At 49.1% G+C, this 60,388-nt stretch overlaps 4 protein-coding genes across 19 annotated transcripts; 2 read left to right on the forward strand and 2 right to left on the reverse strand.

Annotated features, from left to right (window-relative positions):
* The first annotated feature begins 216 nt into the window (after nucleotides 1–216).
* On the forward strand, nucleotides 217–18,651 carry Ankrd52 (ankyrin repeat domain 52). Its single transcript, XM_021654809.2, has 28 exons — nucleotides 217–358; nucleotides 678–761; nucleotides 1,200–1,278; nucleotides 1,461–1,531; nucleotides 2,459–2,659; nucleotides 3,705–3,792; nucleotides 3,979–4,121; nucleotides 4,376–4,588; nucleotides 4,796–4,874; nucleotides 5,107–5,221; nucleotides 5,420–5,502; nucleotides 5,603–5,720; nucleotides 5,906–5,974; nucleotides 6,131–6,271; nucleotides 6,351–6,431; nucleotides 9,357–9,468; nucleotides 9,653–9,724; nucleotides 10,143–10,344; nucleotides 10,552–10,639; nucleotides 10,755–10,872; nucleotides 11,647–11,866; nucleotides 12,006–12,093; nucleotides 12,197–12,280; nucleotides 12,358–12,503; nucleotides 12,656–12,738; nucleotides 12,937–13,019; nucleotides 13,199–13,290; nucleotides 13,655–18,651. Exons 1-28 carry the CDS (start codon nucleotides 332–334, stop codon nucleotides 13,903–13,905), a joined length of 3,231 nt encoding a protein of 1,076 aa, XP_021510484.1. The 5' UTR covers nucleotides 217–331; the 3' UTR covers nucleotides 13,906–18,651.
* Nucleotides 18,652–19,024: 373 nt separating this feature from the next.
* Nucleotides 19,025–24,518, reverse strand: Slc39a5 (solute carrier family 39 member 5). 6 transcript variants are annotated; one of them, XM_060372173.1, is made up of 13 exons: nucleotides 24,400–24,518; nucleotides 23,924–24,003; nucleotides 23,558–23,658; nucleotides 22,944–23,297; nucleotides 22,340–22,523; nucleotides 21,458–21,620; nucleotides 21,168–21,337; nucleotides 20,845–20,985; nucleotides 20,385–20,478; nucleotides 20,144–20,302; nucleotides 19,956–20,036; nucleotides 19,663–19,853; nucleotides 19,025–19,289 (listed from the first exon to the last, which is right to left on the reverse strand). In XM_060372173.1, the coding sequence occupies exons 4-13, from the start codon at nucleotides 23,225–23,227 to the stop codon at nucleotides 19,146–19,148; spliced, it is 1,611 nt and encodes a 536-aa protein (XP_060228156.1). In that variant the 5' UTR covers nucleotides 23,228–23,297; nucleotides 23,558–23,658; nucleotides 23,924–24,003; nucleotides 24,400–24,518; the 3' UTR covers nucleotides 19,025–19,145. The 6 variants fall into 6 exon arrangements, with proteins under 6 accessions (XP_060228156.1, XP_060228157.1, XP_060228155.1 ...); XM_060372174.1 differs by lacking the exon at nucleotides 24,400–24,518 and adding an exon at nucleotides 24,284–24,380 and having other exon boundaries at nucleotides 23,585–23,658; XM_060372172.1 differs by lacking the exon at nucleotides 24,400–24,518 and adding an exon at nucleotides 24,284–24,380.
* On the reverse strand, nucleotides 24,508–32,629 carry Nabp2 (nucleic acid binding protein 2). Of its 4 annotated transcripts, none has more exons than XM_021654826.2 (7): nucleotides 32,524–32,629; nucleotides 32,027–32,128; nucleotides 31,467–31,605; nucleotides 31,299–31,370; nucleotides 31,065–31,146; nucleotides 30,919–30,982; nucleotides 24,508–24,994 (listed from the first exon to the last, which is right to left on the reverse strand). In XM_021654826.2, exons 2-7 carry the CDS (start codon nucleotides 32,103–32,105, stop codon nucleotides 24,795–24,797), a joined length of 636 nt encoding a protein of 211 aa, XP_021510501.1. In that variant the 5' UTR covers nucleotides 32,106–32,128; nucleotides 32,524–32,629; the 3' UTR covers nucleotides 24,508–24,794. The 4 variants fall into 4 exon arrangements, with proteins under 4 accessions (XP_021510501.1, XP_021510504.1, XP_021510499.1 ...); XM_021654829.2 differs by having other exon boundaries at nucleotides 32,506–32,623; XM_021654824.2 differs by lacking the exon at nucleotides 32,524–32,629 and adding an exon at nucleotides 32,281–32,499.
* A 1,653-nt stretch (nucleotides 32,630–34,282) lies between these two features.
* Nucleotides 34,283–59,350, forward strand: Rnf41 (ring finger protein 41). Of its 8 annotated transcripts, none has more exons than XR_009587509.1 (9): nucleotides 34,283–34,460; nucleotides 37,867–38,048; nucleotides 41,621–41,706; nucleotides 43,403–43,515; nucleotides 48,929–49,200; nucleotides 50,292–50,427; nucleotides 50,783–50,886; nucleotides 51,531–55,945; nucleotides 58,050–59,350. XR_009587509.1 is itself a non-coding variant. In XM_060372176.1 (8 exons), exons 4-8 carry the CDS (start codon nucleotides 43,426–43,428, stop codon nucleotides 51,880–51,882), a joined length of 954 nt encoding a protein of 317 aa, XP_060228159.1. In that variant the 5' UTR covers nucleotides 34,283–34,495; nucleotides 37,867–38,048; nucleotides 41,621–41,706; nucleotides 43,403–43,425; the 3' UTR covers nucleotides 51,883–59,350. The 8 variants fall into 8 exon arrangements, 5 of the variants coding, with proteins under 5 accessions (XP_060228159.1, XP_021510478.1, XP_021510476.1 ...); XR_009587511.1 differs by having other exon boundaries at nucleotides 51,531–55,009; nucleotides 55,755–59,350; XR_009587510.1 differs by having other exon boundaries at nucleotides 51,531–55,009; nucleotides 55,758–59,350.
* The last annotated feature ends 1,038 nt before the right edge of the window (nucleotides 59,351–60,388 follow it).

Here is a 60,388-nt window from a genome sequence, read left to right on the forward strand (position 1 = left end):
GGAACCGTGCTGGCCACCCACCCTAGCCATCCATCCTGGCCACCGCGGTCGCTCTGGACATCCATCCTGGCCACCGTGACCACCCTGGCCGCCCTGGCCACCCTGGCCATCCATCCTGGCGCGGGGCTTGGGGCACCAAGAGAGGCCAGTCCCAGGCTCGCCGCCAGGGAGCGCTGCGGGCTCCCGCTCGCCCGCCCCCTGGTAGGCGGGGCCGCCCTCTCCCCGCAGCAGCCGCCGCCGCAGCCGCCGCCTGGGCCGCCCCGTGTCCCCGGTGGAGCCGCCGCCGCTGCCGCCGCCGTGAGCTCGATGCGGACGGAGCCTGGGCCGGGCCATGGGGATCCTCAGCATCACGGACCAGGTCAGCGCTCCCGCCCTTCGCCACTTGCTCCTCCCAGGGCCGGGCGCCGCCGCCACGCGAGCCCGGGGATGTGCGGCCTAGACTGGGCCCGAGTCCCGGGTTCCCGCGGCGCCTACCGCGCCCCTCGCTGTGCTCCCCGCCGCCAGGCGGGTGTCCTTGGGGGCCCGGCGACCGGCGGAGGCACCGCGGGAGTCCGCTGTAGCCAGGACCCCCGTAGCGGAGCCCTTCCTGCGACGCCCCCCTCCAACCCGTGTGCTCCCCCACCTCCCGGTTCCGCTCTGGCTTGGGCCGGCTCCCTGAAAGCTGGTTCTCCTTGCAGCCGCCCCTGGTCCAGGCCATCTTTAGCCGAGATGTGGAGGAAGTGCGTTCCCTCCTCTCGCAGAAGGAAAACATCAATATACTGGTGAGTTGGGAGCGGGGAGGATGGCGAGCCCGAATCTGGCCTCCGGTGTTCGGGACCCCTCCCCACAAGCGGGGCGGCTCCGTTTCTCTGCTCTGATGAAACTGCAGCTCTCTCTACCCAGAAATGGGAGCCTGCTCCGCATTTAAGGTTGGTCAGGCATGGAGCACGAACCACGGGTCCTGGGGATACCCAGAAAAACGGTGTCCTCTCCTCAGCCATCGGGGTCTGTAGCGCCCCCACCTCCTCCTGGAAGAAGGAGTAGGTTTCTCGGTCGGTGGCCCTGACTCCACCCTCCCAGGATGCTGGCTTTTGAATCCCCGTATTGGGATTTTAGCCCCTGCAGAACCTAGAGGAAAGGCAGGGCTTGGAGTCCTCATACTTGAACCTGCGTCCAGGGTAATTTCTTTTTACGGATACTTCTCTTTTCTGCCTTTCCAGGACCAAGAGAGGCGAACCCCATTGCATGCTGCTGCCTACGTAGGCGATGTCCCCATCCTCCAGTTGCTACTGATGTCAGGTAAAAGTGGGGAGCTGGAACGTTCGGCACCGAGGGAGGGGTGAAGTGTTCTATCCAAGGATTGGTTGCCGATGCTTGGTCCAGCAATGGCTTTCCGTCCATTCTGTTCCCCATTTTGATTACTGGTTTCCTTCCCTCCCCCTCCTCAAATCCTAACAAAACAGGAAATTGTGTCCACACAGGTGCTAATGTCAACGCTAAGGACACATTGTGGCTGACCCCGCTTCATCGTGCCGCTGCCTCCCGAAACGAGGTATGGACCCCAGCTCATTTCACCCTTCCAAAAAGAATGGGTTGAAGGGCTGGAGAAACTCAAGTTCTCTGCCCTACAGACTGCTCTACCTCATGTAGGGAGGAGACCAGAGTTTGGCCTCTCCTTCCTGCCCCTAGAACTGGCTGGTAAGGGGTGGCTGAGTGCTGCCAGCTGATGTGACGTCAGGGACAGCTTAACACTGGGCTGGCAGACTGCGGGGGCCCTGCTGCCAGGCCTGAGTGAGTCATCGTCCCTGGGGGCCACCTTAAGTCTGATGATTCCCCTCTGGGCACTGAGATTTCTCTCCTTGTGACTGGGTGTTGGGGAGTAGTGACTCTTGTGTCCTCATGCCTCAAACGACATTTAAGTTGATTGCTTAAAGGTCCAAACTCATGTGGAGTCCTGTGCTATGGTGCCATCAACCCTGAAGAGGTTGGAAAGACCTCTTCTTGGATACTGCATCAGTTTCTTGGCTCTAGCCAAGCGGAGAAAGTTTGAGGCCAATGGGGATGATGTGGGAGGTGCTTAAGAGGGGCATTTTAGCTGGATTTTGGAGAGGATCCATTATGTTTATTGGGGTGATAGATATGACCTTGGCACCTGTGGAAGGGTCAAGGGGAGGGTATCTGCCATTTAATGTAGTGTAAACATTTGGTTTTCCTGGAAGTAGGCTTAAGAGGTGTGAATTTGCTTGGGGTGCCTGGGTGTGGGTGAAGATTTTCAGGAGCTGGGCTGGAGACTAATAGATACCAGTGGCTTGAGGAAGACATCTTTATTTTCCTCAGCAAAGCAAAGAGGTTTAAGCTCTAATGGCATCAGGTTTGGAGAGACTAGGTGTAAGGGAAAAACAGACTGCTAGGAAGCTGGGCCTTGTGTGCCATGCCAACCCCTTCCTTCTGCTCCCTGTTGTCCCTTGTTCCACCACAGAAGGTGCTGGGGTTGCTGCTGGCACATTCAGCTGATGTGAATGCCCGGGACAAGCTGTGGCAGACACCACTGCATGTGGCTGCTGCCAACCGGGCCACCAAGTGTGCCGAGGCTCTGGCACCCCTGCTGAGTAGCCTCAATGTAGCTGACAGGAGCGGGCGCAGCGCTCTGCACCATGCTGTACACAGTGGGCATCTTGAGGTGAGGAGCATGCTGGTCTAGTACAGCCTTCCCCTCCTTTCCCACTCACCCATTATACGCTTCTGGGGCTGTTAGGGGAGGAGTCCCTCAGACCACCGTTCGCACACTGCTGGAGCACAGATTGAGGGCTTTGCTTGCTTCTTTGTTTTTGAGATGGGTTCTTACTAGGCTGGCCTTGAACTTTTAACTCATTGAGATCCACCTGCCTCTGCCTTCTGAGTGCTTCAGTTAAAATGGGGTACTACCACTCCATCTTACATTGAGTTTTTATTGACCAACTATGTTACGTGTGCTTGGGGGCTGTGTCACTTAGCTATGCTTTCAACCCATCCTTTTGCTTTCTAGTGTTGGCAATGGTGGGCGGGTGCTCAACTGCTCAATTATCTACATCCCTCTCTTTTAATTTTTATTTGTTTATTTTTGTTTTTTGAGCTAGGGTTTCTTTGTGTAGCCTTGGCTCTCCTGGACTCACTTTGTAGACCAGCTTGGCTTTGAACTCCTAGCAATCTGCCTGCCTCTGTTTTTGCCTCCCTGAGTGCTGGGGTTAAAGGTGTGTGCCACCATGCCAGGCTTTACTTTTTATTTTGAGACAGCCTGATTAAGCCTGGAACTTGTAACAGTCTTCCTGCCCAAGTACTAGTATTACAGGCATGTGCCACAGTGCTCACCCTAAAATTCCTGACTTAGATTTCAGGAGTACTCTGAGGCTCCATGGAAATGTTTTTATATATGTGCCTTCTTATGAAGAGAACGTTCATGCTGTCCAACACATTTCCAGAGACTCAGATAAGCTTTTGAGAGCCAGCAGAGCACCTGAAGAAACCCTTGAGTTTCCTTTATCCAGTGTCCCTCCTTGGTACCTGGTCCCACTGTCCCTGCTGGCTCTCCAGTTTTCTGTCCAAGAACAGAGGCACTCATTGCCTCCCCAGCACTCCAAACAGGAAGTGACCACGATGCTTCTCCCCTTTCAGGAGATCAGTGGCCTCGGCCCTTCAGTAGGCTGAGCACATGAACCTGTCCCTGTGTCTTTTATATCCTCATACAGATGGTGAACCTGCTCCTTAACAAGGGAGCAAGCCTGAACGTCTGTGATAAGAAGGAGCGGCAGCCATTGCACTGGGCAGCTTTTCTAGGTGAGAGATGCTATAGGAAAAGGAGGAATTTGACTGTTAGGATCCCCAAGGCAGGGATACGGAGCTTGGGCCTTTGGGGGAGGAGCTTGGAGCCTTTGAGGGGAGGGGTTTGGGGCCTTTGGGTTTACCTTCCACCTGCATTTTTTTTCTTTTTCTTTTCTTTTTTTTTTTTTTTTTCCTATATAGGGCATTTAGAGGTCCTGAAACTGCTGGTGGCACGTGGAGCAGACCTCAGCTGTAAAGACCGAAAGGGCTATGGGCTGCTCCACACAGCAGCAGCCAGTGGCCAGATTGAAGTGGTGAAGTACTTGCTCCGGATGGGGGCTGAGGTCAGAGCAGTAACACTGGGTCTAGGGGCTCAGGAAGGCGTTGGAGGTCCAAGTCTCTAATCAAGCAGGGGGGGAATGCTTTCAGGAGGGTAAAAGGGTCTGAGCGGGGCTTTTGTTACCTAACAGTGCCAGCATTCTTTTGGGTCAGACTCTGAAGGGGCTGACACAGCAGGACTTTCAGGACTCTTAGTTTAATTGGCTTCTTCCAACTTTGTTTAAACTGATAATCCGCACCCTCACTCCTGCAAATCCAGATTGATGAGCCCAACGCTTTTGGGAACACAGCTTTGCACATCGCTTGCTACCTTGGCCAGGATGCTGTGGCTGTTGAACTAGTGAATGCAGGGGCCAATGTCAACCAGCCAAACGACAAGGGTTTCACACCACTGCACGTGGCAGCTGTCTCCACCAATGGCGCGCTCTGCCTGGAGCTGTTGGTCAATAATGGGGCTGATGTCAACTACCAGGTACCTAAGAGAATGTTTATGCTGATAGCTCTGGGCTCCAGTCATATCCAGGTAGCTCTTCTGGGGGACTTACCCATTGGTCTTCTGGGCTGATTAGGTCTTATCAGGGACTTGAGAATGTGGCTAGCATTTCTGTTCTCGTTGATGTGTTCTTAAGAGGAGGGCTGAGATGGTGCTTTACATTTGATCGCCTCCGTGTTCCCACAGAGTAAAGAAGGGAAGAGCCCCCTTCACATGGCTGCCATTCATGGCCGTTTCACGCGCTCCCAGATCCTCATTCAGAATGGTATGACTTGGAAACTCTATGTTCTTCCTCCAAAGAATTCATCCCTAGAAACCCCTTCTTCCTGCTGTCTCATCTTTCCCTCAGAATCGGCATTTAGAACTCTGCCATTCACAGTCCAAGGCTTCCAAGTAAAATAATGCATGGAGAATGCTTAGTTCAGTCTAACATACAATAACACTTGGATGATCGCTGGCTGAGGCGTGCCCTAGTTATCTGTGTATCCTTATCTCAGGTAGCGAGATTGATTGTGCTGACAAATTTGGGAACACGCCACTCCACGTGGCTGCTCGCTACGGACACGAGCTGCTCATCAGCACTCTCATGACCAATGGCGCTGATACTGCCCGGTGAGTCAGGACCCTTGATTCTACTTCTAGACCACATCAGGTCTATACATACTGTTCACATCAGACACAGAGGTCTAAAGATGCCTATTAAAGGGAGACTTGGGGGTCCTGTCACCCTGACTCCGAGAGTGATGGTGCCAGGCCACAGAAGAGTGCTCTTGCTTGGCTGGAGGACTGAGTCCGTCAACTTCTCCCCAGGCGCGGCATCCATGACATGTTTCCCCTGCACTTAGCTGTTCTCTTCGGATTCTCTGACTGTTGCCGGAAGCTTCTCTCCTCAGGTACTTGCTGGGTGGCTGGGTGATGGGAGGTGGCTGGCCGGCTGCGTGCTGGGGGTGGCTCTGGGCTCCTGGATGCAATCTGGCTGATGTGCTCCTCCAGGTCAGCTGTACAGTATCGTGTCTTCACTCAGCAATGAGCATGTGCTTTCTGCTGGGTTTGACATCAACACACCTGACAGCCTTGGCCGCACCTGTCTTCATGCTGCTGCTTCTGGAGGGTGCGTTCTTTTCCTAGGCCTCGAGAGCTGGGCAAGGGTGTGGGTCTTCACTGTCTGCCCAGCTCTTTTCCTTGAACAATGAAGTAATCACAGTGGAGACTGATTGGTTCTTGTCTTCTCAGTCTCTCCCCGGGTTGGTGGCCATGCTTCCAGACTCTTCCACTTATCCCTTGTCTTCCCTTTAGGAATGTTGAATGTCTTAATTTGCTGTTGAGCAGTGGAGCTGATCTGAGAAGGAGAGACAAATTTGGAAGGTAAGTTAACATGCAGGAGTGTACATAGCCAGTGTCGGGTTCGAGAGAAGATGGTGGGGGGAGGAGAACATAAGTGAGGAGTGTGTTGTATGTACCTTTTTACTACATTTGTACCTGCCCCTGAGTTGCTCACCTGTCCCTTAAAATGCTCTCCAGGACCCCACTGCACTATGCAGCTGCCAATGGTAGCTACCAGTGTGCCGTGACTCTGGTGACTGCTGGGGCGGGCGTCAACGAGGCTGATTGTAAAGGCTGTTCTCCCCTTCACTACGCTGCTGCCTCAGACACCTACCGGAGGTGAGGCTTCTGCTGTGGCTCTTCTCAACCCCTTGCACTTCCATGAGCTGCCTTGACCTCTTTCCCTTTCTTAAACCAGAGCGGAATCCCACACTGTTTCCAGCCATGACGCAGAAGAGGATGAGCTACTGAAGGAATCCCGCAGGAAGGAGGCCTTCTTGTGAGTATAAGAGGTTGCTAGGATGTGCCTCCCCTCAGTGCCATTCCTGGCCCTTTGTCCCCCTACCCATTTTGAATCTGCTGCTTCAGCCAGCACTGCCTTGGAGGTGAGCCAGCAGCGTGGGGAGTGGGGAGTGCAGTCTGTGTGGAGGAAGGACAAAGGTGAGGTGCAGCCCTTCTCAGGGAGAGACGAAGGTGAGGTGCAGCCCTTCTCAGGGAACAGGGAGCTTCTAAGGCTGGCAAAGCTCCACACATTGGATGCTTTAACTGAGCAGTTACTGTTAGTGTTGCAGCTGCTAAGGGTAAAAGCCGGGTGTGGCGTGCACATTTTATTCCAGTCCATGGTAGGCTACACAGCGAGTCATAGGTCAGCCAGGGTTATCCAGGCAGATCCTCTCTCTTAAAACAAAACAAAACAAAACAGATAAAGAGTGGGACACAGTGGCATGCCTGTAATCCCAGCACTCAGGGAGGAAGAGGCAGGTGGATCTCTGTGAGTTTGAGGCCAGCCTGGTCTACAAAGCCAAGCCAAGGACAGCCAAGGCTACACAGAGAAACCCTGTCTCAATAAAGCCAAAACAATAACAAAAAAAAAAACAACAGATGAATTACCCCAGGACTTTGGTGGTGGAGAATTTAATGGTAGAGTGCAATGTTAAAACAGTTCCAACATCAAAACATGACAACCTAAACATCTTCAGCAGTATTTGCCTAGAAAGCCACTCACATAAATAAATGGGTGAAATTATGTTTCAGTAAACTTCATTTGAAATATCTGAAACATCAGCTCGGCGTTGATGGGAGTCCAAATGGGAAGTAAGGTTCAAAGGATAAGGAGAGATCAGGATTCAAGAGCACTTTGATCCATAGAAGTGGGCACCAGCTTGTGCTACATGAAGCCCTTTTAAAAAAAATAAGGAAGTAGCTGGTTGTGTTGACTCATGCCAGTAATCTCCAGCACTTGGAATCTGAAGCAGAAGGACTGATGTGTACCCCTCATGCTGTGTACTGAGATTCAGAAAAATAAAAGTAAAAAATTAAAAAAAAAAAAAAATCCCACCACCAGCAGTACTTAGGAAGCTGCCTGGACTACATAGCAAGATATATCTCAGCAATATCAGATGAATTACACTGAATTGTTTTTCTTCTAAAACCAATCATCAGACCTTCCAGATAGCTCAGTGGGGAAGGATGCTCACTCCTGAGCCTGTGACCTGAGCTCCATGTGGTAGAAGGAGAGAGCTGACTGCTGAAAATTCCCCTCTGACTTCTGCGCACATGTGCACACACAAACTCACACACACACTCACAGAACCCCACTCATAAACACACACACATAGTCCTATACCAAACACACCCTCACTCACACACTCACACATGAACAAACAAGTTTAAGTTTCAAAAATAAACAACACTGAATCGTCTGTGGGAAAATGGGTTACAAGAACCTCCATATCCACTAATTCAAGAAGTCGGTAATGGAGAGACTGAGTGAGATATGTGGGAAATATTCTCAACCCTGATTTTTTTTCTTAAAGTACAGAATTTTTTAAAATTTTTTAATAATTTATTTAATCTTATTTTATGTGCATTAATGTGAAGGTGTCAGACCCCTTGGAATGAATTGGTGTTAGAGACAGTTAATGAGCTGCCATATGGGTGCTGGGAATTGAACCCAGCTCCTTCATAAGGGCAGACTGTGCTCTTAACCACTGAGCCATCTCTCCAGCCCCCAGAAATTTGTCTTAAAAAGAGCTGGTCAATCCCAGCACTCAGAGAGGCAGAGGCAGGTGGATCTTTGGGAGTTCAAAGCCAGCCTGACCTACAGTGCAAGTCCAGGACAGCCAAGGCCACACAGAGAAACCCTGTCTTCAAAACAAAACAATAATTATGGGGGCTGAAGAGACAGCTCCACAGTTAAGAGCACTGGCTGCTCTTCCAGGGGACCTGGGTTCAATTCCCAGCACCCACATGGCAGCTCACAATTGTCTGTAACTTCAGTTCCAGGGGATCTAACACCCTCACACAGACATATGTGTAGGCAAAACCCAAAAACACATAAAATAAGATAAAAAGAGCTGGTCATCATAGCACACACCTTTGACCCTAGTGTTTGAGCGGCAGCTGGTCTCTGTTCAAGGCCTGATCTACATAGAGAGCCAAGACAGCATGACTCTATAATGAGATCCTGTCTTTAAAAAAAATTCAGCCAGGCACAAGTGGCATACACCTGTAATTCCAATACTCAGGGAGGCAGAAGCTGGTGGTTTGCTGTGAGTTGAAGGCCAGCCTGGTCTACAAAGGGAGTCTAAGGACATCCATGGCTAAACAGAAACGCTGTCTCAAAAAGACCAAACCAAACCAAAAACAAAGTCAGCCATTGTGTCACAGGCTTTTCATCCTAATACTCAGGAGATAGAAGCATGAAGATCAGGAAGATCGTTCTTTGTTACAGGGTGAGTTCACAGCCAGCCTGGGTTACAAGAGAGTGTCTCTAGCAGCACATGTGCACCGTCCGCATGACCATTCATGATGGCCAGCATCAATGGGGTTCTGTAGAACAGGCAGGAGGAAGGATGAAGGCTCATCACTTCTCAGCTGTTTGGACCAAGTGGAGGAAGGATGAGGGTCTGGCAGAGAGGAAACCCTATCCATTCCTGGCCCAGAGAAGAGAGCACCGTGGTGTCTTAGAGGCAGGGATGACCATATCCACGGCCCAGCAAGACTGGGAGCCAAGCATGTGTCCATGTTCTCTGGAGGAAGAGCCCAGGTGTAGCCAGAACTAGGGCTGAAGAATAGATGGACAGGATTAGAGGATTACATCAGACCGGCAGGGCTCTCTTGCCCCTGTCCTCTACCCCTCCCTGAGCTGCACCTTCGCTGGGCTGGGCCTACCCTGCCTTACAGTCTGTCCCTGGCTCCCCAGCTGTCTGGAGTTCTTATTGGATAATGGTGCAGACCCCTCCCTGCGGGACAGGCAGGGCTACACAGCTGTGCACTATGCAGCCGCCTACGGCAACAGACAGAACCTTGAACTGGTATGTATGGGGACCTGGCCTGGGTCTGGGGGATGGGGCGGGTGGAGCAGGAACAGGGCTATAGTCTACCTGCAGGTTTTGATCACAAAGTCAGGTACAGTTGAATTGGGAGATGAAGAGATTATGAGTGTGGCAAGGCTATGTCTTGGAAGCCCCAGAACCTCAACATTCCTGTTCGTTGCAGCTCTTAGAAATGTCCTTTAACTGCCTGGAGGATGTGGAGAGCACTGTTCCAGTCAGCCCTTTGCACTTAGCTGTGAGTTCAGCATCTTCTCTCTGCCTTGGTCTAACCTGACTGCCCCACAGGCATGCTCTCTCTGTGACCCTACCCTTCCATGTGCACTCCTTTAAAAGAATAGCCTAAATTTCTTTATTTGGTGTGACTGTGTGTACATATGATCTGCGTGTATGGGCAGGTGAGTACCATGATGTACGTGTGAAGATCTATGGACGATTTCATGGAATTGATCTTCTACCTTTATGTGGGTTCCAGGGATGGCGCTCAGATGGTCACTTTACCCACTGAGCCATCTTGCCAGTCCTGTTTCTGCATTCTGACTGGGATTTCTGGAAAGAGCCCAAGGAGCTTGTGGGACCTGAAGCATCTCCTTGGGTACCAATAGCAGAGTAGGAAAAGAAATGTCACTAGCTGTGTACCTCTTGGTTGCCTGCAGGCCTACAATGGTCACTGTGAAGCCCTGAAGACACTAGCTGAAACGCTGGTGAATCTGGATGTAAGGGACCACAAGGGCCGGACCGCGCTCTTCCTGGCCACTGAGCGAGGCTCTACTGAGTGTGTGGAGGTGCTCACGGCCCACGGTGCCTCTGCCCTCATCAAGGAACGTAAACGCAAGTGGACACCCTTACATGCTGCTGGTTAGTGGGTATAAGCTGCCAGATACCCTGACGGTTAGGCTGGGAGTGGGCTAGGGCAAGGAGAATGGAAACTTCAAGTTTTGATTCATAGCTTCCTACCTAAAGCTTCCTTCTTGCCCAGGCCTTCACAGAACTCTAGTCCTTTAGCCCAGATTCAACCTACCTCCTTCCTCCTGGCTGTCCTGACAAAGGTTCCCTTTCTTTCAGCTGCCTCTGGCCACACTGATTCCCTGCACTTGCTGATTGACAGTGGGGAGCGTGCTGACATCACAGATGTCATGGATGCCTATGGACAGTGAGTGTGGTCCGAGAATGGATAGGGTTTCCCCTCTGCCAGACCCTCACTCTTTCTCCACTTGGTCCAAACAGCTGAGTGTTGAGTCTCATCCTTCCTCCTGCCTGTTCTGCAGAACCCCACTGATGCTGGCCATCATGAATGGCCACGTGGACTGTGTACATCTGCTGCTAGAGAAAGGATCCACGGCTGATGCTGCTGACCTCCGGGGCCGCACTGCCCTCCACCGTGGGGTGAGTGGGCTGAGTGGGCTGCTGGGGAATAAGGCTGCCTCAGGGTGGGAGCTCGGGGCCCGCCAGCAGCAGGGCAGCAAGAGTGTTCAGTGAGTAGGGTAAGATTTTGTTTCTGGGTCTTACATTGCCAGCATTAGCTCCGGGATGAAGATCTTCTATCCCCTCCTGGTCAGCCATTTGCTCATAACACCCAGGCAGTGCTTTCTACCTGTGTGTCCTGTTGCTGCTCTTCTATCAGGACTTGTTTGTTTTTCTCTTTCTCTTTCTCTTTATTTCTCTGTCTCTGTCTCTCTCTCTTTTGCTCACTTTTATTTTTTATAGACAGGATCTCACTGTGGAGTCCTGGCAAGCTCTGAACTCACTGTGTAGGCAAGCTGTCTTCAAACTCAGAGCTTTCAAGCGCTGGTTAAATGTGTGCCGCACCACCTGCCCAGCAGTTCTTTTTGTTTTGAGGGTCTCACTATATCACCCAGGCTGGTCCTCCACTCTTGGTCTCAAGTGATCCTCCAGCCTTAACCTCCTGAGCAGCCCAGACTACAGGTGTGTTTGGCTTTCAAAAGCATAGGATTTCCACCTTCAGTCTTTCTAAATCTCCAGGATTGACTGTGGCTATTCTGGCTATCAGAAATGTAGCTGCTGACTCCTGACACTAGAATTATTGTAGAGATAAGGATGGATTCCTGGAAGTAGTTCTTGCTCCTAGGCCAGCCCCTAGCAACTAGCCACTGGAAAAAGAGTAGCTTCTTACCACTTTGACCTCTGTGTGCCCTGCAGGCAGTGACTGGCTGTGAGGACTGCCTGGCTGCCCTGCTGGACCACGACGCATTTGTGCTGTGCCGAGACTTTAAAGGTCGCACACCCATTCACCTGGCCTCAGCCTGTGGCCATACTGCAGTGCTTCGGACTCTGCTGCAGGCTGCACTTTCCACAGACCCCCTAGATGCTGGTGTCGATTACAGCGGATACTCGCCCATGCACTGGGCCTCCTACACTGGTACTAGTGGGGCCTTGGACAGACACAGGGATGTGTACTGCAGGAGGGGATCTAGAAGTAGGTTGGAGGGCCGAAAACAGGGCAAAACAGGTGGAGGATCTTGCTGTTTCTCACACTCACCATACTTCCTCGTCCCCAGGACATGAAGATTGTCTGGAGTTGTTACTTGAACACAGCCCTTTCTCATACCTGGAGGGAAACCCCTTCACTCCTTTGCACTGTGCGGTGTAAGTGCCTACTGCATCCGCCTGCTCCCAGGGCGTGACGGCCTGGCTAAGGGTAGGGAGCCCTGCTTTGCTGCTTCTGATGATCCTTCCTCCCCCACTCCAGAATTAATAACCAGGACAGCACCGCAGAGATGCTGCTTGGAGCTCTGGGTGCCAAGATTGTAAACAGCAGAGACGCCAAAGGGCGGTGAGTGACAAAAATCATGTGGCTTTGGTTTCTGCTCATGCAGAAGAGTTCCCTGTTTCATTCTACTCTGGCCCCAGGACCCCCCTTCACGCCGCTGCCTTTGCGGACAATGTCTCTGGCCTCCGGATGCTGTTGCAGCATCAAGCTGAAGTGAATGCCACTGACCACACTGGCCACACTGCACTCATGACGGCAGCTGAGAATGGACAGACTGCCGCTGTAGGTGTGTGAGAGTCCGCCATTGCAGAGCCCCTGGATGTTAGCCCTGCCTGCAGGGGATATGGGGGATGCAAAGTACATGCAGGCAGGAGGGGGGTAACTGACTGGCTGCTGCTCTATGGGGAGACTTCAGTGTCTGTCCGGTCCCTTTCGTAGAATTTCTGCTGTATCGAGGGAAGGCGGACCTGACTGTGCTGGATGAGAACAAGAACACTGCCCTTCACTTGGCTTGTAGCAAGGTAAGTGGGGGTGCAGGCTGGGACTCGCACAGCAGGGCCCTGTGGAGGCTGGGCCTGGCACAGTGGGTGGCTCCGTGTTGCAGGATCAAGTGCAATGGAAGCCAGAGTTAACTAGCCTGTCTGCCTGGGAAGATGGTGCATGTCTCTCTCTCCCATTCTTCTACTCCACAAGTGTCTGCTCCTGTTCTTCTTCCTCAGGGCCATGAGAAATGTGCCCTTATGATCCTGGCAGAAACCCAAGACCTTGGCCTTATCAATGCTACCAACAGTGCGCTGCAGATGTGAGTGCCCGGGGAAGGGGGCTGCTGGCTGGGGGAGGCAGGTGGGTGAAGAAAGTGCCCTATACTCCAGGGCCTCTCTGGAGCTCACAGAATTTGTTCAATGTCCTCATCACCTGTGGGGAGTGGCAAGACAGCCTGACATCCTATTCAGGTTTCCTTCTTTACTGTTTCCTTCCAAGGCCACTCCACATCGCTGCCCGGAACGGTCTAGCTTCCGTGGTGCAGGCCCTGCTGAGTCGTGGGGCCACAGTGCTGGCTGTGGATGAAGAAGGTGGGTGGTGGGGTCCAGAACCCTCGCCTCTCCTGGGTGTGGCGTCAGGGACATTCTCTAGGAGGTGACTTCTTAACCTTGGTACAAATGGGATTTTCTTCCGAGGGGAACTTAAGAGCAGGGATACAGCAGAGTAATCTGGGTCTCACAGGGGAGTGTGATGGAACTCAGTAGATCTGGCAGGGTCAGGAAGCGCTCCACACTGCAGCCTGGTCCCCCGTGCTTCCCTTTACCCTGTACTCAGAATTTGTTGTGGTCCTCTCTTGGTTCCCCTCCACAACCTGCAGAGCTCAGTGCCTGGGAGGGTAGGTGGAGACTCTGAATACTGGACCCTCGGCCACAGTCATCCCCCTTGGCCCCACAGGTCACACCCCAGCACTGGCCTGCGCCCCTAACAAGGATGTGGCAGACTGTCTGGCCTTGATCCTCTCCACCATGAAGCCTTTCCCACCCAAGGATGCCGTCAGCCCTTTCAGCTTCAGCCTGCTCAAGAACTGCAGCATCGCAGCCGCCAAGACGGTGGGTGGCTGTGGTGCCCTGCCTCACGGGGCCTCCTGTCCCTACAGCCAGGAACGGCATGGCGCCATTGGGTTAGATGGCTGCTACTCTGAGTAGCCCCCTCCAGTGTCCCTCCCCCTGCCGGTGGCTTGATATCTTATTCTATTTATTTAGAAAAAATGTCTAAACATTTAGGGCACTTTAAAGGAGAACACGACTGGGTGGTGGGGCCAATTGGGGAAGGAAGCACTGGGGAGCAGCTGCTTACCCCTTTGCCACACCATCCTGGCCTGGCAGAGGTCTGGGACCCACAGGGAGAACCCCAGGCTCTTGGTACCCCCAGGGCAACCCCTTCTGCTAAGTGTCCCAAAATGATTGCTAAATGCCTGGCTCACCTCTCTTTGACTCCATCTCTCAGTTTCCCCTGTTTGCTGCCAGCTCCCCCCAACTCTTCCTTCTGACTTTCCTCTCTTTGTCCCCTCTCCTCCTACCTCTGCTGCCAGGCAGACCCCCTCCTCTTCTTCCATACCCATCACTGCCTACCTGCTTGGCCCCTCCATTCCTGCAGCAGTGAGAAGCCTTAATTTCTGGTACTGTGTGAGCACTCTGGGGGTGTCCTCCTCCCCCTTCAGGGGCAGCTAGAGGATGAGGGGGGAGGGTATTTAGCACTGAGGCCTAGAGCTTCCCCCATATCCTGTCACCCCTAAAATTTAAATGCAAACACTTGAAGCAGCAACTACTGAACCTGGCCCGGACCCTGTGCTTTCTGGCTCCTCGTGCAAACCAAGGGCTGCTTCTGCCCCCACAGCCTGCTCCTGTGTCACCACTTCTGGCCTGGTCCCCTAACCACGCACTTTAACCTTGCTTATTTCTTTTAACTTCTTTTGGGGGAGGGAGCCTGTGGCCGTCCCTCCTGGGCTCTCTTCTCCCTGAACTTTGAGCCTTGTCATGAACTTTTAAGTAAGCATTTTATTCTTTAGGGGAAAAAACAAATCAATATCCTGCCCATTTCAAAACTACAGCCCTCATATGTCCTCTGTGTTTCAGGAATGTGTTTGCATGTGAGTGAAGGTAGGGACCATGTTCTTCCTCCTGTATCCCCTAGTCCCAGAGTTCCCCATGCCTGTCTCCACCTTCCGTCTGTCTGAGAACCCACTGCCCCAGTCCCTCCTAATATGAAGCCAAAGATGGTGGGAAGGGCAGGGGCAGTGTAGGGACCGTGTTAGGGAAGCAGGGTTTCCTCCAATGGGGAAGGGGGAGCACTGGTCAGGGAGCACAGATGGACACTGAGGCTGAGCTCAGCCCTTGCCTTCCCAGCATGGGAGAGATACGATTCCTGGAATGTACCCGAGAAGCCAAACTGGCCTGGTATGAGGAGGGGCAGTGTTCTCTTTAAATGTAGCATTGCATCTGGCCCTGGTCCCTTCCAATTCCCTGTCCCTCTGTCTCCTTGGTGAACCTCTGCACAGTTGGACCCAATCCCATAACCCAGTGTCCCTTCCTCACACGCAATACCTCAGCCAGGGGCCAAGACACAGAACTTGAATAGAGGTCCTGCCCCCTCCACCCTACAGTGCATCCTCGACCAGTTTGGCTGCCATCAGTATTGCCCCCTGAGAACTGAGAACTGGATGGGCTTCGTTTACACAGTACAGGGGTCTCTCCTGGGGACCCCTTCACCTCTTTCCCCTACCCAAGCTTGCTTTACTCACATTTTTACCCATTTTCAGTTGTGTCCCTTGAATGTCTTGCCACCCTTGCCAAGGGTGAGCTGAGGAGAGAGGGGCCATCCCAGGAAGCCCTTCCTCCTGAGATACCCTGCACCATACCTCATGCTGGATCTTTCCTTTTCATGGTTCCTGTTTATCTGTCTGTCTTGCTGCCCCGCCCTTCAGATCCTAAACCGTTTCAAGGCTTCCAAACAACCATTATTGGTGAGAAGGATTGTGCAGCTTTTAGTTTTTATTTTTGTTTTCAAAGCCAAAGGGCCTTGCAATGCCCCTCTTGCCCACACCCTCACAGCCCTCCTTCCCTGTACCTTCCCTGTACGACAATCAGTGTGACCTCTCTAAGGGCTGCCGCCCCCACCCCACCCCTGCCCCACCAGTTCTGCAAAGCTTGCCCCTAACTTAAGTTCTCTCCTAAATCTTCCCATTTCATTTCCTTCCTCTCATCTTGGTGCTGGGAATTAGGTGGTGGTGGGGCATGGGGAGCAGGGAAATGGTTCCCCCAGAGATGACTTGGGGTATCAGTCGTGTTCTCCTTTATCAATGCTTGGTGATGACAGAGGAATCTGAGTATATGTCAGGAGTCCCATTGTTTTGTTTTGCTAGATGAGATTTCTGGTGGCTGTCTGCTCCCTGCTGTCCTGGGCACAGTGTCAGCAGTGCTGGGAAGATGGCAGGGGGTCCTCTGTCCCTCCTCATGTGGCTGTGAGGAGGCCTGGAGGGCGAACAGCCTCCTCTCCTTATGCCAAAGGAAATCCCGCACCCCACCCTGGGCTGCCCAGCCCCTAGTGTTTTTGAAGCATTTTGACCATTCTCATGGCCACTGCGTATTTATTTTAATGTTAAGATTTTTTTTTTAAGAAACCTCTTTGACTTAAACGGGTGTGGAGAAGTAAAACAGGCAGAATGCCCGCCCCCGAGTCTTAAGGGGGTGGGGAGGGAACATGTCCTTCCCTCTCCCTTCCCTCTCCCCTCCCCTCTCCCCACCACAGCTCTAAAGCACTTGCTTCAAGTAATAAGCACTTTTGTGAAAAGGCCTATTTTAAGGGAGGACCCTGGGAACAGCCCTAGGTCCCAGCAAAGGAGACAGAGCGAGGGCTACATAGGAGACAGGGAAACAGACGTGTGAATCAGAGGGTGACTGAAGAGAGCCAGTTTTTAGTTTCCGATGGGGGGCCATGTTTCTGATTGTGCGGTGGCTTTGGTAGGGATGTGTACTTCAGAAAAACAAATGGCACAAACTGTGGGTCCCAGGATGGACCGACAGACCCGGGTCACTGCCACTGTCCAACTGAGACTCTGAGACTGACGGGCTACCTCCCCACCCGTGGCCCCCTGAGCCATAGGACTGCTGAAAACCACTGAATGTACAGCCCAGGTTGGGGTGGGAGTAGCCCCTGGGGGAGGGGGCTTCTCCTTTTGTTTGGTGCTGTGGGGGGGTGGGAGACATGTGTTCCTTGGGGTGGAGGGGCTGTGGAGGGCCGCCTCCCTCTCTGAGCCCAGCCACAGCCCCTCTTCCTTCCTCACCCCTGTCCGTTCTGACTGTAAGTCCAGCTCACCTTTGCCTTCACTATGTAACCAAAGGAAAACTCAACACTGTTTCCACCACTGTCTGCCCACCCAGCACCTTCTTCCTCCCTGGATCACAAGGGGAGAAGAGGCTGGGGGTGGGGGTGGGGGTGGGGCCTGAGTGAATGCTTCTACAACTGTACCCCCAAAGCCCTCTCTGTGATCTTGGGAGGGGTCCTGAGAGGCGGGGTGGGGCCAGGCTGGCGGGCTGGGAGTACGCACTGTGTGTTTCTCTGTTGAAATGACTCCGGCCGCTGTGCTCCAGCGGGGAGGCCCCTTCCTCCTTCCCACCCAGCCATTTCTCACCCTCTCCCCACACCCAGTGTTTATTCCCTGCCTCCTCCCCTTCCCACCGCAAAGGAAAATAGCCTTACAGACCCTAGCCCAGAAACCCTACTCCTGGGGCAAGCCAGTATGGCCCCATCCCGCCGAGTTTGAACCCTTCTTTTTTGAGGAGGGGCAGGGAGCAGTGCAGTCTCTTCCCCTCTGGTGGCTCCAGCCCTCTGGGCAAGGACAGAGCTGAGGAATCTTTGAGGACCAAGCCCAGTGGTCTGGGAAGAGGGAGGTGGAGAAAGAAGGGTCTGACTTGGGGGACTCCCTCCTCCCAACCCAAACCCTATAGAGAAGCGACCAAATTCCCAGAGACAGGAGGGAGTTGGGGTCCGGGTCTGCTCTTTGAATTACTTGAAGGTACTGACTCTGAGGCTGCTGTTGCCCACACAGGTGTGAGGGGACACTGTCACTGCATTTGGGAGGGCAGAGGATGGCGGGTGACAAGAGGATCCACCCTTGGCCCTCGCTCACTCCTATTCGGCCCTTTCCCTGGGCCCTCCTCTCCCCACCCTCACTCTGGGTGCCCCTCCAGTTGCACTAAAGTAGCTGTTGTGCCAGTCTTACCCATGCCAGGGTGGGGCCTCTGCTTCCAGTCCTTCTTAACGCCTGTGCTCCCATCCTGGACAATCTTGTTCACTTGTATTCCTGGATAGCTCAGCTGTGTGTGTGTGTGTGTGTGTGTGTGTGTGTGTGTGTGTGTGTGTGTTGTGGGGGTGGGGGTGGGTTTGGCTGGAGTGGGTCTATCAGGAGTTTGGGAAGGGCTAGGGGAAAGATGGAGGATGGTGTCTCCTGCCCCCTTCCCCAACTCCCAAACCACAGAAGCCTGGGAGGGAGGGTGCCTACTCACGCTGCCGCGTGTCCTGCAGATGTGCCAAAATAGGGTGGGTGGGAGGGGAGGGTGCCTGGCAGAGCAGCCCCAGGTGGCTCTCTCAAAGCAATACAGTTCCCCTGCTGGGGAACAGCAAGACAGGGGAGAGGGTTGGGTGGGGACCTGGGGTTCCCCATGTACAGCTGTGTATATTCAGGGGTGTTCTCTGTCTGGTACCCGCTGTGGGCATCTATGTGTGTGTGAACCCCCCCCTTCCCATGCCCTGCATGACCTGTGATGCTGCAGACACCACCATCCTGTGTGCAGGTGTGGTGGGGCACTGTGGGGCATGCTTCATGTCCTGTTGCGCCCTCCACCCTGTGACCTGTGTACTCGGTTGTAGGAAGTAAAGAGAACTGAGCACAATTCACCGGATTCTAGTTGAATCTTTCTCTAAGCAATTTCCCCACTCTTGCCCTTCTCCCTATCCTGGATCCACCTGTGGTGCTAGTGTTGGGGTCAGTCAGGGGTGTTTAATGCTGGTGGGCAGCAATAAAGCCCAGATACCTGCATCCCCAGGGTGCTGAGGGCAGCAGAAAAAAAAAAAAATGGGGACCTTGGTGCATTTGCCCTGCCCCTCCCCCTCCTACCTGGGCTAAAGCACAATGCTATCCCTCAAGACTGATGCACCCCACATCCTCCAGGCCCCCATGCTTGTCCTCCCCAAACCTGCTTTGAGCCCTCCCACTACACCCTGGTTTTCTATGCTGTTTTGGTGCAAGTACAACTGTCGTAGTCATGGCTTTGGGATGGGTTCTGTTTATTAAAATCCTATTGCTCCTACTGGCCCTGTGTCCCGCCTCCATTCCTGCGGTGGGGGGAAGGAAGGGCAACCTGGATATTTTGCCACTGGCCCCATATCAGCCATCAGGAGCTGTGGGCAGGAGCTGTTCCTCCAGCAAGGCTATAGTAAACATGAGGCTGCCTCCCAGCAGCAGCCCCAGCCCCTGCAGAACCACATGGAGCACAGGCCGGGGCTCAGGATCACGGAGCAGGGCAGGCAGCTGGAAAGAAACAAGATGGTTGGGATTCTGTGCTTACCTGGGACCTTCTTATCTACTTCTTTTGAGGCAAGAGCTCTACAGTGTTGACCTGCAACACTGTAGACCAGACTGACCTTGAACTCACTGTCCTGAGTGGTGGGGCCAGTAGTATACACTGCCAAGCCCGCCCCACGCTCTGCCCTCTCAACACGAGAGGGTATAGGACAGTATCAGCAGCTCCCCTGCCCCTGCCACCACCTTAGTGCCTGCCTTCTGATAGGGTCGTGAGCCAAGACTCTCCAGACCTGGAGATGGACAGCATGGACTGGCGCCTCCCTTTCCATACCTGCCTGCCCACTGTCCTCGAATTGTCTGTTTACCCCACATTGCTCACCATATCCACAAGGGCCACATAGAGGAAGACCCCAGCTGTGACCCCAAACACCCAGGGAGTGAGGGGGACCGGGCCCAAGCTGAGCCCTACCCCCAGGGCTGCACCCCCCAGCCCCAGGGCTCCAGAAACGAGGCTCAGCAGCAGCAGCCTCCGGAAGGACAGTCCTGCCTGAAGCAGCATTGCAAAGTCACCTGTTGTGGAGAGAGGTGGGTCAGAGCCACCCATCTGAGTTCTGTTCCTCAGTGGGTCTCTGCTGTCACCTATCCCACCTGCCCCACTTGTACCATTCATACCCAGTTCATGGGGCAGCTCATGGCAGAAGACTGCTAGTGTGGTGCTGAGGCCACTGGAGAAGCTGTCAGAGAAGGCAGCACCTGGCAGCAGCAGAGTCAAAGGGTTCTCATCTCGCTTGCCTTCCTAGTAGCTCACCTGCCCTGCTGGCTCAGCCCTGCTTCCCACCCCTGCCTCTGGGCCCTCAAACCTAATGCGAGCCCATCAGTGAGGTTGTGCAGGCCGTCTCCCAGGAGGACCATCCAGGCCATGCTGCTACCCTGGTGCTCATGTCTGTGGTCTTGGTGCCCAGGAAGGGCTGGAGCTGCTGGGGGTGGGCTGTTCTCCCTCTGGCCCTGAAACTCTGGCTCTGAAGAAGAAGGACCAGGTCAAGAGCTGAGAACCGCAAGTGGGGATCGCAGGCTGCTGTGCTCATCTTCTCTTCCACTCACCTGAAGCTGCCTGGAAGGGTCGAAGGACCATCCCACTGCCATCCTCTGGGTCAGGGCTTGGTTCTCCAAGATCCCTTTTGCTCCTGCAGCATCTCTGAAACGGGAGAGTATCCCTCCTGGTGGAGGAGACAGCAGGGCCAAGGGCTAAGGGGAGACCAGGCCAGCAGCTGGGAAAATGAGCACCTGGTTCCACTGCTAGCACCTGGAGAATGTTTTTTTGACCAACACCCTTTTCTCAGGTTGGCATCTCTCTCTGTTTAATGTTGATAGGAAATGTAGAGAAGAAGCCATTTGGCCAAAAGTGCCAGGTCCATGCTAAGAGGCCCATACCCACTCAGGGGTGGACAGGTCATGTGCAGTTGGCCAAGCTGCCAGGGTCCAGAAGCACAGGCTGCCCCTTACCTTCTGGCCTGGCTAGGACTCTGGGGTTGACAGGGAGAGAAGAAAAGACGCCACTCACTGGCCTGAGCCCTCTCCTCCGCACAAGTCCCAGCATGTTCTCCAGCACGAAGAGGAGAAAGAGGCCCCCAAGCACTGACAGCCCTGGACCCAGATCCTCCTCTGGTTGCTCACTAGGTCCTGCGTGCCGCCTTCCTTGTGCCTGCCAGAAAGTAGATCGAAGCAGGCCCTGGAAACCCCACACCCAATAGCATCCCTGTCTCCCATCGAGGGTTAGCAAGCTTTTACTCCTACAACCCCAGTAGAAGACACCTGTGGCTAGAACCAGGCTAGGATGTGTGAGCTGACTGAAAGGGACAGGTATAGAGATGGTGTTTCACATACATGTGGCAGCAGGTGTAGCAGCGCATCCCCACAAAGAGTGCCCACGGCCAGGGCCCCCAGGAAGCTTAGCACAGGCCGCAATAGACGAGGTCTCAGGAGCCGCAGCAGCAGCAGGGAAAGGGGGGCAGGGAGGCTGAGCAGCAGGACGGCCAGGGCACTATGAAGCAGGGCTGGGGAGAATAGGGACTAATGTTAGATCAGGGCTGGCCCAGAGGCATGCTGTGGGCAGAAAGGGAGGTTGGACCCCAGTGAGCCCTCTTCCAGGCTGCCCACCCTACTCGTCCGCTGACCAGACAGTATGTCCCCTGGAGGTGCTGGAGCTGGGGTTTTGATGCAGACGCGGCTGTCAATCTGGTAAAGCAGGGCTGGGCACAGGAGAGCAAACTGATGAGGGGTCAGAGGAGCAACAGGGCTCAGGCCAAAATTGACCAGCAGCTGGGAACCATTCAGACACTGGAGATGAGGGGAGGACTGAGTGTTAGGGAGTCACAGGGAACTACAGCTCAAACCTTTCCCCTGTTCTTCCAGAGTTCAGTTCTCTCTAGGATCCCCTTGGCTCGCACTGGCCCCAGAGACAGGGGACAAGGGAACTTACTAATTAATGTATGTTAATCACTGGTAAGTAAGGAATCCAATATAAGTATTCAACACGATTTCTCAATTTCCTAGTGAATATTGCTGTCATCTCCCTCTTATGCCCTAGTAATTTCCTTGTTTTAGCAATGGAGCTGTTTGGGCAACTAAGCTGGAGCCCTTTATGATAAAATCCTAGATGAGAAAGAACCCTGACATGCCATCCATCTTTGGTCAACACCGTCACATTACATGTTGACGCTGCCTAAGCTGGACTGCTGTTCTTGATGGGGCCAACTGACCTCAGGGTCTGGTGGCATCGTACGTGGAACAAGGAACAAATTGACTGTTTTTCTAGACAGATACAGCATCATCTCTAGGACATTCCTACAGCCTCCCCTGAGATAATTCTCTGGAAGCATGTTTGCTAAGTGCAGCCCCTGAATTTGGTCAGCCTGTACTAAGTAAGGTCAAAGGAAACACCTTATACCATTAGAATAACATATCCTAATACTGAGTAGTTATTCAATTACTGACTCTTCAGATACTTCAGCCCCCTAGTCATGGCTCCTTCCCTCTCAGGAGACCATCAGACTTACATCCTCATTCAGATGGTCAGCCAATGAATGGTCCAGCAGCAGAAGCCTGTGAAAGAGGTCTAGGCCTGAGGGCCCTGGCCCATGGGGCAGGTCGGGGGCATTTGACTTCTCTCGGTCATCCCAACCCGAAGGACCCAGAGGCATTCCTGCCCAGACATCCACACTCAGCTCCGGTTCCTGCAGCCTAGATTAGATGGATTAGCAAATCAGACTCACTCAAGCTCCCTGACGCCTGCCCTGAGAGTCTCCTGGGAGCTTTTGGGAAGGAGGAACAACCACAGTCCGTCCCAGGACCTGAGAGCTGTCATTTATAAGAGAGCCTAGAATGGGTAGCTATGGGCCTGGGGGGAAAGCTTCACACTGGGAGCCAAGTCAGCCTAGAGATGCTGAGTACTAAGAACAAGGACTTTAAGGACCTGGAGGAGAATTAAAGGCAGCAGAGGTAAGCAGGACTTTAAGGGTGCTGAGCAATTGGTGCTGGAGGACTTATAATTCTGGGGATTCATTCCAGGAAGCCAGCCAGCACTGTGCAACCGGATAAAGCAAAACCGACCGAGTAGAGCCAGGAGATATCACATTTTGGGGTTGGGAGAGAAAGTAATACCTGTGTGTGAAATTGTCACCACTTGAGGGTACAGCCCGCCCAGTTGGAGGCTCATGGTGACCCAGGCGGAGCCCCTGAACTCGGCCCAGCCCTAGGCTGTGGAGAAGCCGAGCCAGGCCCCCTGCAGTCAATGTCCCATTCTCTCCATACTGGCCAAACAGCTGGGCCAGGTAGTGGTTCTGTTCCTGTTCAGCTGGGCCTAGGTTGGGGACTGAGCCTCCTACCCAGCCCAAGACCACTGCCATGCACACGCCAGCCAAAAGATGATGCACTGAGGGGCCCATCACTAGGGGTGTGGGCTAGAGGCTCTGGTTCTGACTTCTATTTCCTTTGGAACATCCTGAGGAATATACCCTAGAACAAGGAGGCAACGGTCAGATCAGCTCTTCAGCTCAGAGCTGGGGAGAATGCTCATATACATTTCCCACTGCTTAATCTGAGTCCATCAGCAGCCTCGGGCTTCCTCTGTCCCTCCCCTCTGCCTTCTGGAGCAGCCTCCTGACTTAGAGTTCTCCCCTATATCTGGTCCAGAGGGGACACCATCTCAGATCCCCTAGATCCAGCTCTCAACCTTGCTCCACTTCCATATTCCCCCTCAATTTATAGGTCCTCACCCCTACTGGCAATGTGAGAGCTGTCACCTCAGGTTCCTGGAAGGCCTCCTGAGTCAGGGAGGTCAGTCTTCAGATGCAGTGGAAGCCACGTCACATAAAGGCTGAAATGGATAGGTTCTCTTTAGCCTACCTGTTTAGGGGCGGGGCAAGTGTGGGAAGGTTCATATAGAAGTTAATGGTTCACTGGTCTCTGGGATGGGAGGGTCAAAAGTCAGTCTTTGCTGGGCCCTCACTGGGGAGGGGCCACCCTCTGCCCTGAGGAAACCACATGGTGAGGAATCTGTGTTTTTCCTCTTAAATATTTTATAACCTATAACCCATTCAGTAGCATTCAAGCCTTCTCCTGAATGTACCCTTCCCACGTACCTTACATCTGGCACTGAGCTTCATCTGTTTCCAACCCCATCCCCACATTCCCTGGAAAGTTGAACCAAGGTGTCCCTAAACTGGGAGGTAGGGAAGAGGAAGATGAGCAGCCAGCCCAGATACGTTCAGGAAGGAAACTGTGCTTAGCCCCCACCCTGGGAAGCGGAAGTGCTGCGGTTCCCCACTCGAGCAAGCATTAACTGTCATTGACACTCTGGAATCAATGAACAAGAAAGGGGAAGTCCTGCTGAGGAAAAGAAGCCAGAACAGGGCTCCCCTCTGACATCTGACTGAGCTTAAGAGGAGGGGAATCAAAGTCTTATGAGCATCATCACTCCAGTGGGTTGGGGTTGGCATTACCTGAGAGCAGAACAGGAGACACAAAGGACACCCAGAGGAAGGGGGACCCAGCCTTCTTGTAGCAGGCAGGCTGGACAAGGGTCACATGCAGGGAGGGGGTAGGGGAGGGACACTACCTTAAAGGGGCAGGCTTGCTTTGCCCAAGGCCTCCTTGCCTGGGCACTGCATTCCGTAAGTACACACCTGCTAACCTCTTTTCCTACGAAAAACAAAGGAGTCTAGAATAGAGTGGGAATATTTATTAGGAAGGAGGGGTTTCAGTTAGACCCTCATATCCCACACAAAAAACAGACTGTCTTTTTCAGAGGAACGAGAGCAGGCAGTGTCAGCAGGACAAGGAGGGCATGAGTGGATAAGGCCACTGCTCACCACCCCTCCAGGGAAATTTAGTGGCTAAAACACATTATTCCACCCTCCAATCCCAAAGCCAGCAGCCCAGAGGAAGACTGTCTTTTTCTCAGGCAGAGACACTGGATCATGGTTGTGGTGGAAAGAGAGGACCCATTTCTTGCTATCTCTTGCTGCTTCTGCGGGTTTCTTTGCCGTTGCTGACAGGGTTGTTGGAGGGGCCAGGAGGGCCAGAAGGTGTGTGGTTGGGCTGGCTTCGAGTGATCCGGGTGCTGGGGGGATGTGAGGGAGTATGCGAGGGATGGGGGCCACCGACAGGACCCGCTTGGGTGCTTAGTCCATTCCCGTTCTGGCTCTCAGAAGCTAGTTGTAGGAAGGGAAAAAACCAGAATTAGGTGATTAGGGTAAGAGGGGGTCCATCCTTAAGGTCTACTTCCATGCCCCAGTGAGTGAATGAGTCTTCATCATGCAAAACTGCGTAAATGCAGACTAAGTAAGTGTAAAAAGGTTATGGGTTGCAAGTATGACTGGGGCCTGAGCCTTGACAACTTGTAATTGTCAACTTGACACAACCTAGCTTCCTGGGAAGAGGCAGTGAAGGACTGTCTACATTGGTTGCCCTGTGTCCACAGGAGATTAACTTAAGCCCATGGTAAGACCTAGCACCCTGTAGGCAGCACCATTCCCTAGGCAGTTGGTACTGGCTAGAGTGCAAGATGCTATGGGCTGCAAGTGTGAGTGGGACCCTTGATAATTTTGGAAGTTGCTACATGAACCCTATATATAATAAGTGTGTGTGTGTGTTATATATTTCTCTCATGTATCTCTGTGTGATTGGAAATCAGACCTAGAATTAGCTGTTTAGTTCAAGGCTCAAAGATCTCTGAAGAAATGTCCTATGGCCTAGGGTGATTGTAAAACTAGAGAAGCACAGCAAGAAGGGCTCTAAGTTTTTGTTTATATGAAAAGATGGGTCTATCCCATGGGATAGATGCTTGGGTTAGACACCCAACACTGTTAATAAGATAAAAAATAATCCCTCTATCTGAACCACTTAGTTACACATCACCCCACAACTATGTATAGTTTGTATTTACTTTAGTGCATATGTATGCATGCATGCGCTTGTGTATGTGTGTGTGTGCACACACACGCATGTATGTGTACAGTCCTTGGGAGTTGGCTGTCTCCTTCTACCATGTGGATATTCTGGGAATTAAACTCAGGTTGTCAGGCTTGATGTCAAGTACCAGTTCCTGCTGAACCATCTCACAGATCCCCAAATCCTATATCTTAAACATTTTAATGGAGCTGGGGATGTGAGATGGCTTAACTCTGGTAAATGTACAAATCCCTGCATCTATCATAGCATAGTATAATTGTTATTCCTACAGAGGCTAAAAGCCCTGAAAGGCAGGTGCTGTGTTTTATTCCTTGACATTAGTAGGTGCTCTATAGATGCCTACTAAATGAAGACTGTCTCTGGTGTACAAAGGACAGTGAGGGCTGGAAAGATGGCTCAGAGGTTAAGAACACTGCCTGCTCTACCAAAGGTACTGAGTTCAATTCCCAGCAACTACATGGTGGCTCACAACCATCTATAATAAGATCTGGTGTCACCTTCTGGCATGTAGGCATACATGCAGGCAGAACAGTGTATACATAATAAATAGAATTTTTTTTTTAAAGGCCACTATGAACCATCAGCAACATAGAACTATAGGTTACTAGTTCCCTGCTCAACTAAAGCATCTGCAGCCCAAACTGAAGGGAAATGTCCTTCCCTCAGGACGGATAAAGGTGAATATATGGAACTCAATGTTAAGATTTTATGCTATAAATTAAACAAACAACTTTTGGGGACTGGGGAGGACTGCTAGGTTCAGTTCCCAGCATCCACACAACAGCTATAGCATAGTTCCATGGGACCCAGCACCCTCTCCTGGCTTCATGGCTTCCAGGGAAGTATGTAGTGAACAGACATGCATATAAGCAAGACACCCAAACATTAAAAAAAAAAAAAATCATTTTTTAAAGCTTAAGCTTTTGTGTGTGGCAGCGGTGCTATACACTTTCAATCCCAGCACCGGGGAAGGGAGGTAGAGGCAGGCAGAGCTCTGAGTTTGAGGCCAGCCTGGTCCACAGAGTGAGTTCCAAAATAGCCAGGGCTACACAAAGAAGCCCTGTTAAACAAAACAAAACAAAACAAAACAAAACAAAACAAAAAAACAAAGCAGCTTTTGTAACTAGGGGCTGGGATCACAATAGAGTGCTGGCCCTGTGTGACGGCTACATTAAACTGTCAACATGACACAGCCTAGAGGACCCAGGAAGAGGCAGGGTCTAAGCTGGTGGCCTATGAGTGCACCATGGGGGATTACCTATGTGGGAGGCCCGGCACACAGCGCAAGCGAGAGTGGAGCATCGCCTCTGCTCCTGACCATGCACACGATGTGCATGCTCGTGCTCTGTCCACTGCAGTGATGGGCTACATGTAACCCTTCCTCAAGGTACCCCTGGCTGTCAGGATACCGTAAGACAACAGGGAAACTTGCACTCACAAAAGCCTGGGGCTGCTCCTTACATTACACAGAGCATGGTGGCACTGGAGAACTGGCAGGATGATCGTGAGTTCTAGGTCTTAACCCAGCTGTTGGAGGTCAACCTTGGCTACGTGAGACCTATCTTAAAACAAGCCTCCATCACCACTACAACACTCTCACATGGGCTGAAGGTGTCTCCCAGGTTAGGGCTTGCTGCTAAGCCTGATGACTTTGAGTTCAATCCCCGGAGTCTGCATGGAGGAAGGAGAACTGACTCCCACAAATTGTGCCACATGCCACAAGCGTGAATGCTTCCTCCCAGAATAAATAAATAAATAAGAAGAAAAGATATACATAACAAAAAGATTTACAAACCAAAAAAAGAAAAATAATACAAATAAAAAAAAAACAAGAAAAATATCTCTCATTTCTATTAGTAGATAACAAAGTGAAAAAACATGTGACAAATGAACATTAGGAGCCTATGATCACAGGTACAGGTGTACCTTTTCTTTTATTCTTTGTTTGTTTTTGAGACAAGATTTCCCTGTGCCACCCTGGCTGTTCTGGAACTTGCTTTGTAGACCAGGCTGGCCTCAAATTCAAGAGATCGGCCTGCCTCTGCCTCCTAAATGCTGGGATTAAAGGTGTGTGTCACCATGTCAAGCAGGTGTACCTTCTTTTTTTTTCTTTTTTGAGACAAGGCCTTGCTGTGGAGATGAAGCTGCTCTGGAACTCATTCTGTGGAGCAGAGTGTCCTCAGAACTTGCAATTACTCTCCTTGCTTCTGTTGTACAAGCGTTAGACAGTGGCCATGCCTGGCTCCTGAATGTACCTTATTAGAAATGTTTGTAGCTAGGCATGATGGTAACACACCTATAGTCCAGCACTTAGAAGGTGGAGGTAGGAAGAGATTTGGCTGCATAGTAAGTTTGAGGCCAGCCTTACATGAGAATTTCTCTAAAAAAATAAATAATAAAAAATAAAAATAATACCCTATTTTATTCTGTTTTTTTTTTCCCTCTTTTTTTCTTCATGTATGTATGTATGTACATAGGCAGGGTCTCCCTGACTGGCCTGATACTTCAGGCTAGCCACCAACATGGAGTGATCCTCCACTTCAGCTGCATAAGTGTAAGGATTACAGGCATGAGGTATCCTACCCAGCATCAAGTCATTTTAAATTGCCTGAAGAGGGCATGTGAGGTCAAAGAGCCCTGGATCCCCTAGAATGGAGTTGCATATTGTCATGAGCGGTCATGAGGGTGCTGAGAACCAAACCAGGTCCTCTGCAAGAGCAGCCACTGCTCTTAGCCACCAAACCATCTCTCCAGCCCTAAGTCATAAATCTGAAAACACATGCCAATTTCTATTGTGGAATTAATTCGTATCAATTTTGATTGTCTTATTGGAGGTTCTCCACAAAGCCAGAGCCTGTAGGATATATGCAGTCATGTATCATATGTGAGGGGTTGTCTCCATTTGTTGGCTGTGGGCATATCTGTTGGAAACTATAATTATCTTAATTATGTGGGAAAACCCAGCCCACTGTGGGTGGCTCATTCTATTTGTTTGTTTGTTTGTTTGTTTGTTTTGTTTTGAGACAGGGTCTATCTATGGAGTAGTCCTTACTGTCCTGGAACTCACAGAGTTCTGTCAATGACTCCTAAGTGCTGAGATCAACAGTGTTGCTGCTGTGCCAAGCTCAGGTGACACATTCTAAGAGTGGAGAAACTGGGATGAGCACAAGCCAACCAGCATGTGAGCAAGATTGTGAATTCAGCCTCTCTGCTGGTGGCTATGGATGTGCCCAGCACTTTCAGTCAGCAATGGGCACAGGTCCTGCAGTGGTTTCAGTCAGCAGACAAAGGGCTTTGGGTGGTGGCTCAGTGGTTAAAAGTGCTGGCTGTTCTTCTAGCTAACCCAGGTTTGGCTCCCAGCACCCACACTGCAGTCACAATCATCTGAAACTCTAATTCTGGAGAATCTGCTACCCTCTTCCAGCCTCCTAGAGCACTGTATACAAGTGGTAATCATACATGTAGAGAAAACATACATATTATATAAAAGTAGATAAAATCTCAAAAAATAAACTTTTAAATTACTACAATAAATAAAGGAACTTCCTATTGTCTAGTGACACTGTAGCTACTGCAGTTGTAGTAAGATTCAACACTAATGTGTTTGTGGTGATGTTGGTGTAAACCAGCCGACAGAGCTGTGAGCTTTAAAAAGGCATGGCACACAATTATGCACAGTATATCAACTTATAATAAATGGCCATGTGGTCATATATTATTAGCTTAAGTATTTACAATTCTTTCTTTGTGTTTTTTTTGAAACAAGGTTTGGCTATGTATGTGGCCTGGAATTTGCTATGCAGAGCGGACTGGCCTCAGACTTACAATGATTCCCCTGTCTTTACCTCCCGGCACTGGAATGTGTGCCAGTATACCCTGCTGGAACATGTTTGCTATTACTATTAAATAGTATAGTCCTTCTATTTACAAAGAGAAATCAAAATTTGGTGTTGGTTTGTCATTTGTCTAGCTCTAAATCTTAGAATAGACAGGAACTTGTGACAATCCTTTTGCCTCGTCTCCTCCCCAGGGCTGGGACTACAACTGTGAAGAAATAGGTAACAATACAATTATTTTAAAAATTGTAGCATATGCCTTAAAAAAAAAAAGATTTATTATTTATAGTTTTCTGCCTGCATGTACACCTGTAGACCAGAAGAGGGCACCAGATCTCATTATAGATGGTGGCAAGCCACCATGTAGGTGCTGGGAATTGAACTCAGGAACTCTAAAAGAGCAGCCAGCGCTCTTAACAGCAGAGCCCTCTCCAGCCCAGCATATACCTTTAATTCCAGAACTAGTCAGGCCTAAGCAGGAGCTCTGTGAGTTTGGGGCCAGCCTGGACTACATAGTGAGACACTGTATCAAAACAAAAAGAAAGCTGGGTTGGGGGGGGAGAAAGAAAGAAACAAAAGAAAAAAATAAAAGAAATTAAAAACATAGGTTATGCCACATAACTTGGGGATGAAGTAAGCCACAATTCAGGGGTGTATGTGTGTGTGGACCTATTTCTCAGAATATATTTTTATCACTTAGTGATTTTTTTTTACTTAAAAAAAATTATTTAATTTTATTTCATGTGCATTGGTGTGAGGGTGTCAGAAACCCTGGAACTGGAGTTACAGACAGTTGTGAGCTGCCATGTAGGTGCTGGGGATCAAACCTAGGTCCTCTAGAAGAGCAGCCAGTGCTCTTAACCACTGAGCCATCTCTCCAGCCCCTTGCTTTGTGATTTATGAGTATATATACATATATATACATACATATATATATACACACACATACATATATATGCATATATACATACATATAACATACATATATAAGCACGCACATACACATTTACATACATATATGTGTATATAAATGGACTTATTACAAAGAATGTACAGTGATATTTTAAATATGGTCCACATAACCCTGTTTGCTCTGTCATCTGCCCCACGTGGAGAAACTGCTTCCATTTGTGTTCCAGCTCTGCCAGTGGTTGAAACCACAGAGACTTGCAGAAGGAATGGAAATGAAGGTGCAGGAAGGACTGGGTAGAGGGAACATCTTGAAAGAACAGACACTTGTAAAGGGACATGGGAAACACAACTTTCTAGGCGGTGGAGAATGGGGAACTTAATAGGGAGAGCAGAGGGAAAGAAATGGATTCTCCTACCTGGAGAGGCGGCAGGGGGTCCTGTGGCAGCTTGGGGGGCAGTAGGGCTGCTGTCGTTCTGCACCTGAAGGCACAGGTTAGATACTCAGACCATGCTGCTTGGCCTGATCTGCCGTTTTTCTCTACTGTCAGGCCCGCGGACTCACCGATTTGTTGGGTGCCTGCTGAGCATTATACTCTGGATTGGGCTCACTGAAATTAGGAACTTCTGAATAAACCATACAGAATCTGCAAAGAAAAAAGTCAAAGCCTTGGACCCATCCTTCCAGCCACAGACAAGTCGGACCACGGGGCGTGAACTGCACAGGCTTGTGTTGCTTCCTTGTAAACTTTCCCACTTGGGGCTGCTGGTGCTTAACTCAGTTCCCAAGACAACTTACTCTCCGATCTTCTGCAGGTCGCCCCCACGACCAGTGTACAGTGTCAGACAGCCTTTGAACACTGAAGCATACCTGCGGGGTGGAGTGAGGGCAAGCAGGACTCAGCCTTCAGCACAGTTGTGCGTGTTAAGCACACCCTGCCGCTGTTGCTGCTGGGAGCCGTCTTACCCTTTGGTGAGTCGGATAATGTCCCCGGGCTGGATTAGGTTGCCTACGTCGTCCCACACAGAGATATTGATGCTGCCCGTTTTGTCTGCCACTTTACAGGTCCGAACCTCGTGCCCGTCCTTTGTCTTGGTCACTCGGCCTTTAAGGGAAGAAATAACATGGGAGTGGAAGTGAAGCCATACAAGGGTGGTGGTAGTAAGACTCTGGGTATTGGCTGAGTGAGGTAAAGGCGTAGAAGCAAAGCCCATATCCCTCCATGAGGGCAGGAGGTTGTGCGTGGGTGTGTGGGCTGCTAGTGGAGGGTCCAGCACCATGGAGAGAGCCCTGAGTGGGAGGAATAAAAGGCCCGAGTGGCTAGTGAGGCAGTTTTATCTACTTTATACCCGAAAGCAGCTCCCCGCGCCAGCGGTCTAAGAGAGAGTGGGGTGAGGCAGGGCCTTGGGGAGCCTCCTCCTCGTTCAGGCAACAAGTTAAGAACGCAGGCGGTGGTCCCGTGTGCCCCCCACTCGCCACACTCCTCCCCTTTCTCTCCCGAGAGTCCACTGCGCACGCATAGCCACCTGTCTCCAGTACAATGAAGATAAGGTTCAAATTCTTGAGCCCGGGCTTGATATCCTTCACGAAGGTCTCGGTCGACATGCTTCCCGAGCCGTGGCACCCCGCTGGAAGCGGAAACGGGAGATGAAGGCTGAAGGCTGGGATTCTCTGCCCCCATGCTCCCGCCTGGCCTACCCAGCACACCAGGCGGGGGATCTGACGGCCTCGGCCCCTCGCTAACCCTTCTAGGAGACGAACTTCCCTGGGGGCCTCGTACTTCAAAATCAGGAGTTAGAGCTCTCTGGATAAGATGCTCAGGGGCTGGCAGGCCCCCTGTCAGGATGCTCTGTCTCACGCTCCGAAGCGGGGAGGCTGAAGGAGACGTGCAGGGAGCCGGGCGCGGCGCCGGGGAACAGACTCCTACACGGCGGATCTTCGGGACCCCTCATCCCCACAACCCAGAACTCGGGCGGTCCCCTCCCCCGCCCGACCCACCACCCACCCAGCCAGCAAGCCGGACCGTGCACACCACCGAGCCGCCCGCAGGGGGAGCCAGGGGGCTGGCTGCCGCCGCCGGATGCTGCGGAGCAGAACGCGGGAGCGCGTACATTCCCGGAAACGTCCCCTGATCTCCTCCAGCCAATGGGAACCGCGGTGCCGCTCGGAGCGCCCCGCCTCCAGCCACCGCCCAGTCCAATCAGGCCCTGACATTAACTGGCCGCGGCAGAGGCCAGTTTTAGGTATTAAAGGAGCCCCGCAAAAGGTTAGCGCGGGAGGGGAAAAGATGGATGGACCACCAGGGGGCGCCCCAGCTACCAATCTTCCCTTCCGCTCCGAGAAAGCATTTCAAGTTCTCGCTCTCTCTCTTTTTAAATTCTCTTTAAGTAGTGGCACAATGGAAAAAAGGTCCAAGGGCTTTGGAATGCAGCGGACCTGTCAAAAGTTTGAATTCCAGCCTGTCTCTTCGCTTCCTTTCTCGGTAATTCTTCAACATATAATTCCATTTTATACATAAAAATGGGCAGGTAGGTAAAGCCCGAAGTCTACGACGTCGCAGGAATTTACACATATGGAGACTTCATCTTTAAAACACTGAACAGTTCGCCCCAGGTTTGGACAAGTGGCATTTACACTGTAGATAGACAAGAGGCAAACTCAGCCCCTTTTGGAAGAAGTTGAACCAGGACGCAGAAAGCAAGTCTCGCCGAGCGGTAGTGATGCACACATTTAATCCCAGCACCCGGGAGGCAGTGGCAGGCGGATCTCTGAGTCCGAGGCCAGCCTGCCCTACAGAGCGAGTTCCCGGGCAGCCCGGGTAACAAAAAGAATGACCGGAGGTGGGAGTGGGGGCGAAGGGCGGAAGGCAGGGAGGAAGTCTTATTTGGTGCACAAGGCATGTCCAGTTCCTATTCCCTATTCCACTGGATCTCAGTCTCGAGCATGAAAGCACCCAGAACCTTGTCAGATTGTTCTCAAAGCTCTGTATTCTTTTGAGTAAACCAGTTGCATACGTACTAATGTGAATTGCCCTTTTAAAAAGAGAATGTCTACAACAAATACTATCCGACACCAGATTAGCTTAAGAGGTAATGTGATTGCATTCTTTATCTTCCTTAACTGCTTACCTATCACAGAGCACTTTAAGCTCCACCATAACTTTCCTCAGGGCCCAGGTTCTCTCCCACCCACAGCGTTGCAACCTTAGGAAATCAAACCTTTCAGTATTTCAGGACACTCTGATTTTTTTTTTTTTTTTTTAAGAGCCATCGTGGATACTGCAAGAGTGTGTGGTTGGGGGAAGGAGGACCCCTAGATCAAAGCTTTGCGGTGAAACACTCCCTCCCTCCCCACCCTGCGTCCTTCTAACTGCAGTAACCATTCCTGTGACTGTGAGTCACAAGATCGGGAGGCTCCAGGATTCTGACCACAGCTCTGGAAAATGAGGGGCTGGGAGGACAGCAGGTCACCCTGCAGATCAGCTGCCCCGCGGCGATCTCGCCCCAGAGCTGCATCAGCTCTAGCATCAGGCCTAGACGAGCAATGTCCAGCACGGAGTGACTCTGCAGGGCAGGACACCAGGGTCGCCCCAGATCGTCACATCTGACGAGCATAGAGTACTCCCTCCCAAATGGCTACAAGGTCCCCGCTGGAGTCTGCCCTTAACTTCCGGCCCAAAGCGGAGGCCGAGCTAGCCCCGGACTCACTTAGGCCCACCGCTAGGAGCGTCCGGTCGCAGCCGAGTTAAATATTGAGGCGGAGCTTGATGACGCGCTTCCGCCCGGTTGCGTAGCAGCAGTGGGCGTGGCAAAGGGTTAGGCCCAGACAGCGAGGAGTGGTCGGCACTCTCTTCCCCATCCTCCCCTTCCCCTTCCCTACGGGGAGAGGCTGAGGGCCGGCCACGGAGGCCGCAGGTCCAGACGGCCCCCTCGTCAGGAGAACCCGGACCGCGTCAGGGCGGTGCGTAGTGCGCCTGAGCGAGCTTCTGAGCGAGGGTGAGGGAGGGGAGGGGAGGGGAGGGGAGGGGAGCGGAGGGGGCGAGGTCCCCGTGGATCGGCGCCAGGGTCGAAGGTGAGGGGGGTCGAGAGGAAGGGTGAGGCGGAGGAGGAAAATGGAGGAAGGGAGCCCCGCCGGGAGGAGTCCGGAGATGAGCTGGGGGCTCTGAAGCTTGGGAAGGTGCCTGGAGTAAGGAAGCCTTGGCAAGTGCGGGAGTGGCCTTGAGTCGGCCTAAGGACCCGGGAGGAGTAGACCGCTCAGGCTGGGGTTTAAATGGCAATGATTGACGACGGTCCTTGAGGCGAGGAGGGAACGTTCCGGGGGCTATCCTTGGCAGGGACCACGGAAGCCAGACCTCTGCCCTCCAAGCGTCATAGCTTGGCTTCTTTCCCATGCCTTGTGTTTGGCAGCCTTGTCTTTCTCTTTTATTCCTTCGCGGCTCCTCTCCCCTCCCACCCCTCCGTGGAGGACTCTTACATTCCTCTTACATTGCCCCTGAATGATTTGCAGCCCCGCCCGAAGGATCCATCCACTCAGTTTATGCCCTGGAAAGCACATCCCAGCGGGGGGGTAGAGAGCGTAGGGTCAGGGGAGAGATCTGAGAAAGATGAGGGTGTTTTGGATCAGCTCAATTTTCCGATTAACAAACTAACTTCAACTGGTAGCAAAAGAGCAGTTACCAAGGCCACTGTTCTTGGAGACTGACCCGTGAGAATCTTGGCAGTACTTCTTACACGATAGCTTTAGCTAATAACAGGGTTGCTGGCTACTAGCGTCTCCCAAGAAAGAATGGGATAGTGCAAGGGAAGGTGAGGGGTGCAATAGTGGACCTTGTGGAGGGCCTACTTCCCAGTAATTGAAGGGAAGGAACAAGTAGTTTCAAACATTCCCACTGGCTCTGCCTGTGAATTCATTTTGCCATTCTGTTGCTACAACTAATAACAGTCTTAAGTATGCTTTCATATTTATTATCTCATTTGATTGGCAGGACAATATGTAAGATAAGGCAAGTGTCATCCTCTCAATTTGACAGTTGGAGAAACTGAGAACTACAAAAAGGTTACATGGCTTGTTTGAAGTTGTCACATTGGTGGGTGCCAGAGCTAGGACTGGAATCCCAGACCTTTCTGTCCTCTCCTGACTCTGTGGTTGGCTCACAACACCTGGTCCACTTTATGAAAGGTTAATTTTTTCAGTATGGGAAGCTTTTTGGTTTCTGTGTCTGAAACTTGTCCCTAGGAGACCAATCATAGCCACTAGTACCTGCTCCTAGAAGCTTTTTTTGAGGTTCAGGTGTGTGTGGCAGATTGTTGGGAAATGGGGTGTTGTTCAAAGGAAGCAAGCATTCTGAGTTATTGGGGGAGTCAAATAGTGTGGTGGAGCATCAGCTGTCACTCCTCTCTGGACCACAGTGAAGAGGAATGCCAGGTCCCTTCATCTCTCATCCATTCGAGAATACATGCCGTATATGTATGTATATGATGACCACAACAAACTGGTGAGAGCTGTCCCAGACTCAGGTGGCGAGCATAAAAGTTATCACAAAGCTAACTTATCCCAGGGTAGCGCTTGAACTATTCATTCGCATATGACAGTGAGGCAAGGAGTTTGATTAGTTGCCCTGTGTATCACTGACTCTGGACTCTCAGGGCCTTGGAATTTGGTCTTAGTTTCATCTCTGCAGGCATGAGTCAAGTCAGCCCAGTTTTACTGCTTTCTAACCTCCGCAGTTGCCCACCTTGGAACACCACCACTTTTTAAGAGTTTCACACAGTAGGCCCTGCCGGCCTCGAATCTGCAGTGATCCTCCTGTCTAGCCTCCCAGGTGTTGGGATTGCAGATGAGCCACAATACCTAACGTTTTGTTTTTCTGTTTCTGAGTACTGCCTGCTTTCTCAGCCCCCACCCCTCTTCTCTCTTTTTTTAAAGCTTTATTCCTTTCAGAGGTATTTCCCACTTTGCATCTATAGCAACTTTCTTGAGTGTCTGTGTGTGAAATAATGTTTTCCATGTGGAAAGTGGAACTGGATGTTTGAGGTTTTTCTTAATGATTTATCAACACAGAGTCTCTCTGTGTAGTCCAGGCTGGCTTGACACTCTTCTGATTGAAGTCCCAGCATTATAGTCATGCGCTATCATGTATGGTGCTAAGGACAGGGTCTCAGTGCCTTGTAAGTGTTCCATTGCTGAGCTGCACCTCAGCCCAGTTTTGTTTTTGTTTTTGTTTGAGACAAGATTTGGAACTTGGCTACATAGCCCAAGCTGGCCTCGAACTAAGAATTCTACTTCACCTACTAAGTGCTGGTGTTACAGGCAGGGGCTACCAGCCCTGGCCTCCAGAATTCTTTTCATATGAAATAATATAATTGAAAGCACTTTGGAAACATTAAAGGATAGTACAGGGAAAGTATTATGGATTCATATATTGTGGAGCACCACTTTGGAATTTTCAACATTGCTCATAGTTATGTGTGCTGAATAAAGAAATATATATATACAGGGGCTAGAAAGATGGCTGAGTGATTAAGACCATTGACTGCCCTTTCAGGCAATCGGGATTCGATTCCAAACATCCACAGGCAGTTCACAACTACCTGTAACTCCAGTAGCAGGGAATCCACACAGGCCTCCTCTGGCACTAGCCACAAATGTGGTACACAGACGTGTGTGCAGGCTGTACAGCCATATGTATGAGGTCAAAATAATTTGAAAAATTAATGTGTGTATTTATAGCACACACACATTTTGTGGGTTTTTTTTTGTAAATTTAACTTTTATTAATTACACTTTATTCACTTTGTATCTCCCCATAAACCCTTCCCCCCTCCCCTCCTATTCCCACCTTCCCCCTTCTTCACGCATGCCCCTCCCCAAGTCCACTGATAGGGGAGGACTCTTCTCACATTTTGTTTTTTGAAACAGGATCCTATGTACTCCAGGCTGGCTTTGAACTTTGGCCCTCTTGCCGATGTCTCTTGGGTACTAAGATTGTAGGCATATATCCCTTCCCTCCTAGTGTACACTGCTGCTAGCATTAAATTCAGGACTTTGTGGATGCCGGGCAAGCACTGGACCACTGAGCTACAGCCTCAGCTCTCCTTTTTCCTTTTTATATATTTGCTAACAAATCTTGTCTCCAGTAGGTCTCTTCTCCACCTTTGCTTTTTCCTCCCCTCCTCAGCTGTGTCTGACTCTACTAGACAGAATGCCCCTCCAGTTTGTAGAATAGTGAAGAAACCTGTGGTCCTGAAAGGACTTCCCATCATCTCTACCTGGATGCCCCACCCACGGTTCCAAGTCTGTCCACTGTCACTGCTAAATGGAGGTAGTTGCCCTGACTTACTTTTTTCTTCCTTGTTCCTGTTAATAGAATGCTCCTGATTGTGACATCACACCGTTCCCTTGGCATGAAACATGTCACTAGGAAAAAAGACTCAATTGGAGAATAACCAACAAGATGGGATACTTGGAGCATCTCCTGTGTGGCACTGAGTGGAGGCATCAGGGGGCTGGAACCTTTTAAACAGGGACCCTGCCCCCACCACTTAGAAGGTAAAGAGCCCCATTTGGAAATCTCCTTTTGGACTTGCCTCTTCTCTTGTCAAGGTTCCTTCTGACCTTGAACACCTGGTACCTTGAACCTTTCTACATTTAGTGCATGCTGTCCTGTTTATGTCTCTATCTTGTTGATAGTAAGTTTTATGTTTTTTTTTTTTTTTTTTTTTTTCGAGACAGAGTTTCTCTGTGTAACAGAGCCCTGACTGTCCTAGAACTCACTCTGCAGACCAGGCTGACCTCAAAACTCACAGAGATCTGCCTGCTTCTGCCTCCCAAGTGCTGGGGTTAAAGGTGTGCCCCACTACTGCCTAGCTTCTTTTTTTTTAATCTTGTACAGTCACTGGACTATACGTGTGCCTTAGCTTGAAGACATTGATTGCATTTCCTCTTTTCTTCTACAAGTCTCTGTTGACAAGAAGATTATATAATTAGGATAAAGAGGAAATTTGGGTTAATCACACAAATAGTGCTGGTGGAACTGGGAGTCCCTGCTGCCCTTTGAAGTTTAGCTGGTCTTATATCAGGCATTAGATGAGTTGTTTGTTTTTGAAGACAGGGTTTCTCTGTGTAGCCCTTGGCTGTCCTGGAACTAACTCTGTAGACCAGGTTGGCCTCCAATTCAGAGCTCTGCCTACTTCTGCTTTCTGAGTGCTGAGATTAAAAGAGTAGGTAAAGGTGGTAGCAATCACTGCCTGGCATTAGATGGGTTTTTAAAGAACTGTAGGTCCTCTGAATTGTTCTTCAGGAATTTTAAATTGGAGCCGAAAAGATGGTTCGGTGCATAAGGCTCTGCTTTGAAAGCAAGAGGACCTGAGTTCAGATCTTCATCAACCATGTAAACCAAGCATTGGGGCTTAAAGACAGGTGGGTTCCAGAGCGTCACCAGCACACAAATGCCCATACATCACTCACACAAAAGAAAAAATTTCAAATTAAATATACTCAAGAAACTCAACCTTAAAGATCCTCTGAGCCAGGTATAATGACACACAACTTTAATTTCAGCATTTTGGAGGCAGAGGCAAATGGATATGACTTCAAGGCCAACCTGGACTATACAGAGAGGCTAGCAAGGCCTACATAGTGAGGCCCTATCGGAAAAGAAAAAACAACAACAACATGAAAAAAGAACAGCTAGATAAATAAATATCCTGGTTAATAGAGATTCTAGCATTCTAGGGCTAAACAGAACTTTAGAACCCAGGTGGCCCTACTCCTCCATCTTACAAGGGAGGAAACAGTTTTAGGAGAAGTTTCAGTTTAAGGATTTTCCTGTCAAAAGAGAAAAGCACTTTCAGGAGAGTTGCTGGAGGCTTGTCTGTAGGAGAGCTAGGTACCTCTGTAAGTATAACTGCTGCTTAATATCTGTTTTATATTCTCTATCATAGGATCAGAGAAATTGTAGAGCCCTTTGCAAATTACATAGCCAGGATGTTCATGTCTCACAGTGTGAGAAGCCCAAGCCCAGAGAGCACATTTGGTCAGGGACAGCGTTAGAGCTAAGGCTCAAACTCAGAATTGTTTTAATTTTTATTTTGTTAGCATGTGTGTGCATGATGTGGTGGGCTGTGCCTAGGTGCATGTGTGTCAGTCAGGACAACCTTGTGGGGTTGCCTCTCCCTTTCCTCCATTATGTGGGCTCCAGATTGCCAGCAAGGATCTCTAATGTGCTGAGCCATCTCACTAGCCTTATTTTAAGAGTTTTGGTGGGTAAGCACAGGAGTTTGGCTTTGAGGCTGGAGAGAAGGCTCAGTGGTTAAGAGCACTTGATTTCTCTTCCATAGGTCCAGAGTTCAATTTCCAGCATCTGCATGGTGACTCATAACTATTTATAATGGGATCCATTCCCTCTTCTGGTATTCATGAAGACAGAATGCTCATATACTTATTTGGCTTTGAGCTGTCTGTCTCCTTAGGTGGAGGCAGGTTTTAGAGCCATTTGCCTATTTGATCTTTTTGTAGTAGTTGAGCCTGGCTTGGATGGAGGATGTAGAGGAGAGCGACCACAACACTTACCCCTGACTCTCCCTTATCCATTTGTCAAGAATGGTGGCAGCATGTCCATTTACCTCAAAATATAAACCATGATTTAAATGGCTGATCTGATGCATCTCTTAGCATGTGTGCATGCATGTGAGAATGAATGTGTATGCTTCACATATTTGTGCAGGAAGATTTAATATTTGGGCATGGTGACACATACCTTTAATCCCAACACTTAAGAGACAGAAGCAAGTGAATTTCTGTAAGTTCAAGGGCAGCCTGATCTCTTTAACGTCAGTGATGCTAGTCTCTTCTTAATCATTGCTGATTTCTCAGCTCCAGATAACCAGCATCAATTATTCTGATAAAGTAAAGGTTTTACTTTAGTGGTTCTGGCCTCTTGTTAATCACAGCCAATTTTTCAGCCCCAGCTGACCAGAACCACAGATTCTAAACTCAAAGTATGCAATGACCCTGATAGAGTCTAAGTGACTCCCAGACTTCTCTCTGGAACTTAACAAGACAGGCCTCTGTCATCTGTGTTTCTCTCAACACTCATATCCTCCAAGCTTTGGTTCACCAAGCTTTGAACACTCAATGGCTTTTCTAGCCCAAAATTCCAAAGTCCCAGTTCTCCAAAGACAACATGGTCATATACCCCATAATCCTGGAACCTATTTCAGTCTTGGTTAGGGTTAATATTGCTGTGTAGGATGTTTCTCTCAGGCATCCATTTTCCTGTGTTAACTCCATCAGTGACTTCAGAGAAGGTAGGACTTACCAGACTTCTTGATGTGTATGTAGGTGGTGCTCAGGAGATGTTACCAAGTGTGTGTGCTGTAGGTTAGAAAGGGGGAGGATGTCTTTTTTTGAGATGGGGTCTAGCCTAGGGTGGACTAGAGCTCACTCTGTAGCACAGGATGGCAAGCCACCTCCATCAAGCCTGTCTAGTGCTAGGAATAAAGGCTTTTCTTCCTACACTAGCTAGAAAGATTTTTCATTTTTATTTCTGCGGTACCAGGGGTTGAGTCCAGGGCTTTATACATTCTGGGCAAGCAGTCTACCACTGAGTATACCTGCAGCCTGCACCTAGAAAGGTTGTTTTACTAAACTGTTAAGGTTTTGATCATTTGTTTGTTTATTTATTTTTGTGATGCTGAGGATTGAACAGGCACACATGTGGCGGTGGTGCACACCTTTAATCCAGAGGCAGAGGCTGGTGAATCTCTGAGTTTGAGGCTAGCCTGGTTTGCATAGTACATTCCAGGACAGCCAGGGCTACACAGAGAAACTCTTACTCAAAAAAGACAAAACAAGAAAAAAGAGGAAAGAAGGAAGGAAGGAAAGACCAGGCACACATGTACCCAACAGACACATGAACCTTGACTGTGTGCACATGCATTTGAGCATGTGTGTGGAGAACCAAAGGTCAGTGTTCAGTGTTATCCCCAGTTCCCTCATGTTTTGAGACTTGAAGCTCATTGTTTTGGCTGGGTTGGCTGTCCAGCAAGCCCTAGGGATTTTTCTACACCATCTCTCCAGCTTCTTGATTTGGTTTTTTGTTTGTTTTGTTTTTGAGATAGTCTTACTGTGTAGCTTGGAGCTCTGGAGCAGGCTGACCCCCAGCTTGAGATCACGTGCCTGTGTCTTCTGAGCGCTGAGAGTGCAGGTATGCAGCGCAGTGCCTTGCACCACACTGCTGACTTCATTCTTCCCTCACAGACTCCTAGGGAATGCCGAGATGTTGCTTTTGCTTATATATAAACTTTTCAATACTTCAGGAGTTGGGGGCTGGAGAGATGACTCATCAGTTAAGAACACTGTCTGTTCTTCCAAAGATCCTGAGTTCAATTCCCAGCAACCACATGGTGGCTCGTATACCATCTATAGAGGGATCTGATGCCCTCTTCTGGCATGAAGGCATACATGCGGATAGAGAACTCATTTACCTAAAATAAATAAATGTTTGAAGAAACAAAAGCGTCAGGAGCATATAAACTACCGAAGCATAGAGGTCCAGTTGTTTTCTGCTGCTGGAGTCCATAGTGTTTAGGAGTGGGAGCAGGCGGGTGGCTGGATTCACCCTCGATCAGAGAAAACGGGAATGGGGAGCAAACAGTAGGAAACAGGGTGGGACTATAACATCCCCAGAGATTACCAACTGGGTACTAAGTGTTCAAATGCCTGACGCTATGGGTCACATTGCTCATTCAAACCACTATAGACCTCCATGTACCTACTGTGACATACATAACCCCATCCTACACACATTAATAATAAATTATTAAGAAAAATACAACTGGATGGTCTGATTGTAAATCCCTGAGAGCTAACTATCAGTCTTCAAGAATGTCACAGGTTAATGGATTGGCTGTACCTATATCAGGTACTCTTGATCAATTAGCCCACCAGTTGGATGAATACAGGGAGGTCTTAGACATGGTTCACTGACTTCTTTGGGTTTGATCTGTGGCAATTCAAAGACAGGGCACAGCAGCAGTGCTGTCTTCTGAGTCTCTGTCTGAGTCTCTGTTCTGAGTCTCTGTCTCCTCCTCACAGCCACTTAGCTCAGATTCTTATCATTTGTCTCCTGCCTCCAGTTTAGGGTTAGAGTTCTTGTCTCCAAGCTCTCCCCTGTTGACACAGAGGGAGGTTTTATTAGGTTGTTCTGTTTTTATTTTTGTCTGAGACAGGATCTGACTATATAGCCCTGGCTATCCTGCAAGTCACTATATAGACCAGGCTGGACTTGAACCTGTCTGCCTTCTCAGAGCTGGGATCACAGGTGTGCATCATAACACCGAGTTTTGAGTTTGTTCATTTGTTTTTGATTCTGAAGGTTGAACCCGGGGACTCATACTTACAGGCTTTCCACCACTGAGCTGTATCCCCAGCAACATAGTGATGTTAAAGGAGAAATGGTGTCAGTGACAAGTCCAAATACCACATAGGACTCTTGATGGCCTGGTCATTGCTTGCCTGTTCAGACTTGGGTCTTAACAGTTGTTTGTACCCCTCAGGCCAGCTTTTTTCTGAGCCTGTCTGGGCCTTATGCTCTGTCCCAGTCTTCCACATATCTAGCTCTTCTGTCCCACAGGACACGTTTCTGGGAAACTTATCAGAACCACCCTTCTTTCAGCCTAGGTTAGGAGTCCTCTCCTTATAAACCTCTATTGAAACTTATATTGTAATTTATATGTGTGCTTATGTAATGTCTGTTTCTGCCTGGATTTATTCCTCATGTAACTAGGTTCTCAGTGAATATCTGTTAGATAAATGAATGGATTTTGGCAGTAAGCCCATGCTTTGACCACATAGATGTGGCTTTTTCTGAAGTGATCTCTTTTTCCTACAACTTGTTTCAGGACGTGGGTTTCAGTGATGAGACATGGGGTATGATGTAACCCGTTTCCAGGGGGATGTTGACGAGGACCTTATCTGCCCTATTTGCAGTGGAGTCTTGGAGGAGCCTGTACAGGTGAGTGGGTCTGAGGGCAGGTTTGTGGGGTAGATGGCAGTAGAATTACCAAAAAGTTCTGGAAGGAAGTCCCTGTGTTCTACTCCCATTCCTACCCCCAATAGACCTTTGGTACAGATATTTTGTGGTTACGAGAAAAATGATGACATTCTGGAGTCTGTGTAGAGTTGGGCTCAGATGTCCTGAGGTCACCATGTTTGTGGTGTTGGGTGGTCAGCTGCTTGTTTCTTCCTACAGTGGCGTAGTAGTTGCTTCTACAGGAACTCTGAGATCTCTGTCTGTCCATGACTGACCTACACTTAGACTTAGACTTAGTTCTCATTGCACTTGAAGAGTGTGGTGCTGCTGTAATTGGCGCTTTCCCTTGTCTGCGTGTAGTCTAACATACAACAGATGGGGCTCTGCTTTCTTCCCAGGATCTACTGAAAAGGTTTGATGTTGCACATTGCATTTCATGTGAAAGCTTCCGGGTCAGTAGGTCATTTCCTCTACCGATTGGACAAGGCCCAGAGTAATTTTTTCTCCTGGGACAAGTTTGAGACTCTCTGGGTAGCCAGGCAAGTAGTGAGGTAAATCACTGGCAATGACATTCATGGGACATCATCCTTTATGAGCGTTATTGCAAATACCAGTTACTTTTGCTACTTGGCCAACTGAGATAATATAGTTTTCCAAACCAGGATACTTGTTGAAGTCAACTCATCTGCTACTTCTAGACAATTCACGGGCTTCCTTTGAGACTTTTGAGTTGATTTTTTTTTCTCTCCAGTTTTCAGCCACCAAAAGGAACAAGATTTAAGCAGACTCAAGTTCAAACTCCACTCCAGTAGCTGTCATTCCTGGAACTTTTCTATGTTTTTCTAGTCTTTTTCTGTTAAAGGCATATTAGATGGGTATGACGCAAGTATCTGGTGGTGTCAAGAGGTCGTAAGGTAAGCCAGGAGCAGTAGCACACACCTGTAATCCCAGCACTCAGGGAGACAGAGGCAGGCAGATCTCTGTGAGTTTGAGGCCAGCCTGGTCTACAAATTGAGTCCAGGACAGCCAAGTCACAAAGAAACCCTGTCTCGAGGGGTGGGAAGGTAGGGAGAGATTAAGGGTGCATCCTGCTCCCTCCTGCCCAGCCCGGGTATTGTCTGCTTTCTGCCACTGTCATTCATTTAACGCAGGTCACTTGAGAGATGAATGGTTGTCAGTGAGCCCATGTCAGAAAGCACCCACCCATCTCCAACATTAAACCCCCTCAGGGAGTAGGCAGGTGGCCTTGGTGATAGTTGCCATATTTTCAAGGGCCTGTGTGCACTTGTCCTAGCACTGAGCTGTTTACGTACAAATGGGTAATGCATTGAAATGATTAAAAAATGAAGCTGCAGCTGGAGAGAGGGTCCAGTGGTTAAGAGCACTTTCTGATGCCCAGAGAACCCAACATTAATTTGCAGCAACCATGTCTGGTGGCTCTCAATTGTCTATAACTCCAGTTTTAAGGAGATTCCGAACCTCTGGCCTCCTCAGGCACCCACACTCATGTACACACAGGTACACTCATGTACACACCATACATAATTAAAAATAATAAAAATACATTTTTAAAGGTTATGGGAAAAACTAATTTTTCTTCTGTATTGGTTATCAATTGGAGATAGCATCTGGGTTAGAGATGGGCTCAGGTCCATTTTTCCCTATGAAGTGTTGGAGTCTGGCTTCAACCTATGCTGAGCTTCCAGAGTCTGAGCTCATGTGTGCCTCACTCCTGCTGTGTCTAGATGGCATTGCTTCCTTGGTGTCTTCCATCTCCAGTGGCGCTTAAAGTTTTTTCACCTCCTCTTCTGCAGGGTTCTCTAGGCTCTGGGTGGAGGGGTTTGATCAAGACATCCCTTTTAAGAGGGAGTGTTCCAAGGTCTCTAACTCTTTGCACATTGTCTAGTTGTGGTGTCTCAGAATCCTCTATGAAAAAAAAATTGTAATAAAAATAAAAAGATCAGGAGCCAAGAGAGAGGGCTCAGTGGTTTAGATAATTGACTGAGAGGGTCGGAGTTGGAGCCCCAGCATCTAGAGACAGCTCTGTAATTCCAGTTGTAGGGAATCCAGTGCCCTCTTCTGGCCTCTAAGGATATCAGGCATGCACAGACAGAGATATAACTTGCTGGCAAAACACTTACGCACATAAAATAAATGAAATTTTAAAAAGTCAGTCTGGTTAAACGTGTTGAGAGAAAGAAGCAAGAGGATCTCACGTCTAAGGACTCACCTTTGTGTGCTGGTGAGATGGCTAAGTGGGTAAAAGCTCTTGGCAAGCAAACGTGACCTGAGTTCAATCCTGGATCTTGTGGCACCTGCCTGTCTCACTGTTCCACTCTTCCATTTTGTACCCCCCCATATGCACACAATAATATTTTTTAAGATAAATTTAAAAAATATCTGTATGTGTGTGTGTGCATGTGCTGTGGTGTGTTTGTAGAAGGCAGCACACCTTGAGGAAATCACCCCTCTCCTTCCACACTGTGTCCTACATCAGCTCAGCTCTCAAATTCCTGATCCTGACCAGCCTCTCTAGCTTGAGGATTGTATGTGCATGCAACCATGCCCAGCCTTCATTAGTTCACTTGGTATCCCTTTAGTTAGCATCCTCACTAAGTTTACATTTAATAAACTCAATAAACACATGCACACATAGGTCAGAGGACAACTTACGGAAGTCAGTTCTCTTTCTATAGCATGAGTCCTGGGCATTGACCTCAGGTCGTCAGCTTGGCAGCAAGTATCCTTGTCCTATGAGATATCTCACCAGCTCCTCCCTACTTAGTATCTTATAGAAGAATGCAAGTAAGTAGAGGGAAGGAAGGGCTCTAACTCACTTTTTCTTTCTTTTTTGGTACTAGAAATGGAACCCAGGGCCTTGTTCTTGCTAAGCAGGTTTTTTACCACTGAGATATCACCTCAGCCCTAGTTTGTACTTTGAAGTGATTGTTCTGACTGATAGGCTGATAATAGAGGCAAGAGAAACCAGTTGGAAAGCATACTTGACAAATTAGGTAAGAGATGATACTGTAGGAGCTTAAACTGGTTAGAAGCAAAAGAGACGGAGAAAAGAAAACAGAGTTAGAATTTTTTTTCTTAGATAGTATGTTTAGACTTTAAGATGGCCCAAATGTGGTGACACCTACCTATGAGCCCAGCTCTCAAGATAAGCCTTCCCTACATAGTATTTCAAGGACAGGATGGCCTACTTGTGACTTTGTTTTTAAAAAGATGGGGAGGCTGGGAGTGGTGGTGCACACCTTTAATTCCAGCACTCAGGGAAGCAGAGGCAGGTGGAGCTCTGTGAGTTGGAAGCCAGCCTGGTCTATAAAGCGTGTCCAGGACAGCCAGAGCTACACGTTGTCTTGAAAAAAATAAACAAAAAGTCACACACATACATATGGGGGAAAGTTTTGAGAAGAATCGTATGTTGATATCCTCTTAGTTAACACGTTAAATTACACTTACATTTATTATTGTGTGTGTGGTATGGGCATGAGTGTGCTTTGACACGTGTGGAGGTCAGAGGACACTGTGGGAGTTGGTTCTCTGCATCTTTATCAGCTGGGCACCCACTTTGAGTTTCTAAACAGTGAACTTTGAGCCAGTGTGATGGCACAGTGGCTCAGAGCATGCTGCCCAGTCCTGACGACTTGTTTAGGCTCTGGAGCCCACAGTGGAAGGGGAGAACTGGCCTCCGAGCATGCTCCACAGTTTGTGAACACTTGCACACACTCAGCTATAGGCACACACAGTAAATCCAAAGTTAACCTGGCTCAGACTGTTGCCTATCACTGGATTCACAGGGATCAGGGAACCTTCCCAAAGCAAGAAACAACATTTTTTTATATATTGGGGGGGGCAGTGAGGTGGAGGTTGATTTGAAACGGAATGGTTATATAATCCAACTTGCTTTGAACTTGGGATCCTCCTACCTCAGTTTAGCCTTCTGAGTGCTGGAAGACGCCCTTACCCCTGTTCACATGCACATGCACATACATACACAATCTTTATGAAACTGAGAACAGTTGTCATTCCACAGAAAATGCTAGTCCTATTCAGGAGCCCAGGTGTAGCAGCAATACCTCATTGAAAGGTCATCCATCAGGGCTGGAGAGATGTCTTAAAGGTTAAGAGCACATACTGTTCTTCAAGAGGTCCTGAGTTCAGTTCCCAGCCACCACATGGTAAAGAACTTGAGTCTACAGAAGTCTCTTACCTTCCTGACTTTTCCTATCTGCCTTGTTGTGTCTTTTGTTTGTTTTCCTTTCATTTTTAATTTAAAAAACAAATTGTGTGTGTGTAAGCCACGTGTGTAGGTTCTGGGGAGGTCAGAAGGAACTGTCCTCTGAAACTGAAGTTAGAAGTTGTTATGAGGTGCCATGTGGGTGCTGGGAACTGAACTTGGGTCTTTTGGAACACTAACAAGTGCTATTAACTGCTGAGCCATCTGTCCATACGCCATTTGTTTGTTTGAGGTTTGAAACAGTTTGGGACAGTTTGTTAGTTGAGACAAGGTCTTACTCTGTAGACCATGCTGGCATGGAACTCACAGAGATCTGTCTGCCTCTGTCTCCCAAGTGCTTGGGACTAGAGGTGTGCACCACCACACCTGGATTTTTTTAACATATTTATTCAGTGTGTGTGTGTGTGTGCGTGTGTGTGTGTGTGTGTGTGTGTGTGTGTTGATGAATACATTTGCAGTTCATGGAACTCAAGGGGCTCAGCAGCTGCAGGAATCAGTTCTCTGCTTTTACCATGTGGATCTCAGGGATCAAACTCAGGTTTTCAGGTTTGGTGGCAAGTACTTCTGTCTGTTGAGTCACCTCAACATCGTCATTTGTTTTCTGAGGCAAGGTCTTGCCATCTACAGCAGGTGCTTAACGAGATTTCTGTAAGCCACAAGCAGCTTTTTTACTCTCTTAATTTTGGCTGTGCTTAGTGAGGCTCTGCCCTTCCCTAAGTGGCATCTGAGTCATTCTTCAAGACCTGTGTATAAAACTTGCCCTCTCTGTAAGCATCTGCTGTGGTCTCGTCAGCCTTGCCTGGAAAGAACTTACCTTCTTCTGGACTTACGTTATACAGTCCTGTCAGCAATTAGTAATTGGCTGCCTTCTGTTGTCGCCCTATTGTCCTGGAATGTTATTTATGTGTCTTACTGTTACATAACCTTTTGCTTGTTTATCTTGTCTCACAACTCCTTTGCACTCTGGAGCACAGGAACCCTAACCTGAAAATACCGTGCCTCAGACAGATCTGCCACCTACTTTGAGCCCTGGACCTGTGGTCCTAGAATCTGCTCTGAGCCGTGATTAACCTCATTGTTGTGGAATCCAGGCCCTCTCAGCGACTCCTAATTTCCTTGTGTCCCCTTTGCCCCTCTTGTCCCTTCTAGGCGCCTCATTGTGAGCATGCCTTTTGCAATGCCTGCATCACGCAGTGGTTCTCCCAGCAGCAAACGTGTCCTGTAGACCGCAGCGTTGTCACGGTTGCCCACCTGCGCCCAGTACCTCGGATCATGCGGAACATGCTGTCAAAGCTGCAGATCGCCTGTGACAACGCTGTGTTCGGCTGCAGTGCTGTTGTCAGGCTTGACAACCTCATGTCCCACCTCAGTGACTGTGAGCACAACCCGAAGCGGCCGGTGACCTGTGAGCAGGGCTGTGGGTGAGACTCCTCCTCCACTCCATTCCTCCCTCCACTGGGAAGGTCACAAGGGCCTTCCCAGCTGCACTGTGGGCAAGGAGCTCTCCTGACCTTTTTGGCTCCCAGCCCACAGATCTCCACTTTCTAACTATTATCATTTTGCTCTCACATTGTTAAAAGAAAGAGGACAGCAATCCAGTGACCTGATAACACTGACAATCAAAGCACTTTATTTTTTTCTCCAGTCCAATATACTCTCTGTTGGGCTGCTGCTTGTTCCAGTTTCTGACTTCTCATGTTCCCTTGTGCCCTATTTTCCATCTGTGTGAGGTGGGAAGTATTTGATTCAAGCCTGGAGCAGTGATGTAGGACTCCTCAGAAGGAGTGTGTGCAGGTAGACTGTAACAGTGGGCCGACAGGATGCAGCACTTTCCCTCTTACCTTAGGACAGGTCCTAAGAACCAAGCTGGCTCTTTTTTTTTTTTAATTTACTTATTATATAAACAATGTTGTGCCTGCATGTACACCTGCATGCCAGAAGAGGGCACCAGATCTCATTATAGATGGTTGTGAGCCACCATGTGGTTGCTGGGAATTGAACTCAGGACCTCTGGAGGAACAGTCAGTGCTCTTAACCTCTGAGCCATCTCCTTCAGCCCCCAAGCTGGCTCTTAAAAGCACATAAGACTATCAGTGGAGGGAGTGGGGCTGTGCTAGCTCAGTTGGCAGAGTGCTTTCCTAGTGTACACAAAGCACCACATCCACAGCTCGGTGATTATACCTGCAACCCCAGCACCGGGAGGTGGAGGTAAGAGATCAGAAGTTCAAAGTCATTCTTGGCACGAATTGGAGGCCAGTCTGGGCTATGTGAGACCTTGTCTCAAAGTGTTTGTTGGTGGGCTCTTCCACAGCACTATGTCTTAAGGGTAAAATGCTGTATAAGGGCAAGAGCTATGTTTGGAAAAAGAAAGCAAAGAGAAGAAGGTCTGAAAAGATGATTAGAAGTGTGAGGAACAGAAAGCTCACTCAGCAGTTTATGTCACAGAATAAGCTATCAGCCCTCATGTCCTGTTGAATAGCCTGTCCTGCTCTTGTCCCACTCTGGACTGCAGCCTGGAGATGCCCAAAGATGAGCTGCCAAACCATAATTGCATTAAGCACTTGCGCACTGTGGTGCAGCAGCAGCAGACGCGTATAGCAGAGCTGGAGAAGACATCCGCTGAACACAAGCACCAGCTGGCAGAACAGGTGGGTCCCCGAGCGTGAGGGGCCTGTGTGCACCTCTAAATGATCTCTTGCCCATCACAAACACCACATGAACACCATGGCCTTATGTCCTGCTCAGTAGCCTAGACGAGCAGATGCTTGTGCCTACGGTTTAGTAGAGGTCATTTGGAGATGTGCTCACTTCCCTTCATTTCATTCACTCATTCAGGCATCTGACACTCGTGGGGTGTCTTCTTCAGGAAGCCACTTTGCTAAGTCCTTCCCCTGTTCTCCTGAGGAAGCTTGTAGTGTACGTTCCTCAGACCTCCCAAGTGCCGCATTCTCACACCTGCTCTTCGGCTTAACTGTCCTCTCTGGTCCTCCTTCCACCCAACAGAAGCGGGACATCCAGCTGCTGAAGGCATATATGCGAGCAATCCGCAGTGTCAACCCTAATCTTCAGAACCTGGAGGAGACAATCGAATACAACGAGATCCTCGAGTGAGTCACTCAGGATGTGGAATCAGAGATAGAATAGGGCCAGGAAGGGGAACAAACTCCTCAGCTCTAGTGCAGATCTGTTGTTTATTGGGGTGGATGGAGGGGCAGTTTTTCCAGAATTAGCTGAATACCATGATGTATAAACCACATGTTAGGAGCTTTGTGATGCTCAGGACCGAATGGTAACCTCACATGAAGAGGAGCAGGGGCAGAGTGTGTACATTTGACATGCAGCAAACAGAAGCCAGTGAATAAGGGAAGGAAGGCTAAGGTCCTTTCAGTTTGGTCTGCCTATATGTGACAGACCAAATGTGAGTGTAGAAGGAGAGAGAGCAAAGAGTCCTGAGAGAGCCACAGTATAGAGGTTACATTTCTTCCTTCAGGACAGTGTGAGTGGGCAGTTGCTGCGTGCTAGGCACTATGCTGGCATTGGGATTTCAAAGAATAACAACAGTCTAGGTTCGTGGAATTGAATATGTGAGTGATGTGACCTATGCAGACCCAACTAGGGAAAGATTGGGGTTTTCTGGACCAATGTTGTAAAGAAAGAAAGTTGAGTGGCCTATAGAGTGGGTGGTCATTTCTGTTAGGAGAAAAAGCCAAAGCAGAAAGAGCTGGCATGACCTTCCAACCCCTTTCCACAGGTGGGTGAACTCCCTGCAGCCTGCAAGAGTGACCCGCTGGGGAGGGATGATCTCCACCCCTGACGCTGTGCTCCAGGCTGTCATCAAGCGCTCCTTGGTGGAGAGTGGCTGCCCAGCCTCTATTGTCAATGAGCTGATTGAAAATGCCCACGAACGTAGCTGGCCCCAGGGTCTGGCAACACTAGAGACGAGACAGATGAACCGGCGCTACTATGAGAACTATGTGGCCAAGCGCATCCCTGGCAAGCAGGCTGTGGTAGTGATGGCCTGTGACAACCAGCACATGGGTGACGACATGGTGCAGGAGCCAGGGCTCGTCATGATCTTTGCGCATGGTGTGGAGGAGATCTGAGAGCAAAACTGGCTATCAGGAAGAGGGAGACTTGGAAAAAGCCACGCTCTGGCAGCTGAACCCTGAGTTCTCCACTGTCCTTACACCACGGCTTGTAATTGAGCCACATGCTCCCTGCTTTTCTGGCACGAAGGACCTTAGGGCACTTTGTTCAGCCTTTCAGCATGGGCCGGGAGGGGGGTTGGGGAGAATGGACCCAAATTCCTGCCTTTTGCCTATATTCCTCCCCCACAATGTCCGTGCGTTTTCAGTCTGGGTGGGAAAATCCTCACTTCCTGTATTTTCCTGCCTAAGATCCCTGGTTCCCAAATATTTTCAGAAAGCACAAAAAAACTTGTTTTCCCTAGAGGATCAGGGTGGCGTGAGGAATATCTAATTATCCCTCTCTTCCAAAACTAGGGAGTCCGAGCAGGCAGGCTTGCTTACTCCATGCAGCATTGAGAGAGCAGTTCTGAGGAGCAGGCACCCAGCAGAAGAGCTAAGGGTGTGCCCAGACTCCCAGTGACTAGTGAGGCGCCAGGGCCTTGGTGGTCATCACTGACAGCCCTTGGGGAAGACCTTTGTGGAGTGCACCCCTCTCCAGCCCACCTTGAAGGTGCAGGCCTTGCTGGGAGCATGGGGTGGGATGCTGAGATGTCCACTTGAACTACTCTTTCCTACACTTTTTCATAATTAGGGGAAGGCAGGGCTGGGCTGGGGTTGAGACCATTGAGGTTCACACACAGCGGGAAGCTGCTGTCTGCTGATCTAGGGTGGACACTGCCTCTGTGGCATGTCTGTAGTGCCTCCTTAGGCCCCTCTTCAGCCTTCTGATTGTACTTAGTTTGATTTCCTTTGGTGTTGTTTGTTTCTGTTTGCGGAGTCACAAATCCCGTCGTCTGTTACCTGGTCTTGTTTTCATAGAATGGCTTGGTTGTGCCTACCCTTCTCTCCAGCACAGCCACATTACTGGCAATTTAATTTATTTACTTTTTTTTTTTTTTTAAGAAAGGAGAAAAGAAAAAAAAATCAACAAAACTTAAAACCTTTTTTTCTGCTGTTCATATTGTGGGGATGCTGGGTAGGGTGGGGCTGGGTAGGATCTGTTTTATATGTTTTCTTTTCAGCACAATCTTTGATGTCTGCTCGGACCTTCCCCTCCATCACCCTATTTGAGACAGGTACTTTGGCTGTGGCAGTCCAGTTTTGAGACCTGTGCCCCATGAAGAAGTTTGTTCCCACCCCCTCAGAATCTCCTTGTGAAGCCCTAGAATTAAGTGTCATATACATTTGAAGGCAACTCTTCTCCCGTTTACTGAGGAAATTTCTGTTTATGTGGGTTCTAACCTTCACCAGGCAAATTAGATTTGTCTCCAAGCAGGCCGAATACACAGCCTAACTAAAGTCTACCTAAGGACCTGGGGTCCATTTTAGGCTGTCCCGGGTCATTGCTGGGTTCCCTGGAGCGGCCGGTAGAGTGAGCAAGGAGGAATAGTAGCTGTGATTATTTTAAAAGCACAGGTGGGCGTGGGGTTGGAGGGATCATAGCTCCCCGTCACAGAACTGTGGCTTCTCTGGGAGCTCCATCCAGGTTGGTCTGGCTAGTTCAGTCATGGCTCCTTTGGGATTAGTTAGGACCATAAGGAAAAGGTGAATGTTCCAGCTCCAGGGCACTGAGCTCAGGAATGTGAAAAGGCTGCTATATGTGGTCTGGTTATTGCATTTCTTCTTCCTCTTTGCCTCTGCCTGCTTTGCCCAGGCCTACACTGTTCCACCCTTCCTCTCAGAAGAGAGAGGAGACTAAGCTTCCCACCCTTTGCAGCGGTGTCTGCAGTTCTCTGTGCGGCATGTGCTGTCCATGGTGTGCACTGCACTAATAAATCGTTCCCTCAACTTCTAAGTGCTTAGTCACTCCCTTGCAGAGGATTCTTCCTCGCTCTGACCTTTCATTTTCATTGCCTGTCTTCCTTGCTTGGTGATATACCTTAGACTGACCTCTGCCTTAGGACACCGTCTTTCTGGGCATTGTATACTCTTTACATACTTTGTGTTCTGTTCTCTCCTGCCTCTAGTGAGCTTACTGTATTCTCTTCATAGTTGGCTGTTAGCCTGAATTGTTTTCCTAAATGTTACTGCATTTGGGGGACATTTAAGAAGACTTGCTATCACCTCTTTCTAGCAAATACCCTTGATCTAGAAGCCTCCTGCAAGTGGGGAAGCTTCTGACCCTGGGGATAGGAAGGAAACCTGACACAACTCCTACTATCTTCAAACAAAAGTCTTTGATGAGGGAGGTGGCTCTGGGGGTAAGAACTCTTGCTGCACATTCATGAGGATCTGAGTTCAAATTCCCAGCCCCTGCATAAAAAAACTCCCTCACTGTGTGGGTGGGCAGGGGGGGAGGCTCACTAGTGCTTGCTGGGCCCTGTCCTCGCTCAAGTTCAGTGACAGACAATGTCTCAAAGGAATAAGGCAGCCAGGTGTATGAAGCATGCCCTTAATCCCAGTAAGCAGATCTCAGTGAATTTGGGGCCAGCCTCCTCTACATAATGAATTCCAGGACAGCCAGAGCTGTTTAAAGGACTAAGGCAGAGTAATCAAACAGGAAACCCTGCTCACACACTTGCTAAACATTTCTTGTTACTGGCTTATCTCTACTGTGAAAAGTCACGTGTGTGTGTGTGTGTGTGTGTGTGTGTGTGTGTGTGTGTGTTTAAGGATGATTTATTCACATAGTGTTTTGCCTGCATGTATGTCTGTACACTACATGCATGGCTGTTGCCCATAGAGTCCAGAAAAGGGCATTGGGTCTCCTACAACTGGAGTCACAGAAGGTTATGAACTGCCATGCTCGTTTGAACATAGGTGCTATGCAAGACAGCCAGTGCTCTTCTACTGAGCTGTCTCTACAGCCCACAGCTGTCCACTGAACTTGCTGGCCCGTTATCATGCACTGATGTAAATCTAATGGACTCTCTGGATACTTAAGTTGGCGGAAAGGGCATTGAACTCTCTGAGCCGTCACTCTTCAAGCACAGAACCTGATCGGACAGTCTTGAACCAGCTGCTGAGATGCACACCTGTAGTCCTAGCACTCTGGAGATTGAATCAGGAGGATTGTTGTGTCAGAGATCATTTGTTCTACATGGTGAGTTTCAGGCCAGCCTGAGCTTCCTACTGAGACTCAGTCACAACGTGGAACACTGAGAAGTGACATGTGCCTCTCAGAGAAATACCTTTTTTTTTCCTTTGAAACAGTTCCTTTTTTTTTTTTTTTAATGCATATAAGTGTTTTGCCTGCATGTTTGTGTACCATAAGCATGCCTGTTGTGTAAGGAATGCAGAAGAGGGCATTTGGTCCTCTAGGTCTGGAATTGTGAAGGGTTGTGAGCTACCATGTGCATGCTGGGAATTGACTGGCTATGCACCCTTTGGAAGAGGAGCCAGTGCTCTAACCATTGAGCACTCCATTCCTAGCTGTTCATTTTTATTGTCATCAATGGTACCTTGTTTGTTTGTTTCAGGCTAGAAAAAATATTAAAGAGAGTCTCACTGTGTAGCGTTGGCTGACTTGCCTGAAACTAGTGCAGTCTAGGCTAGCCTTAAATGCATGGAGATGGCCTGTATCTGCCATCCAAGTGCTGGGGTATACCACAATACAGATCCCGTATGCCCTTTTTTTTTTTTTTTCTGAGACAAGGGTTTTTTATTAGGGTTCAGTTTATAGTATGGAAAGGTAGATGTATAGATAGATACATACATGCATATGTAGATAAAAGGGGATTTATTTGACTGGCTTACAGGCTGTGGTCCAGCAAGTCCAGCAATGGCTTTCTACCAGTGGGAGGTCAAAGAATCCAACAATTATTTAGCTCATGAGACTAATGTCTCAGCAGGTCTTCTGTATATGCTGGAATCCTGAAGAAGAAGGCTCTAATGCCAGTGAGGTCATGGACTTGCCAATGAGAATGTGGGCAAGCAGGCAAGGAGAAAGCTCCCTTCTTCATGTCCTCTAGGCTGCCACCAGGAGACATGGCCCAGATTAAAAGTGAATCTTTTCTACCTTAAAAGATACGGATCAAAGGTAAGTCTACTTCAGATTAATTTTAAAAATCTCTCCCAGCCTTTTTAGTTTTAGTTAATTACAGATTTAGTCAAGTTGACAACCAAGAATAGCCACCACAGGTCTCATAACATATACTGGACTCATTGCTGTGTGAGAGCTGGAGAGAGAGCTCATAATGTTCTCTCCCCCAACCCCAGACAGGATTTCTCTGTGTAGCCTTGGCTGTCCTGCTCTCACTTTTATAGACCAGGCTGGCCTCAGCTCACCTGCCTCTGTCTCCCTGAGTGCTGGGATTATAGGTGTGTGCCACCACGCCCAGCTCATAATCTTTTGGAAGATAGGAGTTGAGATCCCACCACCTGAATCCGGCAGTTCACAAACACCTGCAACAACAGCATCACAGGATCGAATACCCTCTTCGGGGCTCTGTGGGGACTCATGTACAGACACACATATTAAATCTTGGTTGGTTGGTGTTTTGGTTTTGCTGGGATTGCAGGTGTATAGCACTGTATGTACCTGGCTATGTTTTAATTTTCAATATTTATTTTTGAGTGTTTTTCCCTTTATGTACTGTCCATGTATGCCTGATGCATGTGGAGGTCAAAAGAGGGAGTCAGATTCCTTGATTCCTTGGAACTGGAGTTATGGATGGTTGTGAGCCACTGTGTGGGTGCTAGGAGTCAAACCTAGGTCCTCTGTAAAAGCAACAAGTGTTCTTAACCCCCAAGGCATCTCTAGCTCATTTTTTAGATTTATTTATTTATTTATTATACTGCATTGTGCCTGCGTGTGTATCTGCAGACACGATCTCATTATAGATGGTTGTGAACTACCGTGTTGTTGCTGGGAATTGAACTCAGGACCTTTGGAAGAACAGCCAGTGTTCTTAACCTCTGAGCCATCTCTCCAGCCCCTCTAGCTCATTTTTTATTTCTAAAAGATAATTTTAAAAACAAAGTTTTGTAGCTGAACATGGTGGCATACCCCTGTAATCCCAGCATTCAAGACGCAGGTGGATCTCTGAGTTGAAAGCCAGCCTGGTCTACATAGTGAGTTCTAGGACAGTGAAGGCCACACAAAGAAACCCTGTATAGCCAAGGCTATAACAGAAATACTGATTTGAAAATCCAAAATAAATAAGTAAAGCATAAGCTGAGCATGATGGTGTATCCCTTTAATCCCAGTGCTGGGAAGGCAGAGCAAGTAGGTCTCTTGTGAGTTCAAAGCTTGCCTGGTCTACATAGTGAGTTCCAGGCCATGTAATAAGAGCCTGTCTCAAAACCAAAAAGATAGGGCTAGGATGGTTGTTGAGAAGGTGATGGTACCTGATGACATCAGGCCTGAATTTGATTTTTGTAGAGGAGAGAAGGGACCTGAATTAAGCACCCCATGCAAAGCAGTTCACAGCTACCTGTAACCAGCCCAGGAGAACTACTATGGCTTCCTTGGGCACCTGCTTACATGTAGTATACATGCACACAGACACACAAATGAAAATGATGTCATCTGCTACATACTGAGTTCTGAAGCTACACATGGAGAAAACACAAAAGCTAATCATGGTGGTGCATGCCATAATCCCAGCACTCGGGGAAGCAGAGGCAGTTGGGTCTACCAAGCGAGTCCAGGACAGCCAAGGCTACACAGAGAAACCCTAACTAAAAAAAAAAAAAAAAAACAGGACACAGGACAATGAATGTACCAAGGTCAACTACAGGGGTGACTAGAACAAGAAGACTTGGTGCAGTTGACTCCTTTTCAAGTGGCTTGTAATCCAGGTGTGAGGTGTTCCTGAGTGTGTGTGTGTGTATGTGATATCCTTCCTAACTATTGGTTAAGGTAGGCTTAGCTCAAGTCTTTTAGGATAAACAACAGAGGCCACTTTCTTCAACCAGTATAATTTCCAGCTGCATCCTAAATACTTAACCCTCAAAAGAGAAGCTTCATTTTGAAGCAGATTTGAGACCATTACAGAAACCCACAATTGATGAAAATACAGAGAAAATACATCTACAGTACAACTCCTACATGTTCAGGGAATATTGAGGAAGAGAGGGCAGGAAGATTGGAGCCAGAGGATGAGGACATTTGCTTTGAGATTCTGTTTTCTATATGACAGGGAGCTGCCCCCATGAGACTTAATATAGCCAAACAAGACCTGAGCAGTTGACATGCCAGTGTGGATGAGGGGCATCGATGGAGGCCCGCCTCTGATGGAAAGCTCCGAGCAAGGACTGCTGAAAGAGTTACCTTTTCAGGGTTGAACCTCGAAGTGGCTAACCAGTCAATGGTCAGCCCAACAAAAATACAATGAACAACACTAAATGGACTCAGCAGGTTATAGTTACTTGTATGTGTGAGAGAGCGAGGAAGAGGAGGGATGGGCACAGTGGTGCACATCTTTAATCCCAGCTCTCAGGAGACAGAGGCCAATGGATTTCTGTAGATTCAAGGCCAGCTTGGGTTGCATAGTGAAACCATGCCTCAAAAAAAAAAAAAAAAAAAAGCCATGAATTTGGGGGATAACAAGGATGGATTGGCAAAAAAAAAAAAAAAAAAAAAAAAAGAGGGAATGTAAATATAGTACAATTTTATGTGCGCTAATATCTATATATTCAAATGTATTTATAGTTCACAGTAAATATATAAAACTTAAATTAAAAATTTAGCCAGGGGACTGGAGAGATGGCTCAGAGGTTAAGAGCACTGGCTGCTCTTCCAGAGGTCCTGAGTTCAATTCCCAGCAACCACATGGTGGTTCACAACCATCTGTAATGAAATCTGGTGCCCTCTTCTGGTATGCAGGCAGAATACTGTATACATAATAAATAAATAAATTTAAAAAAAAAATTTAGCCAGGCCAAAAGGTATCTAGGTAGCAGCAATGGTTCAACAAGTAAAAGATAAGTGCCACCAATCCTGGAGATGTGAGTTTGATCCCTGAGTCCACATGTAGAAAGGACTCCTGAAAGCTGGCCCCTCAGGGAGAGGAAGAGGGAAAAGGGGTAGAATAAGAAAATTCTTATTTTATTATACTCTGATTTGGAGTTGTCATATGAAAGTCTGTGGCTTTGTTCTGAATCCATGAAGTACTGACCCAGTGGAACAGGAAAAGTTCAAGGTGGTACTGGCTAATTTTATGTCAAGTTGACACAGGCTAGGGTCATCTTAGAGAAGGGAGCCTTAAATGAGAACATGCCTCCATAAGACAGGGCTATAGGAAAGTTCGCAGGGCATTTTCTTAATTAGTGATTCATGGGGAAAGGCCCAGGAGATTGTAGGTGGTGCCATCCCCGGGCTGGTGGTCCCTTCCATGGCTTCTGCACCAGCTCCTGCCCCCAGGTTCCCTCCTTCCTTGACTTCCTTCATTGATGGACTATGGTGTGGAAGTGTGAGCAAAATAAACTCTTTTCTCCCAAACTTGCTTTGGTCATGGTGTTTCATCACAGCAATAAAGCTCTAAGACAAAGATGTTATGTCAGATTACAGAAGAAGCTGGAATGAGCAGGATTGTAGACCTCAGTGAAGGTGAGTCAGGGAAGATGAGCAAAACCAAACACCAAAGGGAGAAGCAAAGAACCAAGTGGGACAGGGAGAGGTTAGCTCACACAACAGGAAGCCAAAAGGACAGATAAAGTCTGCTGGGGTAGAAAACGGTTAAGAAAGGAGTTAAAGAAAGCCTAGGGTGGCAAAATAATTATTTCAAGTTGCCTTTTGAGGCAGGCTCTCATTACAGTCCAGACTGGCCTTGAATTCAGTGTGTAGCCCAAGTTGACTTCTAACTCATAATCCTTCTGCCTCAGTCTTGTCCTTGCTGGGACCACAAGGATATGCCAGGATGCTTAACTAGAAATGCAAAGTCTCTATCAGACACAGAGATACTGGCGCCTCACACCTAAAAGTTCTGAGTGAAGCACCTAAGAGTGGAAGGAATGATATTCAAGTACTTGTACTCCAAGCTTGTCTGGGTTGCCCGCATCTTGCAGCCTCCATTTTATAAACTGGGGGTGGGGGTGGGGGGCTTCTTCCCTTCACAACATGGTTGTTGACTGCCCTCTGCTGGTCAATTGGTTTTGTTTTCCAGGTAGTTTAATCAGAAAGCAGAAAAGGGATTCTTTAGTTGCTATGAAACATCTTTGGTCACAACTGTGTTTAAGCTTTGTTTAAAGGATGCGGATAACAAAAACACCAACCCACCAAGACTCTCACAACACTTAGATTCTAGTTTGCATGCACATACAACATTCAAAGCACACAAAGATCTGAGTGGGGGATGAGCACATTAGAAAGGTTTTTGGTTTTTTTAGATTTATTATGTATACAGTGTTCTGCCTGGATGTACACCTGAAGGCCAGAAGAGGGCACCAGATTTCATTAGATATGGTTGTGAGGCACCATGTGGTTGCTGGGAATTGAACTCAGGACCTGAGCAGTGTTTTTGGTTTTTTTGTTTTACAT

This window comes from Meriones unguiculatus, chromosome 18 (genome assembly GCF_030254825.1).
Source record: "Meriones unguiculatus strain TT.TT164.6M chromosome 18, Bangor_MerUng_6.1, whole genome shotgun sequence".
NCBI classification, from domain to species: domain Eukaryota; kingdom Metazoa; phylum Chordata; class Mammalia; order Rodentia; family Muridae; genus Meriones; species Meriones unguiculatus.

Bases quoted from the DNA above. Each gene is read 5' to 3' on its own strand.
- Slc39a5 (XM_060372173.1), bottom strand. From the start codon at position 23,227: ATGGGCCCCTCAGTGCATCATCTTTTGGCTGGCGTGTGCATGGCAGTG. The intron at 21,338-21,457 runs GTCAGCGGACGA...TATTCTCCCCAG, and splicing joins TCCAGGGGACATACTGTCTG to CCCTGCTTCATAGTGCCCTG. The intron at 19,854-19,955 runs GTATGAATGGTA...TCTCCACAACAG, and splicing joins TGAGCTGCCCCATGAACTGG to GTGACTTTGCAATGCTGCTT.
- Nabp2 (XM_021654826.2), bottom strand. From the start codon at position 32,105: ATGTCGACCGAGACCTTCGTGAAGGATATCAAGCCCGGGCTCAAGAAT. The intron at 31,371-31,466 runs GTAAGACGGCTC...TCCACCCCGCAG, and splicing joins ATTATCCGACTCACCAAAGG to GTATGCTTCAGTGTTCAAAG. The intron at 30,983-31,064 runs GTGAGTCCGCGG...CTGTGCCTTCAG, and splicing joins AGCAGGCACCCAACAAATCG to GTGCAGAACGACAGCAGCCC.
- Ankrd52 (XM_021654809.2), top strand. From the start codon at position 332: ATGGGGATCCTCAGCATCACGGACCAG. The intron at 3,793-3,978 runs GTGAGAGATGCT...TTTCCTATATAG, and splicing joins GCACTGGGCAGCTTTTCTAG to GGCATTTAGAGGTCCTGAAA. The intron at 5,721-5,905 runs GTGCGTTCTTTT...TCTTCCCTTTAG, and splicing joins CATGCTGCTGCTTCTGGAGG to GAATGTTGAATGTCTTAATT.
- Rnf41 (XM_060372176.1), top strand. From the start codon at position 43,426: ATGGGGTATGATGTAACCCGTTTCCAGGGGGATGTTGACGAGGACCTT. The intron at 43,516-48,928 runs GTGAGTGGGTCT...TGTCCCTTCTAG, and splicing joins TCTTGGAGGAGCCTGTACAG to GCGCCTCATTGTGAGCATGC. The intron at 50,887-51,530 runs GTGAGTCACTCA...CCCTTTCCACAG, and splicing joins GAATACAACGAGATCCTCGA to GTGGGTGAACTCCCTGCAGC.